Genomic DNA, 71,380 nt, shown 5'->3' with positions numbered 1-71,380 from the left:
TTTATTTGTTTGTTTGTTTTTACCAGAACACTGTTCAGCTCTGGTTTATGGTGGTGCGAGGGATTGAACCTAGGACTTTAGGGCCTCAGGCATAAGAGTCTTTTCTCATAACCATTATGTTATCTACCTCTGCCCTAGATATCACTTTATTAAACTCCTTGAGTAAAAGGCAAGTTAACCATCAAAGATTATTTCACAATCATACCATTTTCATTAGATTATGACATCATCTTATCCCCAGCTAAGCAAAAACTAGCATTATCTTATCCTAAGTATTATATATGGTAAATGGTTTATGAAATTCAACGAAAGGTAAAGGTAACCTTTAAAATCAATGAGTGGACCAAAGAGGAAAGGTATTTTCACAAGTCTAAGCCATATATATATATTCTGCAAGTCTAAAAGCCATGAAAACATTTCTGTTCTCCTATGAGAGTTATTTAAACCTTACACCCTCCCCAAAGTACGTTTGAAGAATTTATTGTATATATGTATGTATACATGTATGTAGTATGGATTTTGCTGCTAGATCTTCCCTCCCAGTAGGTTTTTTTTTTCTTTCAGTCACAGATAGAAGCAAAGTGGGAGAGAGACAAAGAAGGAGGGAAGAGACACAGAGAATGAGAGCTTTCCCTGTGCAAGCTGCCCCCATATTGTGTGGAGACTGGAAGCTGGGACCTCGTGTATGCTGAAGTGTGTGCTCTACAGAGTGAACTATCTCCTGCTCCCTGAGTTTACTTTCAACACACTTGTGAAACACATAAAGGCACAAAGACAATAAACAATTTTCAAGATAATTTCTAGATTGAAGGAGGAGATCAAGGCATTGTGCTATACAGGAACATACTTTTAATTTGTGTGATGAAACTTTTTCATGTTAACCCCTATCTTTCTCCATGATTTACATAAACTGTATCTGTGGATAAGATCAAAAGTCTAGTCTGAAGTGAATCTGTTTTAATAGCTTTTCTAAATTCTTTTTTTATATATTTACTTATTTCCTTTTTGTTGCCCTTTTTACTGCTGTTGTAGTTATTATTGTTGCTGTTATTGATGTCGTCATTGTTGGATAGGACAGAGAGAAATGGAGAGAGGAGGGAAAGACAGAAAGGAGGAGAGAAAGATAGACACCTGCAGACCTGCTTCACAGCTTGTGAAGGAACTCCCCTGCAGGTGGGGAGCTGGCCCTTGCGCTTCCCGCCAAGTGTGCTTAACCCGCTGTGCTACTGCGCGACTTCCAGACCTTCTAAACTTGTGCACTCTTGTACAAAATATTTTTGTTGATTGTTGGCAAAGAGCATAGCTATCCTTATCAATGGTAATAAGCAAATTCATGAATATGTACAGGAGAATTGACCCCAGAGGTGGGAGGCAGAGAGATGCTGAGGACAAAGCTGGCTCCATTCACAAACTCCACCTCCTGGTGGTTTATTCCTACTGAATCTGCATTGCTTTCTTCTAGCTCTAGCTTTATTTGTCCTTTGTGACTTCCATTCCAGATTTGGGGGTGGGTGGAGCCTCTTCCCAGTGGGTTTAACAGTCTAATAAATATAAGTCTCTAGTTTTATTTTCAAGATGTTCATTTGTCTCTAATTAGGAGAGATATATGCACCCCTATGTTGATTGCTGCAGTATTCACAATAGCCGGAGTGGAAGCAGCCTAAATGCCCACCAACAGATGACTTGCTAAAGAAGTTATGGGATACTATTCTGCAATCAAAAAAGATGGAACTGTGTCCTTTGGGACAAAATGGATGGAACTAGAGTTGATTATGCTTAGCAAAATAAGTAAAGAGATGAAAGACAACTATCAGATGGTTTCATTCATATGTGGTATCTACAGATCTGATTCACATGAACTTGCCAAAAAAAAAGAAAAAAGAAGAAAAGAAACAAGAGAACTGTTTCTAAGATTTGTGAGAACTTTGGTGGTTATCTTTAGGAGGTGGGAGGATGGGGATACAGAACAATTTGTTTGGCTTTGTATGTTAACTCTCTTTTCAGTCACCAGGTTCCAGATGCCATCAGGATGCTGGCCAGGCTTCCCTGGACTGAAGACCCCACCAATGTGCCCTGGAGCTCTGCTTCCCCAGAAACCCACCCTACTAGGGAAAGAGAGAGGCAGACTGGGAGTATGGACCGACCAGTCAACACCCATGTTCAGTGTGGAAGCAATTACAGAAGCCAGACCTTCCACCTTCTGTACCCCACAATGACCCTGGGTCCATGCTCCCAGAGGGATAGAGAATGGGAAAGCTATCAGGGGAGGGGGTGGGATATGGAGATTGGGTGGTGGGAATTGTGTGGAGTTGTACCCCTCCTACCCTATGGATTTATTAATTTATCCTTTCTTAAATAAAAAATAAATAAAAAAGAACTTTGGTGGTGGGTGTGGTGTGTAAGTATACATCAAATCTTACAATCTTGTAACATATAAATAACAAATAAAGAGAGTTAAAAATGATTTGCTTTGTAGTCCCACAATCTATTCACAAATTTCTTTTGAAATTACTTTGATATGCACTGCAGTTTCATGATTCCAAAACATAACAAAAATATTATATGAAAAAACTCAATATTCCAATATCTCTATAAAAATTAAGCAAGTTTAAAAAAAACAAAATCATTACTTTTGGGATAAAATGAATGCAACTTGAGGTTTCTCTTTATTTTTTTAAATGAACTCCTAGAATGTTGAGCTAGTATGTCCTCTCAAGATTACTGCATCAAAATGTTCAGATGTGAGGTTAAGTTTGGAGAAGAAAGCAGATTTAATTAAAGCTAAACAGGTTCTTATGGTAGAGGAATGCTTGAATCCAGATCTCTTACCTCTGGGCCAATGACTTTTAAAAAATAATTTAGGGGGCCAGGTGGTAAAGCAGTGGGTTAAGTGCATGTGGTGTGAGGCGCAAGGACTGGCATAAGGATCTGTGTTCAAGCCCCTGGCTCCCCACCTGCAGGGAAGTCGCTTCACAAGCAGTGAAGCAAGTCTGCAGGTGTCTGTCTTTCTCTCCCCCTCTGTCTTCCCATCCCCTCTCGATTTCTCTCTGTCCTATCCAGCAACAACAATAATAATAACAACAATGATAAACAAGGGCAACAAAAGGGGAAAAATAGCCTCCAGGAGCAGTGGTGCAGTCACCGAGCCCTAGCAACAACCCTGGAGGCAAATAATAATAATAATAATAATAATAATTTAGTCATCATTTAAAACTACTTATTTACTGAATAGAGACAGAGAGAAATCAAGAGAGGAAGAGGATATAGAGAAGGAGAGAGAAAGAGACACTCAGCACTGCTTCACTGCTCAGGAAGCTTCCCCGCTGAAGGTGGGAACCAGGGGCTTGAGCTGGGGTCTTGCACACTATGATGTGTGTACTTAACCAGATATGCCACAATGTGTGTACTTAACATCAATGATTTTATATTCCCTTATGTTGACTTCTTCTGGATGCTTGAACTTCTCTGGAAGTATCTTTAGGATAGCAAACAATATAGACAGCAGAGCTGTCATTTTAAAGACACCCTCACCCATCTATTTTTATCTGACCCTCTGGGTCTCTATTCAGAGATGACCCTGCTTAACCCACTAGCCTGTGTTGAAGTACTGAAGATTTAATATAGCACTTACTGATACATCTATCTACCTCTTTGTTGTCACTGGGGCTTCACTCCAGGCTGACTTTGACAGAGAGAGAGAGAGAGAAAGAGGAAGAAGGAGGGGGATAGAAGGAGAGAGAGAGATAAGTGCAACTTCCTTCAGTGAGGTGGAGGTCAAACCTGGGTAATGCCCATGGCAGACCAGGAGTACTATCCAGGTGAGCTATTTAGCCAGCCAAGTACATCTTCTTTTTAAAGGAGAAGTAGAATGTTTAAATGGCATAAGGATATGTGCAACAGTGGTCTTATGGAACTGAAAATACCAGTAAATCAGTGGCCTTTGCAATGCCTAAAATACAGACCTTTTCTGGTGTTCCTGGGGTGTTATTTCCTGGAGTCCATTTGTAAAGCGTAAAGTGTTATTTCCTGGAGTCCATTTGTAAAGCGTAAAGCAGGTCATACAAGGTTTGGGGATTGACCTCAGATAGTGTTGACTGGCTAAGTTCCTGCATTGTGTTATTTGTTTTGACATTTTCCACTTTCTTTTTAAATCAAAAGATATTAGTTTTATGTGTACAACAATAATTTGATATATGTATATATCAAAAGTATCAATGATTACCAGTGTAAGTTTATTTAATATTAATCACCATATATATATATACATATATATATATACTTAGATTTTTCTCAAGATACAAAATTTTCAGATCTTTTCTCTTAGAAAATTCCAAATGCACAATGCAGTATTATTAACTATAGTCACAACTCTAGTATTTATATATCCTAAAGCTGGAAGGTTGTTCATTTTTGGCAACTTTCCTCCATTTTGTGACCCACCATTGCCGACTTCTAGTAAGTATCAACCTATTTTCTGCATCTATAAGTTCATTTTTTATTAGAATTTTCATATAGATTTTATATGTGATTATATACCGCTGGTATTTCTCTGTGTGGATTATTTTTCTTAGCATAATATCCTCACGGTCCATTCATGCTGTTGAGAAATGGCATAATTCCCTTTTAAATGCCCAGATATCACACATGTAGACACACACCACCACCACCACCCACATATTTTCTTTTTTAAACATTTGTGATCAATTTATTTTTTAATATTTATTTATTTATTTACTTTGCCTCCAGGGTTATCACTGGGGCTTGGTGCCTGCATTATGAATCCACTGCTCCTAAAGGTCATTTTTTTTTCGTTTTTATCAGATAGGACAGAGAGAAATGGGGAGAGGAGAAGCCACAGAGGGGGAGAGAAAGATAGACACCTGCAGACCTGCTTCACAGCCTGTGAAGCGACTCCCCTGCAGGTAGGGTGGGAGGGCTCAAACCAGAATCATTACACCGGTCCTTGCACTTTGTGCTGCCATGTATGCTGAACCCGCTGTGCTAACTGCCCAGCCCCTACCCATCCCTCCCACATACATTTTCTTTATCCACTCATCCACCCATCAAAGGACACTTAAGTTATTTCCATTTTTTGCTATTGTAACTAATGCTGCACTGAACTTTTGGGTGGGGGGTGCAGATGTGTCATAAAGATGATGATTTTTGTTTCCCTTGACTAAATACCCAGAAGAGAAATTTTTGGATAATATAGCAGTTCTACTTGTAATTTTTCAAGGAACTCCCATACTGTTTTCTCTAGTGGTTGCACTGATTTACATTCCTGCCAATAGTACCAGGGTCTCCTTTCTCTACTTCTCACTAACCCTTGTTATTTCTTACCATTATGGCAATACCCCTACTAACAAGTGTTAGTTGATATCTCATTGTTTTGATTCATATTTCCCTGATGATTACTGAAAGTTCTGGCTTCTCTATTCTGTTCCCCCTCCCCCTCTCACTCTCTCCCTACCAATTCACTGATATTTGTTCCCAAAAGGATCATGTGTTTGGTTGATGAAGAATCTGTGCCTGAGTAGATTCTCTGCTACTACCCAGTACACCTGTCAAAGCCATTCTCCCTGACAGGCTTCTCCCCAGACCTACCCTTTATACTTATCATCTATCTAACCTCATCATAACTGCATGTTTACAAAGAATGAGAAGCAGAGAAAGAACAAATAAGATGTAAAATTTCATCTTGCCAGGAAAACTATAGCTGAAAATAGAACTGAACTTTGACTAGGTCTGCCAGTAGTGAGAATAAAGTTATAAAAAGCACTGTTTGTTCTCAGCTTATCATAAAAAGCAACTTCCTTGCTTCTGCTCAGTGGTGGCCTTTGTTAGAATCTCCAAGGACTTTACACAGGGTTATAATGTCAGAAAGCTTTGCCACCTTCCCACAAGCCCCAACAAATCTTTATCAACATTTAGGGATTATCATGCTAAGTCTCCTACATTTAAAGAAGGAATTCAATCCAGAAAAACAAGAGCTAATTCAATTTACACAATTAATCAGTGGTTAAGTGAGACTTTAAATTCTAAGTTTATAGATGAAGGATTCTGGGCTAGCTAAAAGGAGAAAGAAAAAAGTTGAAATTACTTGGAGAAAGTAGCTAAAGTTGTGTAGAGTGATTTCTGAGTAGAGAAGCCAGGAAATGTGTTACTTCCTAGGGTCAACTCAACTACTTAATGAACGTCACAGTTCACCAGAGTTCTGTAGCGCTACATAGATTTTGCTGAGACAAGAAGCCCAGATATAATCTCATGAATCCCATGGAATTGGAGTTCAGAGCCCTCTGGTCAGCTTCACCTAAAATTTATTTCCTTGTGAGAGTATGGACCAAACTTTTGGCTTCTGTAATTGCTTCTCCACTGAATATGGACATTGGTGATCCATACCCTTAGCCTGTTTCTATCTTTCCCTAGTGGGGTAGGGCTATGAAGAGGTGAGGCTCTGGGATAGATTGGTGAGGTCATATGCCCAGGGAAGTCAGCATGGATTCATAATAACATCTGCAACTTGGTGGCTGAAAGACAGTAAGATATAAAGCAAGACAAAATGATAATAGACAGGAACCAAAAGGTAGAAATAGAGCAGGTGATAATAAGGACCTTTGGGTAAAAGGAAGCTAGGAAGTCTATTTTAGGTATGTTCCTAGGGACTCATAACTTTAGTTATTTTTGCTTGAGCTTGATAGCTAACATGGAGGTGGGCTAAAAATATTGTCTAGGTAGAAGTAGTCAGAGTTGAGAATAGGACTTGAAAGTTGGATTAGGCCAGAGAGTAGCTCCCAAACTTGAATATATATATATTACTCCTATCAATTTGACCCAGGACCCATATATGTTCATGTTTAGCACAGGAGCCTGTATAACTTCTGAGTCCCTGTCAGTCTGAGCTTTCAGTCCATGGTCACAGCTGGGAACATTCTAGGCTACACTCATTTCAGGACCAGTCCTCCTTGAGTGGCAGAGTAGGGTGAACCAGCCTCCCTTTGGAGAGTAGGGCAGTCCCAACCACTCCTAATTATAGTGAGGGCAAGGTCCTGGAGTGCCCATGGGAGGGCTTATGCTGATGTTCCTGATGGAAGTGAACACTCCTGGTGGAGAGAGGTCTAGGCTCGTTATATCCATGTAGGAATCCAAGGATTCCCTGACTAGGCCCCCAGGTGATGGGGTGTCTGGTACTAACCAAAAGGGTCATCATTAAAGCGAGCCAGTCTCTTGCCCTTATCCAGCTTTTGTACTCCTTTATTTATCTGACAAGCTTAGATTTTTCTCCCTGTTGTTAAAGTGTTGAGTATCATTTGTTGTACCCAAACCAGTATTAGGTTTATGGGATCTGTCTTCTTTAGACCTTTCTACTAAATTGCCGGACTTACTAGGTTTAAGTTTATTAGAGAATTTGTGATGCCTTCTTTAGGCCATTCTACTAGAATGCAAGGCTTATTATATTTAACTCTAACCACAGAGGGATATTAAGCACTTCTACTTTGAGGTATATGATTGCCCTTGTTAATAGATACATGTACATTTGTACTCAGTACCCTAGGCTTTAGCCTGTATATAGTATCTGTACATTTGCTAGATCATATGCCATCTGAAAGGGAAATAGGTAGCCCCATGTATTAGGAAAGATCTCACCAGCTTAGAGGAGTTGGGAGGTTGACAGCTCAGGCTTGGCATCTCTGGAGACAACCCACAGTAACAAGTTAGTAGCAGCCTAACATGGCCTAGAAGCACAAGTAGTCTTGGTTTAGTCAAGGTTGACTGAGGTGTATAACAGTAAGCAATCAGAGAAGAAACATAAGGAAATATGGGCCAAGTTCTAGAGGTTCCAGGACTAGGAGAAATAAGGATATTAAAGAGAATGGGAAGGGATCCTTGTAGTCTTAGAAAAAGTTTAAAATAGCAGTAGTTAGTTATTATTATATCCAAGTTAGTTGGGAGCTTGTTTTTCTTTGAAAATCTAATGGCTAGGGTTTACTATAACATATTTGGTCTTACTATATTTTGTGCCGTTTAGGGGTATCTTCTAATTACTGTATCTTTGATACTGACAGGGCTAAATGGTTTTGACATGTCTGGTATAAGGTTGTAGATAACTTGGATATTAATATATATGTATATGTATATATATATATATATATATATATATACACTCTTTAAAATTTTTTTTTGATATTTATTCCCTTTTGTTGCCCTTGTTGTTTTATTGTTGTAGTTACTGATGTTGTTGGTGTTGGATAGGACAGAGAGAAACCAAGAGGAGAGGGGAAGACAGAGAGGGGGAGAGAGAAAGATAGGCACCTGCAGACCTGCTTCACTGCCTGTGAAGGGACTTCTCTTCAGGTGGGGAGACGGGGGGGGGGGGCTCGAACTGGGATCCTTATACCAGTCCCTACACTTTGCGCCATGTGCGCTTAACTCTGTGCTACTGCCTGACTCCCATATATATTCTTTTTTAAAGAGATGCTTGAAAAATTTAAGCCCAGTGTCAGAATTTAATCATCTTAGAAATATGAAACATTAAAAACTATGGTCTAAGCGGTTAGAGAACTTGAAGTGTTATCTAGTTTCCCCCTGACACATTGGATTAATGGTGACTTATGAGACTATAAATTACTAGGAGTATAATTTTACACTGCTCCCTCTACCAAAGGTCGGAGTTCCCCCACCCCTAGATAACCACTATAGATAACCATGACTTTTTGTTTGTTTGTTTTCATGTTCCTGTGTTCAATTCTCTATATTCCACAATTGAATAAAACCATCTAGTGGTTGTCTTTTACCTCCTTAGTTCACTAAGCATAATCTTCTCCAGTTCCATTCATTTTATCCCAAAAAGGATACAATATCATCTTTTATTTCTGAGTACTAATCCACTGAGTATATGTCCCAAGATATTTTTTATCCAGTCATTTGTTAATAGCATTTTGGTTGCTTAATTTGTTAATAGTTGCTTAATTTGGTTGCTTATTTGTTAATAGCATTTTGGTTGCTTCCATATTTTGGCTATTATGAATATTGCAGCTATGAACATAGGGGTATATATATCCCTTCAAATCAGTATTATTGTCTCTTTTGGATAAATGCCTAGGAATGGAATTGCTGGATCATAAGATATTTCTATTTGTATTTGTTTAAGCATTCTCCATGCTGTTCTCCATAGTGGTTTCACCAGTCTGCTTTCCCACCAGCAGTGTAATAGAGTTCCTCTGTTTCCACATCCTTTCTAACATTTCTCCTGTTTTGTTGATGATGATGTCCTATCCTTTTTTCTTTAGTTCAGTCTTAAACTTTTCATTTCTCTCTCAATCTCTCTCTCTCTCACACACACATCTTTTCCTGGACTTCCCTTTGCCCTCTGAAATGAGTGGAGGCAAGAGGTGACGAGATAGCTCTTGAAAATCAGGAGGATTTTTCTTTTTATTTTTTCAGAAAAAAAGAAGAAATTTTGTACTGTTTGATAACTTCTAGTGATAGTTTAGAAATGTATGATTGACATTAAGAGAATAATTCACCAAAACCAGGTAGAATTCATCCCTGGGAAACAGGGATGGTTCAACATCCACAAATCAATTAACTTAAAACACCATATCAACAAGAAAGAAATATAAAAATCACATAGTCATATCAATTGCTACAGAAAAAAAGCACTTGAAAATATCCAACACCCATTTATGATAATGACTCTCAAGAAATTGGAAGTAAAAGGAAAAGTCCTTAACATAATAAAGGCTATATATGACATATCCACAGTGAATATCATCTCACTTATGAAAAAACAGAGATACAACCACAAAAGAAACTGCAGACCAACATGGGTACTAAGATCTTGAATAAAATCCTGTCAACTTGACTATTGCAGTACATTTTTTTTTTTAAAAAAGGAAGTCAGATGGTAGTGCAGTAGGTTAAGTGCATGTGGCGCGAAGCGCAAGGATCGGCATAAGGATCCCATTCGAGACCCCAGGTCCCCACCTGCAGGGGATTAGCTTCACAAGTGGTGAAGCAAGTCTGCAGGTGTCTATCTTTCTCTCCCCCTCTCTGTCTTCCCCTCCTCTCTCCATTTCTTTCTGTCCTATCCAACAACAATGACATCAGTAACAACAACAATAATAACTACAACAATAAAAAAACAAAAACAAGGGCAACAAAAAGGAAATAAATAAATATTAAAAAAAAACATACACCACCACCAAGTGGGATTTATTCCAGAGATGCATGGCTGGTTCAAAGTTAACTCCAAGTGGATCAAATATTTAGAAGTTAGACTAGAAATCACCAAATACTTAGAGAACAAAGTAGGCAGACCTCTCTTCCATGTAAGAGTTTTTAACAACTTTTTAGGCTGCATCACTCAAGAATTTTGTTGTCATACTATGACCTAGCTTCATGGTCAAGATCAAGTGAAACCAACAACATAACCTTATGAAGTAGTATGCTCTACATTTAATTATAAGTTCAACTTTGCCATGGAGTATTCTGTGCCATAAAAAGCCTTTTATTTTATCCTTGCCTTCATGTTTTCATATTTAATATGGATAGTGCCAGATAATCTCAAAGTGTACAGTCTGTTCTAACTTATATGGGAATTTATAGATCCAGGAAATTCATAGCTGATAAACACAGGGTTATAATTTTGTTCCCTAGAACTGGCATCTGCTTGCTCCCACAGTGGATATATTCATATGTGTGTGGGCTTATTCTCAAAAGCCAAGATATGGAAAAGATATAAAGTGCCTATTGACAGATAAATGGATATAGAAAATGTGGTACTTATATACAGTAGAAAATTATTCAGTTGGGGGCTGGGTGGTAGTGCACCAGGTTAAGCGCACATAGTATGAAGTGCAAGGAACTCCACAAGGATCCCCCCGGCTCTCCACCTGCAGGGGGGTCGCTTCATAACTGGTAAAGCAGGTCTGCAGGTGTCTGTCTTTCTCTCCCCCTATATTCCCCTCCGTTCTCAACTTCTCTCTGTCCTATCAAAAAACAGAAATTAAAAAAATAGCCTCCAGGAGCAGTGGATTCGTAGTGCAGGCACCGAGCCCCAGCAATAACCCTGGAGGCAATAAACAAATTAATAAAAACATACATACATACATACATACATACATACATACATACATACATACATACATACATAAAATTATTCAGTCATGTAAGGAAAACATATCTTGAGGCCTGGGCATGTGGCTCAATGTTAGGGCACATGGTTTGCATGCATGATGTCCTCAGTTCTGTGTCCCACACTGCATTAAAATGAGGGAGTAGTACTCTATAGTCTCTCACTCTCTTTCCCTCTACACTCTTGTAAAAAAACAATAGGTAAAGGAAAACTCTGCCACATATGAAAATATGGTTAGATCTTTAGGGCATTATGCTTATTAAAACTGGTCAAGCAGCATATTGTATGATTTCACTTCTGTGTAATCTTCAAACATGGGTCACATAAGGTGGAATACTATACCGAGCAGTGAAGGGTTTGAGGAGATGCCGATCACAAGTACACACAGTCATAATGTGAATATATCCTGGGGTAGAGCATGATTAATATAGTTATCAGCAACTGCATTATGTCTTGCAAAGTAGCTATGAGAGCAGGGCTTTTATGTTCTCACTGTAAATAGTAATTTTCTGCTAACTTTATTGATAAACACTGTGTAATATATATGTATGTCAAAACATCACAGTGTACACCTTAAATTCATAAACTGATGTATATCAGTTTTATCATAAAGAGTTTTGGAGAAAGGAAACTAAATTAAACATGAAGAATATGTATAAACACATTATATGTATATGTATATAATTTTCATGCTCAGGAGTATTTAAACATTTATTTAGTACATTGTATAGACCAATGAATAATTATTCAGATTTTAAGTTCTGAGTCCAGTTAAATTTATATGTTAAATAATAGAATTGTATTGTGTTATAAATGGGAATCTTTCTTTCTCTCTTTCTTTTCTCCTGCCACCAGGGTTATTTCAGGGATTCAGTGCCTCCACGATGAATCTACTATTCCTAACATCCATTTTTTCCTTTTTTTTTTTCTTTTTATTGGATAGGACAGAGAGAAATTAAGAGGTGAGGGGGGAGATACAAAGAGAAAGAAAGAGACACCTACAGACCTACTTTACTGCTTGTGAAACGCCCTCTCCCCTGCAGCAGGTGGGGAGTGAAGGCTCAAACCCTGGTCCTTGCACATGGTAACATGTGCTCTTAACTTGGTGCATTGTGGGGGCCAATTCTCCTCTGTGCATTGGCTGGTGACCAAAGAGGAGGAGTGGGGGGAGACGGGCCACCCCAGGGATCCTGGGAACCCTGCTGAGGAGGGAGAGTGTGCAGAAAGGAATTACTACCTCCTCCGGGAGAAGCTTCAGAGAAACAACTCATTTATTCGGGGGTACAGGCAGGTAGATACACCCCAGGTTTAGGAAGAAGTTTAAGGTAATCATTAATCCACACACAATACAGAGTTAAATCTTGACCTATCTAGTATTTGATCACAACTGGAAAGTTATCATTTAAGGTCTGGTCACGAGCTCATCATGCATAGGCAGTCTTTTCTCTAAGGGTGAATTACAAGTACCTCAGGGCAGGGGGGAAGAGGGCAGTTGAGCAAAGCCAGGATATTTGCGGTGGGTTTCAGTTGGCCATACACAATAATTTATGGCCTTTGTTCAAAGGAACGAGGAAGTATGTGCAGGAAGGGTCCCAGCCTGGAAAACTCCATCCATCATAAGGTCATAAGGTCAGGTGGGGACCTGCTGACCACTCCTTCTATGAAGAGGGGGCTTAGGGTCGACCCTCTCAGACCCTCATGGAGATGTTGGCCTGGATTTCTTAGACAGAAGGGTTTTCCCCACAGTGCACCACTGCCCAGCCCCCTCTTTTCCATTTTCTAATAATTGCTTGTTATACAAATAGAATTTATCATCAGTTAGTAGCTGTGTAATTTAGGGTGAACTCTCATGGCATCAATCTTTCAAAACTAAAGACTGAGATGGGGAGATAGCATAATGGTTACACAAAAGATTTTATTATTTTATTTTATTTTTTAATATTTATTTATTGTTTATTTTCCCTTTTGTTGCCCTTATTGTTTTTTATTGTTGTAGTTATTATTGCTGTTGTTGTTGTCATTGTTGGACATAGGACAAAGAGAAATGGAGATAGGAGGGGAAGACAGAGAGGGGGAGAGAGATAGACACCTACAGACCTGCTTCACTGCTTGTGAAGCAACTTCTCTGCAGGTGGGGAGCTGGGGGCTCGAACCCGGATACTTACCCTGGTCCTTGCACTTCGTGCCATGTGTGCTTAACCCACTGGCTACCACCCGATTCCCCACAAAATATTTTCATAACTGAGGATCAGAAGTCCCAAGTTCAATCTCCAGCATTTGTGAGAGGGATTTTATAAGAAATAAGTAGGACAACAGATATAATAGTCTTATAACCTGAACTTAAGAAAAAAAAAAACACTAAAAAAGCAAACTGCTCTTACTGAAAACAGTGTTTGTCTATTATAGACCAAAAACTTAGGCAATGCTCTCTGCAGTACTCCAAGATGCCTGGTATAAAGTTCTGACACAATCCAGCCAATCACCCACAGGATTCAGGCAGAGCCCCTATTTGTGTCCTAGAAGGGGCAATGGTGCAGTTTCTTCTGTCCTCTACCCAAACCCTTTGTCTTTCAATATCATCTTACAGTAGGAGATGAACACAGAAAAAAGAGTTTATTCACAGCTGTTGGGGGCTGAACTCATTGCCTGGGAAAGTCCAGGCTGTAGTTTCTACGAAGTCTGAGCGGGTCTGATACCAAACCCTCTGCCCCCCGACTCTGTGGTTGAGATATGGCTGGTCTCCCCTAACCTCTGGAATTTATGATGGCTGGACCCTGACATGGGCACCTCTCTCACATGCCAGACACACCCCCTTTCCTTCTTTAATTAAAAGCCATAGATTACTGTGTGTGGTTAAAAACTGCCAGCAAACATCCTGATTGCTCAGCTGCATCTCTCCCCCCCCACCCTAAAGTGCCTGCAGTCTATCTCTGAAAAAATATACATTGTAGGGTGGGGGAGACAGCATAACGGTTATGCAAACAGACTCTCATGCCTGAGGCTCCAAAGTCCCAGGTTCAATCCCCCACACCACCATAAGCCAGAGCTGAGCAGTGCTCTGGTGTTTCTCTCTGTCTCTCTTTTCATCTCTCTCAAAAAGTAAAATAAATTATATATATAGTAAAGCTTGTGACCAAACCTTGTATGGTAATCTTTTACTTGTGATCAAATAGTCTGTAGGTCAAAATGTGACTATACCAGTCGGATGGTTAAGTGTAGAGGGTTAAGTGCATGTGGTGCAAAGCACAGGGACCAGTGTAAGGATCCTGGTTCAAGCCCCCAGCTCCCCATCTGCAGGGGAGTCGCTTCACAGGTGGTGAAGCAGGTCTGCAGGTATCTATCTTTCTTTCCCCCTCTCTGTCTTCCCCTCCTCTCTCCATTTCTCTCTCTCCTATCTAACAATGATGACACCAATAACAATAACAATAATAATAATAACTACAACAACAATGAAAAACAACAAAGGCAACAAAAGGGAAATAAGTAAATAAATATTTTTAAAAGTTAAAAAAAAACAAAATGTGACTATGCATTTTATTGCTCTGTATTTGGGTTAATGGTTACCTCAACCTTCCCCCCCACCCAAGTTATGGGTGTATTTGCCTGCCTTTTCTTTCAATAAACGAGTTGCTCCACTGAGGTTCTCCCAGGGCTGACTGCTTGTCTCCCTGAGCACTTTGCCCTCAACATGTGGAGCTACCCCAGGACCCCCAGGGGGCTGCTCTGACCTCCGTCTCCCCAACTGCTGGGGGAGGCAGGCAGGACCCAAAGTGGCTGGCCCTACACACAGCCAGAGTATTAGCACTATATACTTATTTCCAACCCCCTCTATATTCAATAGACAACTGAGGCTCGGAGAGAGAAAGACATTGTTCTGAGATCATCAAATAAGATGGGAGGCAAACTGGGGTTAGTATTCAGGTCAGTCTCCAAAACCCAAGTTGTTCATAGGACACCTAGAGCATCCTCCTCCAAAGGTATTCATTGTTCAAGGGCCATGGACAACACTGTCCATCCACAGCAGGGACCGTAAGACTATTCAAAGGTTTCACTACTGGTCTCTGCTCTACCACCAACCTGTGTGTCTCCAGAGAACTTGTCACACTATCCATTCACACTAGAGGTTCAAGGACCCGGTATGCCTTGCTTGATTCATATGTTAAAACAGGAATCCAGGACAGGGTATTACTTAACACAAAGGAATAACATCTTAATGAAAGCAGCCCAGAGAGGAAATAATGAAAAATTCAGTAGTGTTTCCATAGCATCTGCCTTTCTACATATTCTATGTAGAAAGAGTCTTAGGAGACATTTAAAGGGAGTGAGGAGGGGGCTACAGGCTATGTTTGGTCACCCTGGCTGAGCTGACAATAGCCTGGTCAGGGCTGGGGGGGGTCTCTTTGAAAGGGAAAAAACTGGCTAGAGTTTATGTAATCTGCTCCACTGCCAAACCATTTTGCTAAAAGGTAAAATTATACATTTCCATTTTTCTGGTTTTCTTATTAAAGTCTCTGTAAACTCCAGGAGTAGACTCTGTTCCTGACTGTGTCCTCCCTCACATGCCAGGATATTCTCATTAGATCCTCTTACCTTTCCACTGGAGAGGCTGAGTACAACTCCATACCCATCTCATGGAGCTTTTGAAAGGCGAAAAGTGATAGGAGACAGAAAAAAAGGTAGAAGAATGTGGTCTTTATTGGAAAGTTGAACGGAGACACATCCAAGACATGGGCATTCTGAATGAGAAGAAGCATGGGCCCTGGAGGGGAGGGGAGTACTACAGGGAGCAGGGCCTATGGCCCTGGGGCTTCATAAGTGTGGTGAGGACAGGTGCTCCTAGTTGGAGAGAAAAGAAATAGAGATGTAATTCAGAGGATGAAAGCATTCATAGGCATTGGGAGATAGAATCAAGTTCACATATCACCCCTCATGACCTCAGCAATAGCCTTCAAACCCTTCCATCCTCTCCATCCCTGTAGCCTCTTTCCTGTCAATTTGTGACTATTCCCCACCATCCAGCTTCTCTGGTCTCTCTGGGGTCACCTTTTGTGACCAGTTCTCACCTTACTGGGGGATTAAACAAGCCTTCCCACAAGATCCCACACAGCACTTCTTGCTCCCTGGACAATCAGCATCATTCTGACAGCGATCAGGGGGATTTAACATGGCACACCGGATCAGAACTGTGGGACAGGAACCAGACTTCATGGAAACTGAGCCTTTGACTGGATTTTGTCCTTTGACTGGATTTCCCCCTTTGACTGGATTTTGTCCTTTGACTGGATTTTGTCCTTTCACCAGAACATGGCCTTTGACTGTGTCTTCACCTTTACGGGAAACTGTAGGAAAAAAGTACAGTCACATTTAGAACTAGGATTCCTGCTTAAAATATCAAGTGTTTCCTCTATTCAAGCCACTGCTCACTACAGTGCCCTCCTTCCAAGCCATGACTGAGGTGGGGGAAGGCCACCAGGAAGTCTGTGGTCCTGGAAAGCTGTTTCTTAGATTGGAGAAAGAACTACAAAGCCATATTTCTCTCTTATCTCCAACTTCCCCCTCAACAATTCCAAAGTCTGTGTATATCAGAAGGAATATCAGACCACAAGGACTTTCAGAGGACACACTATCATCACTGAGAAAACTTAGCAGGGGAGGAATGAAGCCTAAGCCAATTCCAGAAGACTTGAGCTTCATGAGGTTGACTTAACAGTTCCTTATTCCAATCCCGGGTCTCAACTGTCTCCTTAGCAAAATGGGGGTCATACATCATCAGGATTTCTGATATCTGCTAGCTCTTAATTTCCTCTCTGAGGGCTGATAAGGAGCACTTATGGAGCAGTCAGGTTGGGAACACGTTGTTTCACAAGTTCCACTGACTGGACTATCCTTTATTGTATGTTGGTATTAACACCTGAGGCCAAGAACACTTGATAATTCTTCCACAGAGAGGCCTAAATGGAAAGCCTGTGGAGTAGCTGGGCAATTTTCAGTGTTCTCTAAATGAGACAGAGGCCTGACTTGTAAGCTCTACACTTGTCTTCAGCTGCAAAGGGCCTTCTGTCAGGGCTCAGGTTGCCACTGGCAGCCTCACTTTGAACCACCCCGACCCACTCACCTGCTGCTAAAGCAGCCTGTGCTGCCAGAGAGCCAAGGATGACGAGCACGGCCAGAACAAAGAAGCTGCTGGACCTCATGTTGTCAGGTTGGCGTTTGCGCAAGCTGAAGCCTAACCCTGTTTTATACAGACTCAGCTTGGTGGAAACCAAGGGCGGGGCTGTGGTTTTACAACCTATAAGGGATGTTATTTCCTTAGTTCTACCAGGAAATATCCACCCCAATTTGGGAGTGATCTTGGGGCTTTCCCCAATGATTATTCACTGGCATAAATGCAGACACTGTTACATCACCTCTGATAGCTCTAAGCACTGTCCCACTTTCTCACAGAGAAACAGGGATAACTGCCCTTAAGTGCCATAAAGCCTTTGTATTTTCAAAGAGATGAGGTCAGAGAAGACAAAGGAATCATTCTTAAGTCATTCAGTAAGTCTGTGGTAGGTTCAAGCTCTGCTGTCAATACCTGGGTGTTCCCACATTAGGAACCCACAATCGCACTATTGCTGCACACCCCACCTTGACCCACCTTAACTGTTTTACCCTTTCCAGCACCAAACTGGGATTTTCTTTTCTATTTTCTTTTATTTTATTAATAATTTAATAATGATCAATAAGATTATGGGATAAGGGGATACAATTCCTACCACCAGAGTTCCATATCCCATCCCCTCCATTGAAAGGTTCTCTATTCTTTATCCCTCGGGGAGTATGGACCCAGGATCATTGTGGGGTGCATTGTGGGGAAGGTCTGGCTTCTGTAATTGCTTCTCCTCTGGACATGGGCATTGGCAGGTCGACCCATACCCCCCAGCCTGTTTCTATCTTTCCTTGATGGGGTAGGGCTCTGGGGAGGTGGGGTTCCAGGACACATTGGTGAGGTTGTCAGGAAGTCAGGTTGGTGTCATGGTAGCATCTGCAACTTGGTGGATGAAAAGCATTAATATACAAAGTAGGACAAATTGTTCAATAATCAGGAACCTAAAGTTAAGAATAGAGTAGATGAGATTTGGGGTCTTCATGATGGAACAATTTAGGAAGTCTATTTTAGGTATATTCCAAAGGGGCCCATGACTTTAGTAATTTTTGCCTGAGCTCAATAGCTAACATGCAGGTAGGCTAAAAGTATTATCTGGGAAGATGGTGTTAGAATTAGGAATAGGACTAGAAAGCTGGATCAGGGCAGAGAGTAGTTCCCAAATATGGGAAGAGTATATAAACACCATTAATAATAAACCCCATCAATCTGGCCTAGGGCCCATGTCTATTCATATTTAGCACAGGAGTCTGTGTAACCTCTGCATCCCTGTCGGTTTGAACTTGCGTTTCATGGTCATAGCAAGAAACATTTTAGGCTGCACTCATTTCAGGCCCTGTCTTCCTTGAGTGGCAGACTATGTTGACCCAGCCTCCCTTCAGGGAGTGGGGCAGTCCCTACCACTGTTGCTCTACATTGAGGGCAAGGTCCTGTAGACATCCACAAGAAAGTTTATGATGTTGTTTTTGATGGAGAAGATCAGTGATGGTGGAGAGAGGGGTCTGTTAGAGGTCTAGGCCCAACAAATCTATGTGGGAATCCAAGGACCAAAAGGCCCATCATTAAAGTGTGCTGGTCTCTTGCCCTTACCCAGCTTTTATAGTCTTTATCTGATGGGGTTAGACTTAGAGTGATTGAGGGAAGTGAAATAGGAAGTAGGTGAGGAGGGTATCTAGTACTGAGTAGAAACTATTTGATTAAGTACTTTCTACTTGCTTGCTGCACTTATTGAGTCAATGCACACTATTGTACACATTTACTTTAATATATATATATTCCCCTAAAAGTGATGCATGTGCATAGGTGCCAAATCTCATGGGCCCTGGTCTATATCTAGGTTCTGTAATTTTGTTAGGAGGTGTGCCACCTGAAATGGAACTAAGAAGTCCTAGGAGCTAGGAAAGGTCTCACCAGAGTATTGAAGCCAGAGAACTGACATCCCAGGCCTGGCATCTCTGGACACAGTCCAGAGTGAAACATGTCTTTATTCTCTCCTGGCTCCAACAAAACTCCATAAGGCAAGTTTACATCGAAAAGTTTAATGGCCAATAATTATACTTCGCCACATCCCAGGTAATCTCTGTGATACACTAAGACAGTAACAGGGCAGGTGGAATTCTTTATTTGAAAGGGGTGATAACTGAAATCACAGTGAGCAGCGATAACTGGGAGGTAGAAGGAAGAAGCAATAAAGATCTATGAGGTGAGCATCTACATGTACAGATCCAAACTACCTTCCTCCATTTCGCATTTTATATTTTCTTTTTTATATAGGTTCTTATTTATTTATTTATTATCTTTATTTATTTGTTGGATAGAGACAGCCAGAAATCAAGAGGGGCAGGGAAGATAGAGAGGAAGAGATACAGAGACACACCTGCAGCCTACTTCACTGCTTGTGAAGTTTTCCCCATGTAGGTGGGGACCAGGGGCTCAAACCCAGGTCCTTGTGCACTATGACATGTGCACTTAACCTGGTGTGCCACCACCTGGCCCTCCCTTTTTTTCTTAAAAATTCTTGTTACTCTGGAGTTGGTATATTGCACCAAAGTAAAAGACTCTGGAGTGAGTGGGGGGGGGAGAGTACAGGTCCTGGAAAAGGATGACAGAGAACCTAGTGGGGGTTGTATTGTTATGTGGAAAACTGAGAAATGTTGTGCATGTACAAGCTACTGTATTTACTGGCAACTGTAAAACATTAATCCCTCCAAAAAGAAATTATAAAAAAAGGGGAAAAACTTGTTACTTTGTATCTTCAGCTTCTAAGTCTAATGGGGACTGCTAATCAGGAAAGCCTTACTCTCAGTGTAGGTACATCCAAGAGCCAAATTCAGTCATATCTGTTAAAATCCATTGTTTGAAAAGCACACTAAGGACAAGAGTGAAGTCTTCCCTATTTGTAAGGGTGGAGGATATGATCCTAGAAACTCCAGCAGTTATGATTCCAGTGTGAGAGGAGGGCAATTGTTTGACACCTTGAAAGAAACAGAGGCAGAGAGGAGAGAGGACACAGAAGGCACAGCCTTTCATTTCCATTTACTTTCAGGCAGTTTTTCCCACACCCTCTCCACAGTTGGATTCATACTATAAATTAGCTCTCTGCCTAAGCTAGTTTGAGCAGTATTTTGTCACTGCTAACAAGTATTCTAAGTAATAGAAATTAATACCAGAGTTGGGTGTTACCAGGGACAAAGCCTGTAAATATAAAGTGACTGAATAGAAGTGGGGTGAGTTTGGGAAGAAAGCATAGTAATTATTGGATAGTCTATCAGTTGATTAAATCCTTTGTGTCCTTGCACTCAAACCACATGCCATCTATGCATGAACAGTAAGGAGGTATTATAAACCACTGTCAGAATATTGGAATTTTTTTAAAAGCTCATTTCAAAATTATTCATGCAAACAAATGTATATAACATATCTATAGTCTTAGCATTGCAGTAGGCGGTCTCTGCTAATCTTCCAGGTAAGGCAGGGGAGTATTTTCTGTATATACACCCTATTAACCTATTGTTTCTCTCTCCCTCTTTTCCACTTCAGATTTTCTGTTGATTAGCAAGTATCTTTCTCTACTTTTAGGGAAAAAAAGATTTAATTATTTTTATGTATATGTGGAAGAGAGAGGCCAGCCTAATATGTGGTTCTGGTATATGCAGTCCCAGGAATTAAACCTGGGATTTTAGTTATATAAACTGTGCTCAATCACTGAACTATGTCCCCAACTCTTCTGGATAGTTTGTCATTTTCTTATTGATTTGTAAAGAAAAGAACTCTTATACATTACTCTATATTGAGTATATTCAATATAGTGAGACTCTATATTGAAATGACTATGGAAAGTCAGTCTGTCGTCAACTGGTACAATTGAAAATGTGTACATGTCTACGATGCAACAATTACACTTTAATTATTTACCTAAAATCTCTATACATGTTTACCAGGAAACATGTACAAGAATATTTATAAAAGGTACAATAATATTTACTGTTCATGATAACAAAATACTGAAAGTAAATCACATTACCAACAACAAAATAATAGATAAATATATTATTATTATTATTTAATATTTTATTTTATTTATTTATTCCCTTTTGTTGCCCTTGTTTTATTGTTGTAGTTATTATTGTTGTTGTCATCGTTGTTGGATAGGACAGAGAGAAACGGAGAGAGGAGGGGAAGACAGAGAGGGGGAGAGAAAGATAGACACCTGCAGACCTGCTTCACCGCCTGTGAAGCGACTCCCCTGCAGGTGGGGAGCCGGGGTTCGAACCGGGATCCTTATGCCGGTCCTTGTGCTTTGCGCCACCTGCGCTTAACCCGCTGTGCTACAGCCCGACTCCCTATATCTAGATTTTTTATAAGGTTTAAAATCAAGGAAAATTAAGTAACAGATTATCTAGGCATATTTAAGTAATAAAAAGGGGTAAATAAAATGAGGAAATAATAAACATGACATTCAAGATAGTAGTTAACTCTGAGAATGAGGGAAGAGACATTTTCTTGGTAACTAAAGAATAAATAACCTGAGGGGTCTGGTGGTAGAGCACCGGGTTAAGCACACATAGTAGAAAATGCAAGGACCCACCCAAGGATCCAGGTTCGAGCCCCTGGCTCCCCACCTGGGGGGGGGGTGTCACTTCACAAGCAGTGAAGCAGGTCTGCAAGTGTTTATCTTTCTCTCCCCCTATCCTCCCCTCCTCTCACAATTTCTCTCTGGTATATCCAATACAACGGGGTGGGGTGGGGGGAATGGCCACCAGGAGCAGGGGATTCATTGCGCTGGCACTGAACCCCAGTGATCCCTGGAGGCAAAAAAGGAGGAGGAGGAGGAGAAGAAGGAGAGGGAGAAGGAGAAGTAGTAGTAGTAGAAAAATCATCTGTGGATTACCCTAGCTTTCCAGAAAACCACACTGCTGCATGACTAGCTTGTTTCTAATCTTTTGTATTACAATCTAAATCACATGTGATCATTCTACATTATAGTATGTTATGTTTCAGAAGTAGATTTGCTAGTGTAGTGGTTAAATATTTGAAAATTTTTCCAGTTTTACTTAAGTATGACTAACAAGTGAAATTGTATATATTCAAAGCATACAATATACTGTTTTACTATATTATACATTGTGAAAAGTAGTTGCAAAGGCCAGGTGGTGGCACACCTGGTTGAGCACACATTATTATGCGCAAGGACGGGGGTTCAAGCCCCCAGTCCCCACCTGCAGGGGGAAAGCCTTGTGAGTACTGAAGCAGTGTTGCAAATATCTCTCTGTCTCTCTTCCTCTCTATCTCCCTTTTGCCTCTCAATTTCTGACTGTCTCTAATAAAGATAACTTTAAAAAGTTGTTGCAATCAAACTAATTGACATACCTATTATCTTGCAGTTGTCAACTCTGTCATCTGTCATTTCTTTTACGCTTTTAAATGTTGATAATACTGTACCGCTTGTGCTCCCATCAATAGCAGACATTATGATTTCATTTAGCTTCTTGTGTAGTATGTCTATTTTTTTAGATTTGTATCAATATGACAGCATGAAAAATGGTACTTCAGCAAAGGTTTTAGTTAACATAGTCTACCATTAACTATGTCAAATGTCATTCCTACTTTAAAAGCCACATAACTTTTCTGAAAAAAAAAATCACTTTCATTCCTCATTGTTCTATTGAATCATTTGTCTTTTTCTTCTAAATTTCTAAACACTCTTAAAATACTACAAAAAAAGATCAGAGGATAGAGATCTGTGTTATGATATACAAATAAGTTTTTACCCAAATCTAAGATCAGTTCAAAATAGCTCAGGATAACATATTTTCCTTTCGGGATATTCCCTCATGTTACTTAAGTTATTTCTTCTCTAGACTTCTGCACTGCTGTTTCATGATAGTTTTAATCTGGTGCAAGCAGTTCAATCCAGGGTTATTGCTGAGAACTGGTGCATGCAGGATGAAATCACCACTCCTAGTGGCCATTTTTTCCTCTTTTTTTTCTTTTATTTGATAGAACAGAGAGAAATTGAGAGGGCAGGGGGCCAGGGTTGGGGTCCCCCAGATGGGGACCAGGATGTGAACCTGGATTCTTGAGCATGTATGCTCAACCAGGTGTGCCGCCCTTCAGCCCCTATCAGTTTGTTTTACAGCACAATAATTATAGTCAAAGGTAAAGTGGTATTGGAACAATGATAAATAAACATGAAAATGATACAGAATAGAAAATACAAAACTAGTTTGTTGCTCTTAGTGGCTATATGCTTATATTAAACAAATATGGATATAAGTATAGCAAGGATGCTGCATATCATAGGACTAATTAATATAGGTTCCCTGAACAATTGATGGGTGAATACAAGTGAAGAAGGTAGAAAGAAGAAAGGAAATTAAAAGAAAAAATAATGCTTTGCCCAAAATTTACTTTGATACAAGGATGGGGAGTCTTTTTTCTTTCTGAGCTATCTGAATATTTATATCATCGTTTTTGGGCCATATGACATTTTTGAAATTTTGAGTCTAGCTTGTGGTTGCCCTGGCAAGGCCAGACCAAATTATTACAATTGTATATGGCTGGATACTTAGTCTAATGTAACACTATAGTAAATATAATATATTAGAAAAAGAACTCTGTATTTTACTGTTGACTGTAAATCATTAATCCCCTCAATAAAGAAAAAAGAAAGAACTGGGTGAGGGACACAGCATAATGGCCATGCAAACGACTTTCATGCCTGAGGTTCTGAAATCCCAGGCTTAGTCCTTGTATAAACCAGAGCTGTGAGGTGCTCTTAAAAAAAAAAAAAGAAGAAGAAGAAGAAGAAGAATGGAGTACAGGTCCAAAAAGGATGACAGAGAACCTAGTGGGGGTTGTATTGTTATATGGAAAACTGGGGAATGTTATGCATGTACAAACTATTGTATTTACTGTCGAATGTAAAACATTAATTCCCCAATAAAGAAATTTTTTTATCTTTTTTTTTTTTCCCTCCAGGGTTATTTCTGGGCTCGGTGCCTGCACCATGAATCCACCGCTCCTGGAGGCCATTTTTCCCCCTTTTTGTTGCCCTAGTTGTTGCAGCCTCGTTGCGGTTATTATTGCCATTGTTGACGTTGCTTTGTTGTTGGATAGGACAGAGAGAAATGGAGAGAGGAGGGGAAGACAGAGAGAGAGGGGAGAGAAAGATAGACACCTGCAGACCTGCTTCACCGCTGTGAAGCGACTCCCCTGCAGGTGGGGAGCCGGGGGCTGGAACCGGGATCCTTACGCCGGTCCCTGCGCTTTGCGCCACGTGCGCTTAACCCACTGCGCCACCGCCCGACTCCCCCCAATAAAGAAATTTTAAAAATATATTTATAATAATAATAATCTTGAGAGGGGAGCTGACTGGGTCTGTGTAAATCCCAAGGCCACAGGTTCACTCCCATGAACCTTTGAAAGAAGTGCAAGACAAACTCCAGGATTGGGTATGCATGGTCCAGACTTCTTTTATTACAGTTGTGAGGTCAGAATCATGCAGAGAAATTATAATAAGATGCAAAGATAGCTCCAGGAAAGAGATTCTCCCAGGGCCAAAACTAAAGGCCTGTGCATGTGCAATTTTTTTTTTCCTTCAGGGTTATCACCTGCACTACAAATTCACAGCACCTGGTGGCCATTTTTTCTGTTTTATTGGATAGGACAGAGAGAAACTACAGATAGAGAGGGAGACAGAAGATAGACATCTGCAGACCTGCTTCACCACTTGTGAAGTGCCCCTCCACCTGCAGGTGGGGAACTGTGGGCTCAAACCTGCATCCTTGTGCGGATCCTTGCACTTCATCCTATGTGTGCTTAACCCAGTGCACCACTGCCAGGCCCCCTGTGCAAATATTATTCACTTAATAATATTATTAAATATAGTTAATATTTAATAATAATACCAATACTTAATAATAATATTAAACACTATGTTACACTTGGGTCAGCTTCCCATTGGTCTGCTGAGATCGCCAGGTGTGGTTACCTTACTAAAAGCTCCTCCCATTTGATCCACTCATGGCCAGAAGTTGAAAAGTAAAATCAGAAGGGGAAGCTCAATGTAGAACTTGGACTGGGTTTACTGTGTTGCACCAAAGTAAAGGACTCTGGGGGTGGGGGTGGGGGGTGAGGTTCAGGTTCTGATACATCGTGATGGAGGAGGACCTATACTGGGGGTGAGAGTGTTTTGCAGAAAACTGAGAGGGGCCAGGTGGTGGTGCACCTGGTTGAGTGCAGGTTACAATATGCGAGGACCCAGGCGAGGACCCAGATTTGAGCCCCAGCTCCTACCTGCAGGGGGAATGTTTTGCGAGTGGTGAAGCAATATTGCAGATGTCTCTCTGTCTCTCTCCCTCTCTACTACCACCCGCTTCCCTCTTGAGTTCTGGCTGTAACTAAATAAATAAATAAATAAAAATAAAAATAAATAAATAAATTTTTAAAAGGAAGGCAGGAAGGAAAAAGTAAAAGAACCACTATCACTAGATCTTTATTTATTGGCTTCTAACAATGTCCAGGAACTATCACCAACAGAAAAAAATTGAAGATTTACATGTATTTTAATAATATTTCTGTAGAAATGCATAAAACTCCTATATATAGCTATATTTATGTATTAAAGAGGAGAAAGACATGCAAGAATATACTCCATGATGTTAACACCGGTTATTTCATGGTTGTGCGATGGAAATGGACATGCATAAGTAGCTTTTCCTTTACATATACTGGATTCTGATTTTCCTATATGTCATAGAAAAAAGTCATTACTACTGTGGTCTGAAAATATCAAATAAATAAAACCAAGTAGTAAATTAGGATAAAGGATTCAAGAAAGAACATGAATGAGTCAAAAAGTATTATTGCTACTCAAATCTAAATAAACAAATACACATTGTTACTATTAATGCAAGCATTAAAGAATGTTTAAAATATAAACGTCACTGTGAAAACAGAGTATCTATATTCAGTATGATTCAGAACCAATAAAATGAAATCACTCTATTTAGTTCAAGAGATAACTATTGTAAGAGCATATCTGATTGTAAGAACCTAATTTAAAAAATCCTGGCTGTAAAAGATAATTGCCTGATTTCCAACCTCTGCAGGAAGACATTCTGGAAGCAGTTGAAATGCATACTGAATAAGGCACTACAATGTAAAGCAAGCCATGATCCATTCTTTTCTTTTTGTCTTTTCACCTCTCACCTAGTAGGGGTTGTATTATTGTGTGGAAAAATGAGAAATGTTATGCATGTACAAACTACTGTATTTACTGTCAACTGTAAAACATTAATCCCCCAATAAAGAAATTTTTAAAAAGTTTTCACCTCTCAGAAGAAAAACTGCCCACCTTTGAGTTTGAGTTGAGGTGAGCAGGTCTGAGAACAAGAAAAATAGGACACAGTTGCTGGGATATGCAGGGAAAAGAAAAACAGAAAATGTATCTGGGAAAATAAGTCATTATTCATAAAAGGAATTATCAACAGAGGAGGGAGCCCTTGAGCTGAGAAACCAAGATGCCTGTTCTAACTTCCCAGTCCTCCCATTCTTTAGATAGTCCCTTCAATAAATGGTCCATGATGGTTTACTGATTTTATTTTATTTTTAAAACTATTCTCTCATTGCACCAAAGTAAAAGACTCTGGGGTGGAGAGGAGGACATAGGTCCTGGAACACGATGGTAGAGGAGGACCTACTGAGGGTCTAATGGTTATGTGGAAAACTGAGAAATGTTACACATGTCCAAACTACTGTATTTTACTGTTGACTGTAATCCAGTAATCTCCAATAAAGAAATTTTCTTAAAAATTCTAATACATTAAAGAAGCTTTTTTTTTTTTGGGGGGGGGGGAGTCGGGCAGTAGTGCAGTGGGTTAAGCACTTACTTACTCTTACAAGAGTAAGTAAAAAGAAAAGAATAAAAAGGGGGGAGCAATTACAGAAGCCAGACCTTCTACCTTCTGCAACCCACGACCCTGGGTCCATGCTCCCAGAGGGATAGAGAGTGGGAAAGCTATCAGGGGAGGGGATGGGATATGGATATGGAGATTGGGTGGTGGGAATTGTGTGGAGTTGTACCCCTTCTACCCTATGGTTTTGTTAATTTATCCTTTCTTAAATAAAAAATAAATTTAAAAAAGGGAGGGAATGATTTGTTATGTAGGCACTTGTATTTGTTATGTAGGCACTGAGCCTCAGCAATAACCCTGGTGGGAAAAAAAAGCTTTTAAAAAAATATTTATTTACTTATCTCCTTTTTGTTGCACTTTTTTGTTTGTTTGTTTGTTTTTACTGTCGTTGTAGTTATTATTGCTGTTGATGTCGTGAGAGGAGGGGAAGACAGAGAGGGAGAGAGATAGACACCTGCAGACCTTTGTATTTCTTGTGAAGCTTCCCTCTGGCAGGTAGGGATCAGGGGCTTGAACTGGGTCCTTGTGCTTTGTAAGGTGTGCATTCATCTAGGTGTGCCACAACTTGACCTTTAGTTTGGTTATTTTTAAAGTGTCTTATTTATTTGTTTATTTATTTATTTATTTTGGATAGAGACAGAGAGATTGAGAGAAAAGGGAGAGAGAGAGAAAGAGAGAGAGAGAGGTGAAGCACTATTACACTATCCTTGAAGCTTCTCCACTACAGGTAGAGACCACTGGTTTCAACCTGGTTCCTTGTGCGTTGTATTGTGTGTGTTCAGCCAGGTGTGCCACCACCTGGCCCCTGGTTATCTTTTGAGTTCTAACAGTTCTATGCATCCTGGGGTACCTGAAATGCAAATATTTTCTCCCATGCTGTAGCTGGTTGTAATATTTTGAATGTCCTTTGATGTGCATTGAAGCTAGAAGTTCTCACATGCAAGCCCTATGTGCTATTGCTGCACTATCCAAAAATATATATTCTTGTAGGATTTTTATTCCAAGAACAACTAATATTGGCCTAAAAGATAACATAATGGATACAATGCCAGACCTGCAAGTAACAACAAATTGGTTGCATAAAACTGCACAGTGTATACTTTCTTTCCTGAAGTATATCTAAAATTCTGCACCATTATCTTCTCTTATTTATTTAATTGGGGAGGTTTAATGAATTACAGCACATTTGTCTATTCATGTGTATGGCTTCCCAGTTCTGTGTAACATGTGTCTGCTACATACTTTTGTCCCCCTCCCTTCCATTAAGGACCCCAAAACTGCTCCCCCCCAACCTACATGTGGAGTCATCTAGTATCCATCCCTCTCTTCCTTGACCTATCCTACCCAACACTTTTCCTTCTGCTTCCTGCAAAGGTGAGGCAAAGGCAAAGGTCTTAGAGTTTTTTTTCTTTTTTTTAAAGATATTTTTAATATTTATCTATTTATTCCCTTTTGCTGCCCTTGTTTTATTATTGTAGTTATTATTGTTGCTGTTATTGATGTCATTGTTGTTGGATGGTCTTAGAGTTTCTGTTGTGATGTCTAGGTCTTTAATAGTTAGCCTTGGTTCACCAGCATTGGTCATATCGCTCTGTCCTTTCTGGCCTCCCTTTAACTATATATTTGCTTCTTTTGTTACTGTTGTTTGAGTTCCCATTTCTGTTCTACCACAGACTACCTTATTTGGAGTTAGAATTCCTTTATTTTAAGATGTCAGCTTTCTTTAGCTCTGTGGTGGCATTTTATAAGGAATTTTAAAAATCCTGTTTTATCTAAATACTATTTCTATTGCTATGAATTTCTGCTTTTGAAAATTGCATTTTACATGGTTTACTGTGGTTTTTTTTCTTAATTTTTTTGTGTGAATTTTTTTTTCTTATTTTAAATCAGAGGGGCCGTGTAAGGGCACAATGAGTTAGAAGGCACATGTTACCAAACACAGGTTGAACTCAGGTTCAAACCCTTGGTCCCACCTGCAGGGGGGAAGCCTCATGAGAGGTGAAGCTGTGCTTCAGGTGTTCTCCCTTTCTACCGCACCCTTTCTTGTAAGAGTAAGTTCAAGACCCCAGCTCCCCACCTGCAGGGGAGTCGCTTCACAAACAGTGAAAAAGGTGTCTATCTTTCTCTACTCCTCTCTGTCTTCCCCTCCTCTCTCCATTTCTCTCTGTCCTATGCAACAACAATGACAATAAAAAACAAGGGCAACAAGAAAATAAATAAAATAAATAAATTTTTTAAAAAAATAAATAAATAAGATGTTCAGCATTATCATCCACTAAGAAGATGCTAATCTAGCTGAGCAAGCTGGGGTCTATATATACAATGGAATCTTCTTCTAGCGTTTGCCCTTCTGCCGTAGCCAGTCAACAGCGTCAGATTGAGCCTGATGTAAAGTTTCGAGACCTCCTTTGAATCTGGAGAGGTGGCAGTCGTTGACTATGTGGGACATAGTCTGTCTGTAGCCGCAGGGGCAGTTCAGGTCGTCTCTGGCTCCCCAGCGGTGGAACATAGCGGCGCACCGGCCATGGCCTGTTCAATAGCGATTGAGGAGAGCCCAATATCATAACGTGCTAGGTCAAAGCCGGGTTGACGCTTGCAGGGGTCTGTGATGAGGTGTTTGTTCTTTACCTCAGCTGAATGCCAACTCTGTTTCCAAGAGTCTAGAACAGAGAAGTTCAGTGTAGGCGTAGGAGACCAGATTGGATGACGAGACGTCAAATGTTGGACAGGACCAACAGCCTGAAAGCTGTCAGGAGCTTGTTGCTGGCTTTGAAAGTGACTGGGATCCATGTGGATTCAGTCGGCTAGGAAGGATCGTCGGTTTCCCCAATGAATGGGTACTCACGGGATGCACCACGGGAAGGTCGATCCAATGCATCCCAACTATCAAAAATGGTGACTTCACCATTTTCAGCCCATCTTGGACGAAGCTGGAAAAAATCATGTTAAGTGAAATAAGTCAGAAACAGAAGGATGAATATGGGATGATCTCACTCTCAGGCAGAAGTTGAAAAACAAGATCAGAAGAGAAAACACAAGTAGAACCTGAACTGGAGTTGGTGTACTGCACCAAGGTAAAAGACTCTCAGGTGGTGGGGGGTGGGGAGGAGAGTACAGATCCAAGAAGGATGACAAAGGACCTAGTGTGGGTTGTATTGTTATGTGGAAAACCGAGAAATGTTATGCATGTACAAACTATTGTATTTACTGTGGAATGTATAATATTAATCCCCCAATAAAGAAATTTAAAATAATAATAAAATAAGTTGGAGAGCAAAGAAAAAAAGAAGATGCTAATCTGACAGAAGATTAGCAGTTCAAGCCCCTGACTCCCCACCTGCATGGTGGTCGCTTCACAAGCACTGAAGCATGTCTGCAGAGGTCTATCTTTCTCTCTCCCTGTCTTCCCCTCCTCTTTCAATTTCTCACTGAAAGAACAATAATAATGGAAAACAGATGGCCACCAGGAGCAGTGGATTTGTAGTGCAGGCACTGAGTCCCAGCAATAACCCTTAAGGCAAAAAAAAAAAAAGCCATTTCACACTTTTTTTTTTTTTTTTAGTTATGATAAAGAATTTAATGGAAAAATGAAAGGTGAGAAGAGGCAGGACACTTACAAGTTGCTGGTGATAAAGTTAAGACAGTGGATCAGAATTGAGTAGTTGTGCACCAGATTTTTATAACTGAGGCTTCAAGGTCCCAGGTTCAATCTCTGGTACCACAATATGACAGAGCTGAGCAGACTCCTGGTCTCTCTCTCTCTCTCTTTTTCCCTTCTATCTCTTTTTCTCACTAAAGTCAAATAAATAAATCTTTAAAAAATGGTACAATTATTGGGGAAAAAATTTTACGTCCCCTCAGAAAGTTCAATTTAGAGTTACCAGATAATCCAGAAATTGTACTCCTAGATATATACCTAAAAGGATTTAAAGTGGGAAATTTCAGTCCATGGTGATGGCAAATGAGACTCCTGTACTCACCTCCCATGGACACACTGAATCTGTGAGTGCATATAGAGAAATTCCTCTTGGCTAAGCCAGTCTTATGAGTAAACAACTAAGGGCACACATTGAAAGGATCTTGGCACACCCTGGCTCCACACTATTGAGGGACACTAAGAACAATGAAGCCGACTTGGTCAATCAAAAAAGTTTAAGTAGTCAACCATGAGTGGAATTAGGCTGAACAATGAGGTTTATCTCCTATTTGAGACCATTCATTCCATCAATACTGAGAGAGATGGTTGTTTTCAAGAAATGCACAGAAACAAAAACAGAGTTGAGGAAAATGAAGATATGAAAAAATGTGTTCCAAACAAAAAAGTAAGATGAAGCTCCAAAAACAGACCTCAGTAATAAATACAATATTCACCTGATGCAAAGTCTAAAATAATGATCATAAAGACGCACACAGAGGTCTCAAAGACAACACATAAAAAAAGCAGACATCTCAACAAAGATTAAAATATAAGAAAATACCAAACAGAAATAAAGAATACAATAGCTGAATCTACAGAGGCATCTAAGAGCACACTAGAATCAAATGGGGGAAGAAAGACCACAAGCTTGAAGACATGGCAGTGAAATTCATTCAATCAGAGAAGCAAATGAAAAATAAAAGATAACCTAAAGTACTTAGGGGACACCACTGAGAAGCAACCTTGGCATTATAGGAGTTTCAAATAGAAAAGAGAGAACAGGGGCTGTGTGGTGGTGCACCTGGCTAAGCACACACATTACATTGTGCAAGGACCTAGCTTCAAGCCCTTGGTCCCCACTTACAGGGGGAGAGCTTCACTAGTGGTGAAGCAGGGCTGCAGGTGTCTCTCTGCCTCTCTCCCTCTCTATATCCCCCTTCTGGTTGTCACTATCAAATAAAGATTTTTTAAAAGGTTAAAATTAAAAAGAGAAGAGAAAACAAAGGAAGCAAAGGTTTATTCAACAAAATTATAGTGAATAATTTTGTAATTTTGTTGTAATAGTTTCCCAAAACTAGAGAAAGAAGCAGACTTAAAGATTTAGGAAGCTCAGGAAATTCCAAATAAAATAACTCAAAAATCACTACTCTGAGTGGGGCTAGGCAATGGCATGTTCATACTACCAAAACACCACTAAGACACATCATAATTAAACTGACAAAGATTAAAGACAAGGAAAAAAAAGTCAAAAAGTAGCAAGAGAAAAGCAACTTTTTATGTACAAGGGAATCCCTATAACAATATTGGTAAATTTTTAACAGAAATTTTGTTAACCAAAAGGGTATGTGATATATTCAATATAATGATAGGGAATCTTCCGGGGGCTAAAGAACTAAGCAGAGGTTTCTTTTCTCTTTTCAATTTTATTTAGTGATTTAATACTGATTTACAGATCACAAGATAACAGGGGTATAATTCCACATCATCCCAACCACCAGAGTTCTGGGTCCCATTCCCTCCATTGAAAACTAAAGAGATAATCTGACAGTATTTATCCAAGTCTTCTAAAATAACTAAGTGAAAATTTGATAAAGACCTAGTATTTATGAGGTGCCAAGACATCACCCTACTGTTTATTTGTTATCTGTTAGTAGGAAAACATAACTTCATCATAAAAATATTAGAAGACAGCAGGGGGCAGATAGCATAATGGTTATGCAAAGAGACTCTCATGCTTGAGACTCTGAAGTCCCAGTTTCAATCCCCCCTGCACCACCATAAGCCAGAGCTGAGTAGTGTTCTGGTAAATAAAAAAATATATATATACTGGGAGTCAGGCGGTAGCACAGCGGGTTAAGCGCAGGTGGCGCAAAGCACAAGGACCGGCGTGAGGATCCCGGTTGAGCCCCCGGCTCCCCACCTGCAGGGGAGTCACTTCACAGGCGGTGAAGCAGGTCTGCAGGTGTCTGTGTTTCTCTCCCCCTCTCTGTCTTCCCCTCCTCTCTCCATTTCTCTCTGTCCTATCCAACGACGATGACATCAATAACCACAACAATGTTTAACAAGGACAATAAAAGGGAAAATAAATAAATAAATTTAAAAAATACTTATATATGTATATTAGAAGACATCAACTAAGACACATTAATCCATCTTCACCACACTGAAAGTGGGTCAACAAGACATGCTCTTCTTGAGTGACACAACAGGAAACAATCAGCATCATCTGTGACTTGTCAAAATAGTTGTTGAACTTGACTATCAAGTCTTAGGAGCCAACTTTCATCTATGGAGAATATGAAAGACAGAGAAGTGCACTGAAGCACATCACAGGGAAGTAAAATCAACACTAAAGAATGACTCATTTATTAAACAAACAATTAGCATGAAGGAAAAGATGTCATAGATAGAACGTTCTAGAACAAAAGAAACTTATGAGATGTAGCAACCAGTAGTGGCTATGCCTTGTTTTGCATTCTGATTCAAACAAGCCAAGTATACAAAGCCATTTTTGAAACAAGAAAAATAGAACGCAAATGGAATATCAGATTGAATTAAGAAATTCTGTAAGTTTTGTTAAATTTGACAAGTATGTGAATATGGGAGGAATATTATTTATATGAAATATATACTGAAACACATAAGGGTAAAGCAGAAAGCATTATGAATTTGTTTCAAAGCATGTCATCCTAAAAAGGGAGTGGAAGTAAACTTGGAAGAAATATAAAAATTAATTGTTGAAACCTACAGTTGTGAATAGACAAATCCTAGAGATCTAATGTGCAACATGATGGCCCTAAATATCAATATGATATCATTGGAAATTTCTGTGTTGAGGTTTTTTTTTTTAAGATTTTATTTATTTATTAATGAGAAACATAGGAAAGAGAAAGAACCAGGCATCACCCTGGTATATGTGCTGCCGGGCATTGAACTCAGGACCTCATGCTTAAGAATCCAATGCTTTAGCCACTGTTCCACCTCCCAGACCACTGCTGTGCTGAGTTTTAATCCCATCACCATAGCAACAACAGAATAGTAATTGTGTGGAATATGTATCTACCTTCAGTGCAGTAAGCATATCTCAATGTATGTGTGTATCAAATATACATATTTCATTATCTACATAATGTAATATGTGAATTATATTTCAATAAAAGTAAGAAAAGGGTTAATTATTAAATCTGAGAAATAAGTTTGCAGAACTTCACAATTATATGGTGTTCTATGTGTGTGCTTTTGAACATATTTATGATTAAATGATTAACAGAAAACAGTAGACTTATTTGGGGAACTTAAAAATCATTATTTGGCTCAACTGGAAGAATGTACTTGTGTCACAAACAAGTGAAAATGTAGATTAATGGTCACCACCAGTCACTCAAATAAATTGTTAAATTGCAACAATTGCAAAATAAGTATTAGGGGGAAAAAAAAGCAGAAAGACCAGAAACAGTACTGGCTACATATAAGACTTCAGTTTTTCTTATAAAGCTCTGATTGCCTATCAATGACAAAAGCTTGAATTAGTCTCTACATAATACTAGAATATGTCAATAACTTGAAAAAAAGTCACTTCCCTATTTTATACCTGATGCTAAAATAAACTTCTGATAGACTAAAGAATTAACATGTTTTTCAAAGATCACACAAAAAAATAGTAAACATTTACCTGACATCAGTGTATAAAACTGTTTTCACCATAAGAGTAAAGAAAATATATAAGTAAAAAAGCATGAAAAACTCTGAATAAAGATAAAAATTCTACCCCAAATTTAAATCTTTGCTACAAAATAAAAACAAGGGAACAAATATTTATACTATAGGATTAAAATAAACATTTATTGGGTTGGAGAAATAGCATATGTGTTATGCAAAAGATTTTCAAGCTTGGGAGTCAGGCTGTAGCTCAGCGGGTTAAGCGCAGATGGTGCAAAGCACAGGATCCCAGTTACAGCCCCTGGCTCCCCACCTACAGGGGGAGTCTCTTCACAAGCAGTGAAGCAGGTCTGCAGGTGTCTGTTTTTCTCTCCCCTTCTCTGTCTCCCCCTCCTCTCTCCATTTCTCTCTGTCCTATCCAACAACAACGATATCAATAACTACAACAATAAAAACAGCAAGGGCAACAAAAGGAAAAAAATAAATATTTAAAAAAATTTTTTAAAAGTCATAAAAAATGATTTTCAAGCTTGAGGCTCTGAGATCCTAGGTTCAATCCCCATACCACCAAAGCTGAGCAATGCCCTGGGAAAGAAAGAAAGAAAGAAAGAGAGAAAGAAAGAAAGAAAAGAGAAAGAGAGAAAGGAAGGAAAAAAGAGAAAAAGAAAGAGGGAGGAAGGGGAAGGAAGGAAGGAAAGAAAGAAAGAAGGAAGGAAGGGAGAGACAGAGAAAGGAAGGAAGGAAGAAAGAAAGGAAGGAAGGAAGAAAGAAGGAAAGAATTTATCATGTTCATCTCATTAAACCCTGAAAATAATCCTACAAATTAATATTACTATCTATATTTCATAGAAGAGTACATTGGTTAGAAAGATTAGGACTTATCCAAAGTCACACAGGTAGAATAGGGTGGCACTGGAATTCATCCCTTAGTCTGCCTGACAAAATGAATGTCTGACATAATAAATTCCTGTCATGTATGGCATGTGTATCTTTAATATAGAAACAGGGCCAGGTGGTGACACACTTGGTGAAACACACACATTACAGTACTCAAGGACTCATGTTCAAGCCCCTGGCCTCCACTTTCTGGGGAAAAGCTTCACAAATGGTAAAGCGGGGCTGCGGGTGTCTCTCTCTTTCCCTCTCTATCTTTCCTTCCCTTATCAATTTCTTTCTGTCTCTATCCAATAATAAATAAATGAAAATATATATATAGTTCAAACTCAATAAAAATAAAATCCCAGGGGGCCAGGCAGTAGCACAGCAGGTTAAGCACACATGGTGCAAAGCACAGGGACTGGCATAAGGATCTCAGTTAGTGCTCCTGGCTCCCCACCTACAGGGTGGTCGCTTCACAAGCAGTGAAACAGGTCTGCAGGTGTCTGTCTTTCTCTCCCCTTCTCTATCTTCCCCTCCTCTCTCTATTTCTCTCTGTCCTGTACAGCATCAATAACAATAACAACAGTAATAACAAGGGCAACAAAATGGAAAAATTGGCCTCCAGAAGCAGTGGATTTGTAGTGTAGGCACTAAGGCCCAGTGACAACACTGGAGGCAAAATAAATAAATAAATGAATAAAAACAGAAAATAAAATAAAATGCCTCCAATGAATATGGACAAAAACACATAAATCAAGTCATTCATACACACACACACACACACACACATAAAGAAATATAGTTTTAGTCATATAATGAAATATTCTCCACCAATTTTCAGAGAAATATTACAGTGAGACACTATATTCTACAGGCAAATATTCTATTTATTTTTTAACATTATGTATTTCACAAGAAGATCTGTTAAATATTTATCTGTTTGTTAGGACAGAGAGAAATTGAGAGGAAAAAGGAAATAAAGAGGAAGAAAGACACCTGCAGCACTGCTTCACTACTCATGAAGCATCTTCCCTGCAGGTTGAGACTGGAGGCTTGAACCAGATTAAGCATGGTAATGTGTGTGCTCAACAAGGTGCTGTACTGTCCAACCTCAGATCTGTTCTCTTTTTAGGATCTGAAGTGGAGAGGTAGGCAGGGTAGAGTCCTAGGGTAGTGACATATGTTACAGTCATAGGACTCTAAATTAGTACTTTCCTGTGATAGAGGAAGTACCCAGTGATTGTCAACCATCAAGATTTACAGGAATTAGGAAGCAATGACTCCATCAAAGGAAGGGATGCTAGTCTGGCAAAATCAAAAGATGTCATCTACTGCACAGCACATAGAGACTCAACAAACTCATTTACTTTCTTTATGAAATACTATTTGACTGGCCTGGGTTATAATCATGCCCTTTAATCTAGCATTTGCTTTCTCTATTTTGGTTTTGGGCTTTTTAAATTAAGATATAACTGATATATTAGTTTCAAATATCCATGATGATGTGATATATATACGTATTCAAAGCTAACTTTTCTACCCTGCCTGAGCCATTGCAGGGTTTTCCAGATCTTAGAGAACTAGGAAAGATGATATCTGGCTAAACAACCTTCACCCTTTACACAGATAAGAAAAACTAAGGCCCAAAGATCATAGCCCAAGTCAGAAGTTGATGCTAATCTCCCAGCGTCCAGGACCTGCCCTTCCCAATCTCTGTTCTTACACAAACAGCAGTCCCTGGAGGCTCTAAGACTGGGGGTGGGGCCAGGATAAGGTAGGCATGGGTTACTCCATCCACTCCTGCTTCCTTCCTTCCTTCCTTCCTTCCCTGATTCAGCTGCTTTAGCCTCCCTGGAGCTGCAGGTGTTTAGGGGCCCCTGGGCCCTGGTCTTAACAGGTGCCAGCAACAGAAACATGAGAATGCAAAGCCTCCTCCTCCTGGGGGCCCTCCTGGTTTTGGGAATCCAGCTACCTGCTGCCTCAGGCAGAAGGAAGAAAGGTGAGTGGATAGATTCCTCTGCTCCAAAGAACAGGTGTGTTCTACCTCACTGGTGAGAGTTTGGGTTTAGGGGGAGACAGCCAGCATAGTTGTGTGGTTTGGGATGTCTGATTCTACTTTCCAGTTCTTCTTGAGTTGTGTATATCTTCACACCAGCCTGAATCTGTTTCTGCATATGTCTTCCTGTTTGTTTCTTGGTTGTTTTCTCTGCCTGTGTACACGTCTGAGTGTGGGACTGTGTGGATATGTAGGACTATCTCTGTGTTGATGTCCATCTTTGTGCCTGCACATGTACATTTTGGAATGATTGTATGCATGTATCTGAGTCTGTGTCTCGACATGGATGAACATGTGTGTCTCTATGAATTGGGGTGGGCAGCAAGCTTGCATGTGCTTGCTCTCCTGAAGTTGTCTCTATGGAGCTATATCTGTATCTGGGGAACCATATGGTCTCAAAATGACTCTCTCATTTTCTGTGGCCAACCAGGCCCTGCCTGGCATGGACCCTGATCCTCTTGTTTCCATCCCAGTTTATGGAAGGGACTCAGGAGCTGTGTAAAAGCATGGTTTCTGGGATTTGGGATCTGTTGAGAGAAAGCTCTATCCTCACGTCTCATCTACCAAACCTCCCCAAAGAGGGTGGAGCTAACTTGTTGACAGGTGAGGCAGCCCAAGGCTGCCAGAGCAGCTAGACAGGTGCCTCCCCACTTAGGTGAGGCCTCCACCTCCATCCCTTTTTAAGGCTGGAATACTCTGACCTACATTCACCTGTGCAGCCCTGGCATGGCCACGGGGAAAGACAACAGTAATGGGATGGGTCTCCATCCCCCTTCGGAATTGGGGAGCAATCCCCTGCATCGTCTCTGCCTGCCCCTCTGTACTTTCTTCAGAGGTAGTGCTGACTCTCTGGGACATAAGCTGCTATGAAGGCTGAGGCAGCTAAGATGCTGGCAAGTTCCAAGACCAGACTTTGTGCTAGTTGTGACTCACATGCCATCATCTTATTCCTTCTCGATGCCATACTGAGAGGCTGGACTATTTTTATCCCCATTTTGAAAATGACAAAACTGAAGGTCCATGAGTAACTGCTTGCCCACAGCCAAAGACTGCCTCTGAGTTAGTATCAAGGTGGTACCTTAGTACAGGTCTTTGGAATCAGAAAGATTCATCTCCTCAAGTCACTCTTTTCTCCTTCTTCTTCTCCTTCTCCTTCTCCTTCTTCTTCTTCTTCTTCTTCTCCTTCTTCTTTTTAATTACTCTTTATAAAACAAGATTTTGTGCTCCTCTCTCAAGAGTAAATGGCATCTTAAGGAATAAAAAGCCTGACACACAGTAATATGCAGCATTATGTGGGTGGAGCTGCTTGGGGGTATTTAGAGAGAGCACCCCAGTACTCAGCCCAGCTGCTCAGAGGTAAGAGCTAGCACCCAAAGAATTCAGACAACAAAGGTGTGATGGGGCTGAGGAGAGGGAAATCTTGATTTATGGTCTGCAAATACCCAGCCCTTCCCCACCTCAAATGTCTGTGTGTCTCTGACAGAAAGAGCCTGCCATGGTCCCTGAAACCTAGCAAGTATTTAACAAATGGCCTTCAGTAGTCGGGCGGTGTTGATGAGTACATCTGTGTCTGTGTAGCACAGCTCTGGCATATGACTGTGTGTGCACAGTCTCTGCTACACATGCACACATGCCACATATTTACATATCTGTGGCTGCATGGCTATGCACGAATGCATCTGTGTGTACAGTCACATGTGAGTATATATATGTAACAGTATGCCTGTGTGTCTGTGTCTCAGATCATTTGTACCTACATGACTGTGTTAGCATACATATGTAATAAGCTTGCAGATATCTACATGTATATACATGGATAGCTCCACTGGATAAGACTGCTGCTGTAGATCAGAACAGTTGACTATCAGCAGTTTCACATAGTTTGGCCCACAGCTAATTTGTATGTGTGTGTGTGTGTGTGTGTGTGTTTGCTTATTTGTGCATTTATCTATGTGTATATTTAACTGTGTCTGGGTATGATTCTTTCATTTCTGACTTGACACATTCATAAGACATACACATCTGTATGACTACAAGTGCATAGATGACTGTGCTTCTTCTTGTCCATCGGTGGGTGGGAAGCCTAGATTTGGAGAGAGACTTAGAAAAGACACAGACTTACCAGATCCCTTTATACTGTCCCTGCACACTCCAGGCTTTTATCCCTGCCTTCATGCTGTTGCTGCCATGATTCGCCCCATTTGAAATGTCTGTTCTCATCCTGTCCAACTGCCACTCCAGGCTCAATACCTGGTCCCTCCTCCCAGAAATTATCCCTAACTCTATAATTTATTATTGGTATTATTATTATTATCATAGCACTGTTTAGTTCTGGTTTATGTAGTGCTGGGGATTGAACCTGGGACCTTTGGTCTCTCAGGCATGAAGACTTTTTGCATAAGCATTTTGCTATCTCCTCAGCCCTCCTTGGCTCTATGACCTGATTCAATTCACTTTATCCCAGTTTACAGGGACAAGTTCCCTGCAGCCCCCCAGCCCCCTATTTCATTGCAGGCAGCTGTGTCTAGTCCTGATGATTGAGCATGTCTGAATAGAGCATGTCTTGAACTTTAGTGAGCCTTCCAGCAACCCCCAGCCTGGAAGGAGAAGCTCAACAGAGGAGGAGGCTCCCTCACAAGCTAAGCTACTCTTTCTCCAGCAGGGAGCAGCAATTCAGTGTAATTAAACCCAAACAAAGTACTGCAGTTGACTTTGAGCACTTACCATGTGAGCAAGGTGTGACTGACTTTGAACACTTGCCATATTATCAAGATGGCTACAATTTGTGCAGCCAGCACCACATCAGAGGCTGGAGGGGAGAGAAATAGGTACAAAGATAAAGTCATAGCACTGGCAGCCAGGAGGTGACACAGTGACTAGTGCTGGTTTTAGAAGCATGAGGTCCTATGTTTGTAACATGTGTGCTCAACCAGGTGCACCACCACCTGGCCCTTAGGTCCTGTGTTTGAACCCCAGCATCACCTGTGCCAGAATGAGGCTCTGGTTCTCTGTCTCATTAATAAAATGTAAGTTATTGAAAAGCCACAGCGCCAGATTTATCTGCCACAGGCTTCCTGAACCTTTTCTCAAATACCAGATAGAAACAAGACCTGGGACCAGTCCACATCCCTAAAGCTCAAAGGCCTCTAAAGCAGAGAGGTAGGGAAGTCAGATAAATGCTGGCTTGGGACATTCAACTCTATGCCTTTCCTCTGCTTGTTGTGGATGTGGACAACCACTGCCCTTTCAGGCCTTGGTTTCTCCCTCTAAATGAAATAAGATACTCAAATCTCTTGCCTGAAATTAGGAAACAACCCAAAGCCCCAACAAGAAGGGCATTTAGATAGGTTCTGGGACAAAATATGCCATAGTCTTTCAGAGAATGGCTCCCAAAGATGGAGTTACAAAGGGTTCAGAAACAATGGCACTGGCAACAGTGATAAACACACTGTACAGACATGGCCAACTATGCCTGGGTGACTGTGCACCTGGCTGGTGACAATATGCCCACATTCAGGGTCTCTCTTCAAAACCCTTTCTTTCAAATAGTCGCTGGGCTTGGAGTTAAGGCTGTTCTTTGACTTCATGGTAAGCAAAGCAGACATGGCATCTGCTTTCAGAACATACAGCCAAGGAACACAAGAAACCTTTGGGAGTACACAAAAGTGGGGTGGGGACTGACCTAGTTCACCCGAGGTCAGAGAAGTAGGGTCTCCTGCAGATGTGGTATTTCAGCTGAGACCTGATGACCTAACCAAGTGTGTGTGGGAGGAGGGAGCGGATGTCAGGCACCAGAGAAAGGGCACAGTGAAATACAGGTCCTGCATAGAGAGGTGATTTGGATGGTATCTGGAGCCATGTGCAGAAGATGAGGCCAGAGAGAATAAGTGTGGCCTTGTTGGCCACTGTGGTGAGTTTGTACTTTATTCTTTTTAACTTTTGTGTCATCTGAATCTCAAACTAGGCATAGGAGAAAGGAGTCTGGCTTCTCATTTCATAGTCAGAAAACTGAAATTTGTAGTCCAAAAACAAAATGCCAAAGGACAAGCAAGAAGAAGTAAGGGGTGGAAAATTCAGAGCTTGTGCTTCCCAGGTCCATGCTTTTTAACTAACTCTGAATGTGGGGGACTCTCTCACAGAGAAGTCTGGCAGTTGTCCACCAGATGATGGGCCCTGCCTATCTGTGCCTGACCAGTGCCTGAACGACAGTCAATGTCCTACAAACAGGAAGTGCTGCAGCAAAGCTTGCTTCCGCCAGTGTATACCTAAGATCTCAGGTGAGACCCACCAACTGCCCAAACCCCAGGGCTGGCTGGCCAATCAGGCAGCGCTCACCTTAGCCCTTTTTTACAGTGAGGGTGGGCAGCTGTCCTAAGGATCGCCTGCAATGCCACAGCCCTGTGCAGCACCTGTGCAATAAGGACTCAGACTGCAAGGGCAGCAAGAAGTGCTGCCTCACTGCATGTGGCCGGGACTGCCGCAACCCTGCCAGAGGTATGGCTCCCACAGGCTGAAGGCATGTTTTTTCCCTCTCTGGACCCCATTGTGAAATTAACCTTCCAGTACAGTGCCTTATCAAATCTCTGCAGAAGCCTGGGCCTCCTAGTGACCTGGATAGGCTGTCAAGCCCAGATTTCAGAGTCCTATTGTGGGAGGGGGTTAACCTTTCCCTTCTTTCTTCTCAGGATAATTCTGGATTGGTATCCATGACTCTGAGCCTCAGGATGGGGTTCCCGACAAGAAGAGACAACAAGGAGGGGTCTGGGACCCTGACACCCAGACATACCATCTCCTCTGAATTTCCAACAAAAGCTGGCCAATTGCCTCTCCCCCTGAAGTCCACCCAGGCCCACCCAGTTCCTCCTCTGAGGAGTCAAGGCCCACAGCCACACAGGACTCTATCACATCTTCTCACTGCCCAACAGAGCTCATGCCTCCCAACACCCACATTCACTCTCTCTGTACATGTACCTCTTCCATCTAAAAGGTCCACTTTGGGAACACTCCTCTTTGTGGACCTCTGGTCATTTACTCAGGCACTTCAAACCCTAATGTATACTCTAAGTAGAGTTTGCTAAACAACAGTCTATCAAAAGGCCCCTTCCAATTTTGTGCCATTCCCACAAAAGAGCATTTTGACATTTTGTGTACTGCCTGTGCTATGGTTTACCTAATGTTTTCTCTAAATCAAATTCATTTTTATATGTAAGTTCACTTCAGAATCTTGACACCATAACTGTAAGTGGAATTTTAAAAAGTGACCTGCCACAAACAGGATGTAATTGTGAAAATCAAATGCAACAAAACAGCTAAATTCCACTAAAATAAACCATATCAGATCAAATAATGTTGCTAACTTCTGGTCACCTTGGCAGACTGTGCATCTGAAGTTGACTGTCTCTGTAGTAACAAAAAAAAAATCTCAAGGGTTGAAGAGATGTTAAAAAATACAGGGGTTTCTAAACTTGAAACATTCCTCCTGGTATAGTCAGAACTGAGGAGAGAATTATTTTCTTACTCCAAGAGTCACTGTTAGATAATGTTACAACTATTATTTCAGATTGCTCCACATTTGGAGAAATTACATTGGAATAATTGTGATGTCATTCTTTATGGTAGAGTCTATGACCACCATTGGGTAATCTCTCATTGTGTCATGATTTGGGACATGTTAGTAGTCAAAAACTAATGAGGAGGAAGGGGCTGCTACCGAGGGAATGACAGTCATTTCAAGGGACGTTCTTGGACCCAAACAGTTGGGTGTTTGACTGTTTCTCCTAGCCTAGACTTACTTTGAGGAGAAGAAGACAGGCAAACTCCTCTCTGCTGTTTCTGTTGAATTTTTTCTTGTGCCCTGGTAAAGTTGACTGCTGGGAAGTCACCGGTGCAGATATAATTGGTAATCCCAGGTCCAGAGGCTCATAGTTTGATTTCCAGCACCACATTTACCAGAGTGGTATTCTGGCTTCTGTCTCCTTTCTATGAAACTATATCACATGAAATAAATATAAATTAACCATTTTCTTTTCTTTCTTTTTTTTTTTTTTTTCAAAAATCTATCTTTCTTTAGCAAGCATCTCAATAAATTGAACTTATTTTGACTAAATCGATATTCATACAGATGTGTCTCTATAGTTCAAATTTAACTTTTTAAAGCATAGCACTGGGGGTCAGAGATAGTTCACCCACCATTTCACTATGTACAAGGACCTAGATTTGAGCCCCTGACCACCACATGGGAACACCTGCACAGGGGAGCTTCAGGAGCAGTAAAATGATGCTGTGGTGTCTCTCATCTTCAGATCTCTCCCCCCTCCAACTAAAAGAAAAGTTACATAAATTAAATAAAATATAGCATCCCCCCTACACTGGAGAATAAAGGTTCATGTTTAGTCAGCTTCAGAGGACATACAGCTGACCAGACAAGACTGAAATGTGAATGACAAAGCAGAAGCAATCAGTTACAGTGATAAACACATAAAAGATCACTTTCCTTTTTTTAGTCGATAGGACAGAGAGAAATTGAGAGAGAAGGGTGAGATAGAGAAGGAGAGAGAAAGATAGACACCTGAAGACCTGCTTCACCACTTGTGAAGCATCTCCCCTGCAGGGGGGTGGGGGCCTGGAATCCAGATCCCTGCGTGGGTCCCTGCACATTGTACTATGTGTGCTTAACTCAGTGTACCACCACCTGGCCCTTGATGACTGAGCAATTTTCTATAGCAACTCCAGCTCTTTTTCTATTTTTAATTCAGTAATGTAACACAATGAGCTGTGCTGTTTTCATTCAGAAAAAAATATAAATTATAATTTAAGAGTTGTAAACTCATATATACACACATTCAACCCATATCTATGACCTTGGGAGAACTATGGTGGTTACCAGTAGAGGAGGGTAGGGGTACAGAAATTTGGTGATTGAAGTGGTGTGGAATTATATCCCTATTATCTTATAATCTTGTAAATTACTATTAAACCACTAATAAAATAAAAAAAGAGTTGTGGGGGTCGGGCAGTAGTGCAGTGGGTTAAGCTCATGTGGTACAAGGCGCAAGGACCAGTGTAGGGACCCCGGTTCGAGCCCTTGGCTCCCCACCTGCCAGGGAGTCGCTTCACAGGTGGTGAAGCAGGTCTGCAGGTGTCTATCTTTCTCTCCTCCTTTCTGTCTTCCACGCCTCTCTAGATTTCTCTCTGTCCTATCCAACAACAAATGACATCAACAACAATAACCACAACAAGGCTACAACAACTAGGGCAACAAAAGGGGGAAAAAATGGCCTCCACGAGCAGTGGATTCATGGTGCAGGCACGGAGCCCCAGCAGTAACCCTGGAGGCGGAAAAAAAAAAAAAAAAAAGAGTTGTATACTTGACTATAAGAATATTATCCTTTAATTTTTACTTTTTTATATTTACTTAATTTTTTTTTTTTGCCTCCAGGGTTATTACTGGGGCTCTGTGCCTGCACTACGAGTCCACTGTTCCTGGAGGCCATTTTTTTCCATTTTGTTGCCCATGTTGTTACTATTGTTGTTATTGTTGTTGGATAGGACAGAAAGAAATGGAGAGAGGAGGGGAAGACAGAGCGGGGGAGAGAAAGATAGATACCTGCAGACTTGCTTCACCACTTGTGAGCTTGTAAAGCAACCCCTCTGCAGGTGGGGAGCTGGGGGCTCAAGTATGGGTCCTTGTGCTTTGTACCATGTGCGCTTAACCTGCTGTGCTACTGCCCAGCCCCCTATCCTTTATATTTTAGTTCAGGTTAAACATTTAAAAATTCCCCAGGGTGGACAAATCAGAAATTCCAGGAAACATAATCCCCAGGAAGTTAATGCTTTCCTAACAAATGGGACAGCTCAGCTTTGCCTGTTCTCCGTTTACCCTTTGTCCTCTCTTAAACATGGCTGTTGCCACTAGAATAGCCACTAGAATAAGGACTGTCTTTCATGGGCTCCCCAGAAGCAAATATCAAGATTCATCTTGATGGTGATGGCTTGGAAACGTTCCCAAGAAAAAAATGGATATGAGAGTAGAGGAAGGAAAAGAGGCCAGTAAGGGTGTGACATCTATCAAGGTCCCACAGAGATGGTTCTAGAGACAAGTCTAGGTGGCTCTTCAAAGTTGACCCCATAAGCCAAGTGAGTTAGAGAATGTGCTCTATGATCATGAGTTAAGAACTAGTGGGTGGACTGGACAGTGGTGCCATGTGCAAGGACCCAGGATCAAGCCCACAGTCCTCACCTACAGGAAGAAAGCTTCATGAGTGATGAAAAGGTGCTGCTGGTCTCTATCTATCTATCTCTCTATCTCCCCTTTATTCTTTTTTTTTTTAAGTTTGATTTAGTTTTTTTTTAATTTTATTTATTTATTTATTTTGTTGCCCTTGTTGTTTTCTCCCCTTTATTCTTAGTTTCTGCCTCTATCCAATAAAATAAATTTTTAAAAAGATGTGTTAAAAAATAACTACTGGGGCTGCCTAGAGGATTGAATTATACTGGTACTGTGGCTACAGCATTGAATTATCAAGCATAAGGTCCTGAGTTCAATCCCCAGCACTGCATGTGCCAGAGTAATGCTCTGGTTCTCATTCTCTCTCTTATTCTCTCTCTCTCTCTCTCCTAGCCCCCCTCTCAGTCCACCATCTTCCCCCCAACCATCCAGAGAGAAATCCTAGCCCCCCTCTCATTAATGAATAAATAACTTTTAAAGAACTAGTGGGGGAGGGGACTAGACAGTAGCACAGTTAAGCACACATGTCGCAAAGCGTAAGGACTGGCATAAGGATCCTGGTTCAAACTCCTGGCTCCCCACTTGCAGAGAGGTCACTTCACAAGCGGTGAAGCAGGTCTGCAAGTGTCTGTCTTTCTATACCCCCGCCCTGGTTTTCTCCTCTCTCGGTTTCTCTCTGTCCTATCCAACAGCAATAACAATAACAATGATAAACAACAAGGGCAACAAAAGGGGGGGGGAAGCCTCCAGGAGCAGTGAATTTGTAGTGCAGGCACCGAGCCCCAGCAATAACCCTGGAGATAAAAAATTTTTTAAAAAGAACTAGTTGGGTGGGAGACACATACATTTCCATGTGCTGTGTGTAGGTAGAGTAGGTTGCATCGGCCTTACAAAAGTTTTTTGATAAAGAGATACTGATACTAGGTATTGGAACAGAAAGTATACTGGGAGCCAGTGTGCATAGATGTGGTAGAAGGATCACAGGGATATAGGGAAGGCACTGACATCATCTGCTACAAGGATGAGAGTCACACAAGGAGAGTGGCAGAGGAAGTGAGAAGGAGCACCTGCACCAGCCCTTCAGTGTTCCTCACTCTCCCACCCCAACCAAGAGTCAATTCCTTTCTGACCAAATTAGGATTCAGTTTTTGTTCTTGCAACTAAATTAAATCCTAACTGATATATTGGGTAAAGGAAGGGAAGAACGAGTTGTTGTGGAGGAGGAATAACATGTGATACTCCTCACCACAACCTTGAAAGGTAGGTGATTGTGCAGATAAAAAAGATAAAAAATTACAAGAGGAGACATCACCTGACTGTGGCCACACAGCAAGTCAGTGGGAAAGGCAGATTTCAGCCTGGTATCTCAGTTGTCTGTTACTGTGTACTGAGTTACCACAGATACAGTAGCTTAAAGTTATACACATTTAGCTAAATTTTCAACTTCAGGATATCAATAAGCTAAAATCAAGGTGTTGATCAGGGTTGAGGTCTCATCTGAACCTCAAGTGGAGAAGGATCCATTTTCAAATTTCTGTGACTGTTGAAAGAATATCAATTCCTTGAAGGTTGCTGGACTAAATTCAGTTCTTAGATGTTTGTTGGTGGGAAGTCAACCTTATTTCCTTGTCTTTCCAGCATAGCAGTTTGCTTCATCAGAGTTAGCAAGAAGTCACAATCTTATGTAACCAAATCCAGGAAATGACATTCCATCATCTTTGTCATACTCACTAGAAGCAAATCAGTAATTGCCACCCAGTCTCAAGGAGAAGAGATTATAAAAGGGCACGAATACCAGAAGGCAGACATCACTTGGAGACATTCTAAAGACTTCTTGCCACATCCAACTCTATTTAATTTCAGATATTTCTGCAGTCTGAGACATCACACTCACCAATGGATTTAGATATCCATTTCTGACCAAGTACTAAAGAATTGAGGAGATAACTCGCCCACAGTATAAACATAAAAGGTATGGGTACTTATTTAGCCCCAGAGATCCATATGCCCTTCTTTCCACTTCTATCACTCACTAGTTCACCCAGCACCCAATTTACCTCCCACAGCATAATCTAGGAATGAAACCAGACCCTCATTCCATACCCAACCCCAATCTGGGAAACAGGCATGTCTTTCTTTTTGGAACCTACCTACCCAATTCCAGAAGGAATTCCCTGACTTGGGGGTGGAAGGGTACATAATCTCCTCTTCTCTGAGTATAAATGAACCTGTGGGTGTTATTATATGTTAAAAGGGAGGTAATCCTGAATGGACCTGGCCTAAGCAGGTGAATCCACTGAAAGGATGACACTTTGTTGACTGTTCACAGATCTGCATACCAACACTCCAACTTTCTTGCAACAAAGCAAACATCAACTGCTGATGGTGTCATGTAGCAAAAAGCTTCAGACAGACTGACTCTAGGAGTAGAGCTCTACACAAAATTAAATAAATTCTACCCACTACCTGTGAACTTGGAAGAGAACCTCAAACCCCCAATCTCTTGACTTCATTTCAGGTGAGGTCCCAAGTAAAGAATTTGCTCACACTGTGCCCTGACTTCTGACCAATGAAAACTGTGAGATGATAAAATCTTTATTTGTTGCAATAAAATACATTTTAAGTTGCTATGTTCATCTCAGTGTATAACACAGAAATAAAGGGCTAAAACACTGAGTTTTGAATATAAATATATTCAATATATATAAATATAAAGATATGGTTGGGGGGTACAGCATAATGATTATGCAAAGGGACTTTCATGCCTGAGGTTCAAAAGTCCCAGGTTCAGTCACCCATTACCTTAAGTTGGAGCTGAGCAGTGCTCTTACGGAAAAAAGAAGAAGAAGAAGAAGAAGAAGAAGAAGAAGAAGAAGAAGAAGAAGAAGAAGAAGAAGTTGAAGAAGAAGAAGAAGTTGAAGAAGAAGAAGAAGAAGAAGAAGAAATAAGTTATCTCAATAATCTATTTAGTGATCCCATGCTTAAATAATATTTCAATATGGAGTATGTATTAAACAAAACATACTATATTAGTCAATTTCACCTGCTTATTTTTAAAGAAATCTTTTATTATTTTTATTTATTTTTTGGATAGAGACAGCCAGAAACTGAGAGGGAAGGGGGTGATAGGGAAAGAGACAGACACCTGCAGCCCTACTTCACCACTCGCAAAGTTTTCCCACTGCAGGTGGGAACCGGGGATTTGAATCTGGGTCCTTGTGCATTGTAACATGTGCACTCAACCAGGTGAGCCACCACCTGGCCCCGCCTGCTTTTTATTTCTTTTAAGTATTTTTAAAAGATTAATTTTTATTATTAAATGTGAGAGAGTTTCATATGTATCAACAAGAAACAGGAAAGAGAGAGAGAGATGGAAAACAAAACAGCACTTGAGTACATGTGGCTCCAGAGATCAAACCAGAAACCTCAGAAATGAACTTCTGATGCTTCAGCCAAAATCCCTCTCTTGAAGGGCAGGGGGGCATCCAGACTCCTAAATCACTCCTCATCCATTGACTTCTGGCTTCGGGGTGGAGCGTGCCAGGCAGTTGTACCCAGTCTACAGTTCAACTATCTCCCCAGCTACTCAATGTTACTGTCAGATACAGTTTAACTATATATGTGATTTGTAATATTTTCCACTGAATAATAGGGAAATTATTCCTGGCCTAAAGGATGCAGAAGATGGCCATATGACTCAAAGCCATACATTTCATTTCTGTAAGACTGGAATAATAATTGCAGTTTCAATAAGAAGACTGTAGAATACTTGGCCCAGAGTAAGTGCTCAGTTGATGCTGGGTGCGCCGCTATGTTCCATCGCTGGGGAGCCAGAGACGACCCGAACTGCCCCTGCGGCTACAGACAGACTATGACCCACATAGTCAATGACTGCCACCTCTCCAGATTCAAAGGAGGTCTCGAAACTTTACATCAGGCTCAACCTGACGCTGTTGACTGGCTACAGAAGAAGGGCAAATGCTAGAAGAAGAAGAACCATCATTATTAAAAACAGTATTTGTAAAGCAGAAGTCCTTTTTTGTATCCAAGTCCTAGTGTCCAATGCCCTCTCTAATCAGTCCTACAGTAGAGACACTCAATAAATAGAACATGCCACCTTGACAAAGCTCTTTGGAACAATTCTCCCCTTCACAACATGCTTGGAAAGCAGGTCGTTGTGTGAAGATACTGAACTTCAACTGACAAAACAATCTCTTTTAGGCTACACTAGGACCAGGAAAAGAGCCCAGTGTTGACCACTTAGGCTGAGCCTTGAGTTCCTACAAGACTGCGGTCACGCTTTCCAGTTCCTAGCACAGACTATGTCCCAATCCCAGGTTCACAACTCCTAACTAAGTGCCCTCAATGGATTACTGCAGAATGAGATGCAAAAAACTGTCCTGGTCAAGATTTGTGCCAGGAATAATTCATGTAAGTCACCTGAAGCCAAGTAAGTGCCTTTTTTTTTTTTTCTTTTTTCTTTGTCAAAGAAGCTCCAGCCAAAATCCCTCTCTTGAGGGGCAGAGGAGATCCGGATTCCTTAATCACTTCTCATCCATTGACCTCTGGCTTGGGGGGGGGGGGGGTGCCGGGCAGTTGTATCCAGTCTCCAGACATCACCTCCAACCCCCAACAGAGTCAGGAATAGAAACCACCGCCTCAGGCCGCCCAGCGGCCTCCCTCCCTCCACCGGCAACGATCAATGCGGCCTCAGCCGCGGGGGATAGAGAAAGACGGGGAAGGAGGGGGCAGCGGGACCTCGGGCTGCTGCTAGACTCGGCGGAGCCGCCGGGCAGAGGAGCCGGGGCACGACCAGTGACTCCCAGTCTTGGAGCCTTTGGGGACCCAGGAGCCCAGAGGGCCCCGGGTAGGTTCCTGGACAGGTAAGGTGGCCTACCTGAGGGAGGGGGCGGGTCCAAGGAAGGGGCGGAGGTGCAAGAGTGGAAAGGGAGGGGGGAATCCCAGGTTTGGTTAGGGCCAGGGCTCCCTCTGTACAACGACATGCCTGCCCCAGGGAGAGAGTCATGTGAGGTGACCCATTTTGGGGCCTGGTCCTTTTTGTTCATCTGTGAAATGGGATTAGAAAGCACTGTTGTTGGCATTAAGTGTCCAGAGAGCCCCGAGAACTTACCAACACTTACTAGGTGTGTGGAGAGTGAATTTGGGAAAAAAGGTAAAGAAAATGTGTGTGTGTGTGTGTGTGTGTGTGTGTGTGTGTGAGAGAGAGAGAGAGAGAGAGAAAGAGAGAGAGAGAAATAAAAAAGAAAGAGGCCTACTTTCCCTGCCATGTGTCCTGTATGTACTAGTGAGATAATTTTGAACAAATAATTCCACCTTTCTTACAGATACTCAGATTCTTGTCTGGAACTGCTTGTTGAGTTATCTCACTTCACATAGCAGGCAGGCAAATTTTGGGAAGAGGAAGGAATTTGCCCAACCTTCTGCAGCTGATAGGTAGTGGAAAGGGATTAGAAACTTCATCTTGGGGAGCCAACAATACCAGGTGGAGGGATGGGGGTGATTTTTTTTTTTTTTTTTTTTTTTGTGCACCAATGAGGGGCCAGGGGTCTATGTCGCCAACAAACATCTTGCCCCATTAAATATTCACAACCTGTCCTAAAAGGATGATATACATTCCCCAATTTGCTGTTGGGAACCCAAAGCTCTGAAGAGGGGGAATGGATTCACTCAAGGTTGACAGTAGAGACAGAGTCAAAATTAGAACCTAGGTCTGGTCAGAAGAAAATGCAAGTGACCAACAATTTACTGAACATCTCTTCTGGTCCAGGGGCTCTGCATACATCCCTTTGTCAGAAGTGTTATTATCTCTATCCTATCGATAAGAGAGCTAAAGCCCAGAGCAGGAGGAGACAGGTCTGAGTTTATACAAGTGACAAAGCTAACAGTGCAGCCTGACCCATTCAATGCTAAACCAGGTAAGTAAAGAGCAACTTAATCACTCCCTTCCAGAGAAGGCCAGCTGCACACTCCACTTTCCTGGTTCACCCTGCAGAAGCAGGCATCACTGAACTTGTGTAGCAGATGAAATTACTGAAGGTCAGGCTTTAACTCCTGCAGAGCTTGCAGACTGGAGGCAGTGAAAGAGTGTAAAATACCCTGAGCAAACATTAAGGATGAGCTGGTTCATAACCTACCTTAATCCTCCAGTCTTTCTTAGGGACTAGGGGTTGGGTGGATAGGTCCTGTTGTCTACATTGTGTGGTTCTAGAGGAAAGCAGCTGCCTCAAGGTTGCAGGTCATCTAAGGAAAAGATAAACGAAGGCTTGCTGGAGTCCTGTGGATAGTGAAATAGGAAGACAATTTACTCCTTTCTGGAACTTAGACCTGATAAAGACATTAGGTCATTTAATCTTTTTAACCACAGAGGAAGATATTTTTATCTCCATTTGATAAGAATCTCAGAAACATGGCAAGACTTGACCAAGGTCACATGAGGGAGTCAAATCCAAGGGCAAGTCTGAATGATTCTACAATGCATTAAATAGTCTAAACCAATGGCTCCCAAGCTTGACTTTGCATTAGAATTGCCCACTAGACGGGGCCAGGGAAATAGCTCACTTGGGTACTGAACTACTTTGCCATGTGTCACCCAAGTTTGAGCCCAGTCCCCGCTGCACTGAAGGAAGCTTCAGTGCTGTGGTCTCTTTCCTTCTTCCTTGGCCTCTCTCCACACCCCAGAAGTCTTGCTCCTGCAATTCTAGAGCAGCCTGAGAATTTGCACATTTAACAAGTTACCTGATGGAGACACTGTACAATGGTTATGCAAAATGTCTTTCATATCTGAGGTTCTGTGCAACCAGGTTCAATTTCCAGCACCACCATAAGCCAGAGCTGAGCAGTGCTATGGTGAGAGAGAGCGAGAGCTAGAGAGAGAGAGAGAGAGATCCCCAAGTGATGCTGATGCCTGGGCACATCACACTGTGAGGACGACTGCCTTAACTGGTTCACCCAACCACCTGCTGGCATGCACCACCCCTATTCTGCAGAGGAGGAAACAGCCTCAGGTACTCACATGACCAAAATCTCACAGTAGTTTTCTGAACGTAAGTAAAAGCACTCATCAGATGCCAGAACACTTGACCATGCAACCGTTTTTATAAGCTTCCAAGGCACAGCTTAGCCTCTGTTTATGTCAATGAAGTGGGGGTGTGGAGGCTCAAAGATTTGACCGCAGTGCCCCAGTGGGGGGGGGGGGGGACGAGAAATCGGTTTTCAAAACCGAGTCTGAGGTTCACTAGACACCTACCTCAAGCAGAACTTTTTTTTTTTTTTTTTTTTGCCTCCAGGGTTATTGCTGGCGCTCGGTGCCTGCACTACGAATCCACAGCTCCTGGAGGCTATTTATTCCCTTTTGTTGCCCTTGTTGTTTATCGTTGTTATTATTGTTGTTGCTGGCTAGGACAGAGAGAAAAGGAGAGAGGAGGGGAAGACAGAGAGGGAGAGAGAAAGATAGACACCTGCAGACCTGCTTCACTGCAGGTGGGGAGCCGGGGCTAGAACCGGCAACTTTATGCCAGTCCTTCCACTTTGAGCCATGGCCACTTAACGCGCTGTGCCCCGCCCATTTCAAGCAGAACTTCTAATATACTTGGCAGGAAGAGAGCACGGGGGGTTCCTGGAAAGGAGGTCCGGAACCCCCTCAGTGAGCCCCTCCTTGCCCACAGGCCTGAGCTCCTCCACCATGGTGAGCGAGTCCTCGGGGGCTGGCGTCGGCGCCCCCTGGCGGCGAAGCGACGAGGCACTGCAGGTGAACGTGGGCGGAGTGCGGCGGCGGCTGAGCGCACGCGCGCTGGCGCGCTTCCCGGGCACGCGCCTGGGCCGCTTGCAGGCGGCGGTGTCCGAGGAGCAGGCGCGTCGCCTGTGCGACGACTACGACGCGGCGGCGCGCGAGTTCTACTTCGACCGCCACCCGGGCTTCTTCCTGGGCCTGCTGCACTTCTACCGCACCGGCCACCTGCACGTGCTGGACGAGCTGTGCGTCTTCGCCTTCGGGCAGGAGGCGGACTACTGGGGGCTGGGCGAGGGCGCGCTGGCCGCATGCTGCCGCTCGCGCTACCTGGAGCGCCGGGTGGCGCGGCCGCGCGCCTGGGACGAGGACAGCGACGCGCCGAGCAGCGTGGACCCGGGCCCCGACGAGATCTCGGACGTGCAGCGCGAGCTGGCGCGCTACGGGGAGGCGCGCTGTGGCCGCCTGCGCCGTCGCCTCTGGCTCACCATGGAGAACCCCGGCTACTCGCTGCCCAGCAAGCTCTTCAGCTGCGTCTCCATCGGCGTGGTGCTCGCCTCCATCGCCGCCATGTGCATCCACAGCCTGCCCGAGTACCAGGCCCGCGAGGCGGCGGCCGCCGTGGCCGCGGTGGCGGCGGGCCGCAGCGCTGAGGAGGCGCGCGACGACCCGGTGCTGCGGCGCCTCGAGTACTTCTGCATCGCCTGGTTCAGCTTCGAGGTGTCCTCGCGCCTCCTGCTGGCGCCCAGCGCGCGCAGCTTCTTCTGCCACCCGCTCAACCTCATCGATATCGTGTCGGTGCTGCCCTTCTACCTCACGCTGCTGGCGGGCGCCGCGCTGGGCGGCGGGGGCAGCGCGGGCGGCACGGGCGACGCGGACGGCGACGAGCTGGGCGACGAGCTGGGCGACCTGGGCAAGGTGGTGCAGGTATTCCGCCTCATGCGCATCTTCCGCGTGCTCAAGCTGGCGCGTCACTCCACCGGGCTGCGCTCGCTGGGCGCCACGCTCAAGGTGGGCCGGGGGTGGGGTCAGGGGGTCCAGGTGACGACCTTTGCATCATTTCAGGTGTCCAGGTGACGACCTCTGTGCCACCTCAGGTGTCCAGGTGACAGCCTTTGTGTCACCTCAGGTGTCCAGGTGACAGCCTTTGTGTCATCTCAGGTGTCCAGGTGACAGCCTTTGTGCCACCTCAGGTGTCCAGGTGACGACCTCTGTGCCACCTCAGGTGTCCAGGTGACGACCTCCCTGCCCTCTCAGGTGTCCAGGTGAAAGCCTTTGTGTCATTTCAGGTGTCCAGGTGATGACCTCTGTGCCCTCTCAGGTGTCTAGGTGACGACCTCTCTGCTATCTCAGGTGTCTAGGTGACAACCTCTGTGCCATTTCAGGTGTCCAGGTGACGATCTCTGTGCCACCACAGGTGTCCAGGTGACGATCTCTGTGCCACCTCAGGTGTCCAGGTGACAGCCTTTGTGCCACCTCAGGTGTCCAGGTGACAGCCTTTGTGCCACCTCAGGTGTCCAGGTGACGACCTCTGTGCCACCTCAGGTGTCCAGGTGACGACCTCTGTGCCACCTCAGGTATCCAGGTGACGATCCCTGTGCCACCACAGGTGTCCAGGTGATGACCTTTGTGCCCTCTCAGGTTTACAGGTGATGACCTCTGTGCCATTTCAGGTGCAGGTTGACCTTTACACTATATATAATATACATATTTTACATTTACTTATATATGTATTATGCTTACTTATATTTTTATATATTTGTATTTTTATTTTATTATATGTATTGTAGATACATATTTAATTTGTTGCATAGAGACAGAGAGAAATCCAGAGGGAAGAGGGAGATAGGGAGTGAGAGGCTGGGATAGATAGCATAATGGTTATGCAAAGAGATTCTCATGCCTGAGACTCCGGAGTGTCAGGTTCAATCCCCTGCACCACCTACCATAAGCCAGAGTTAAGGAGTGTTCTGGTGGGGGGGAAAAAAAAGGAGAGAAACACCAGCAGCACTGCTTCATCACTCGTGAAGCTTCCTCCCTTCAGGAAGACCAGGGGCTTGAACCCGAGTCCACGCACACCTCAAGCAGGTGCACCACCTCTCACCCCCCCCCCCCCCAGTTTGACCTTTCCAATAGCCATGAAGAGGAAGGGCTTTCTGTCATCTTTATTTCCTGGGTAAGAAAAGTTAGATGCTGCTTCACTTGTCTTTATTTCTGGGAGTGAAATGGAAGAAGAAGGCCACTTTTTAATATGTCAGACATTAAATAACTGCATGAAATATGTAGAATGGGATGCTAACTGGCTACCCCACTGATCCTTTCTGGTGGCAGGGGCTGGAGGCAGCACAGAATTGTATGGGTCATCCTTCACAGGCCGAATCTAGCGATAGCCCGAACACTAACACTTGCTGTTAATTCTGTGTCGGGTTTATATCCATTATCGATTTCTCCTCAGGACAACTTCCTTAGGAAGATGCTGGTATTTATTCCCTTCCCATAACAAAGAACTTGAGGTAAAAGGGTTGGCTTTTAAAAGCTTGGTTGTGGTGCTTTAAGCAGCTTTCTTGTGGCAGACACCGCACTGGGAGTGAGGGTTAAATTATTGAGCCTGATTTTGAGAAGGGAAAGGAAATGTAGACAGTTTGGACAAAGGCCCTGGGGGAAAGAGCAGAGTGAGTGTTGAGAAGGGCCAGGGAGGAAAGGGAATACCAGGTGATGAGGTTCACGAGGCTCAAGGGCAGCCTGGAGCAATTGACCTGAGACTCCCCCAGGGGAAAAGAGTCTGTTTAGGGGCTAAATGGAAGAAGTTTACAGAGACTCCAAGGAGAGATGACAGTGTTGTGGGAGTTTCTTCAGTGATTAAAAGGAAGAACCCAGAGAAGAAGCCTCCTGAGCCTGATTCCAGCACCTCATGGTCTTTCTCTTAAGTTCAGTGAAGCCCTACTAAAGTTCCCTAGAAGGGGCTGAAAAATCCTTCCCACTCATGGTTTATTGGACCTCATAGTGTATCCTTGCAATGTCCCAGCAATTATTCCAGAAGAGTAATCAGCAAAGAATTATAGGGCAATGGACAGGTACAAAGAATTTCACTAGCCAGTCTCCCTATACTCACTGTCTTTCTAGGAAAAAGAGACCTTTTGCTGGTGTGCAGTAAGTGCAGCTTTTTCTGCCCTAATACATGTAAGAGGACTTGCCTACACTGTATGGGAAACTGGGAGCCTGATGCTCTGAGATTTTTCTACCAGGAAAGAGATGAGTATTGTTGAAGGCTGTCAGAGTCTAAGACACAGATACAAAATGTGAGGAGAGCCATGCTACTCAGATTAAGGCTTCTGTCCAGCAGCAGCTCTCTCATCACGTAGAAGCTTGCTAGAAATGCAGACTCTCTGGCCTTACCTTAGATTTACTCAGCTAGGCTGTCTTTGAAATAAGATCTTTACAGAGTTCTCCTCACATCACAAATTAAGAGACTGTGTTCAGACTCTTCACTGTTGGTATGTGGGATCAGATAATTCTTTGGTTTGGAGGTCATCCTCTATATTGTTAAGCATATGACAGTATTCCTGACCTCTACCCCTAGATGTCCTGGTGTTGACAGTCAAAAATGCCTCCCAACATTGGTAAATGTACCTGAAAAGAACAGACTTTCCCATACTTGAGAACTACAGCCCTAAGGCTTGACTTCAGGGGCAAAGCAAATATACACATACTTAGGTGGGCATAGTCTATGAAAGGTCTGGGGAGCACATGTCTCTTAGCATTCCTGAGAGGCAGAAAATAATTTTTTACTTGTCAGAAATGTGATAGATCAGTCAAAAGCACATGAAATCAAAGAACATGAGACCAACTCTTTGCATTGTGGTATATGAACTATGATTCTCTCTTAGTTCTCCAACAATGTAAACATCACAGACTCTATGAGCTGGCTGGTGCCTCTGGCATCCCCCACATTAGAAGAAGCAACTGTGACCTAAATGGTACCTTGAAATTAAGTCTGTGTTCAGTGCGAGGGGTATTGTAAATGAGAGATACTAGTTTGGAGTCAGTAGACCAAGATGTGGCACCAACTCTTCCTCTATGACTTTGGGTTTATCCCTTCTATTTTCCGGGCCTCAGTTTCCCCTATATGCTCAATTGCAAACCTATCAATCCATCCAGCTCTGACTTGGTTTCCTACATTCTCTTCCAGCACAGCTACCGAGAAGTGGGCATCTTACTGTTGTATCTGGCCGTGGGTGTGTCAGTGTTCTCTGGTGTGGCCTACACTGCTGAGAAGGAGGAGGATGTGGGCTTTGACACCATCCCAGCCTGCTGGTGGTGGGGCACAGTGAGCATGACCACCGTGGGCTATGGGGACGTGGTGCCAGTGACAGTGACTGGCAAGCTAGCAGCCTCAGGTTGCATCCTTGGGGGTATCCTGGTGGTCGCGCTCCCCATCACCATTATCTTCAACAAGTTCTCCCACTTCTATCGGCGTCAGAAGGCTCTGGAGGCAGCTGTGCGCAACAGCGACCACCAGGAGTTTGAGGACTTGCTGAGCAGCGTTAATGGGGTGTCAGACATGTCTCTGGAGACATCCCATGAGACATCCCAAGAAGGAAGGTCTACAGACCTGGAAGCCCAAGTCCCTGATAGACCTCCAAACTCTCAGATTTACTAAAACCAGGTCTCCAAACCCTACCTTTCTGCATCCCTAGAGTCAGCTGAAGCAGAGCTGAGATGCATCCTCTGCTTAAGTTCTTCATAGCTTGGCCTCTCATACTATCCACACCTGGCCTGAGAATTAAGTCCCAGAGGTTGCATTTCTTCTCCCAAAGACTTGGGACAGGAGTCTATGCACCTGGAGAGAAACCCAGAGATGTTTATAAATCAACCTCCAAGCCACCTGTGAAGCCAGCATGAGCCAGGGAAAGAGGATGCTAACAATTCCTGAGCACCTCCTTGTCTGCTAGTCATCTCACACTTGGTCCTGTGTTGTAAGGTGAGGATTAACCCTCATTTCACTAGTGAGGTAACTGAGGTTCCAAGAGGTGCCTCCATTTCACTGCTCACTGACAGCCACTGTCACCTGTGGAGAAGTGGTGGGACCAAGTTGGGAGTCTTGTTTATTGTCTACTAGGACCAGTAATACTTTCACTCCACCTCTCTTCTGACCTCATATAGTTGGCTTGTGGTTTTGGAGGGTTCTTGGGTTCCCAGAGTTAAGACATGATGTTTAAAACTTCTGTCAGAGCTAAGGAAGACTAGACAGAATTCCCTACTGGGAGCCCCGAACCTCAACTGTGATTCCTTTGCAAGAATTTCCACCCAGAGTCAGTTCTCAAAGATGAGGTCTGGGAGGAAGAAAGGGGGAGTGGCCTCCCTTCCTGGTGAGCAGGATTTCCTTTTCTATTTTATGTGACAGTACAGAGAAATTGAGAGGGGATAGGAGATAGAAAGAAAGACCCCTGCAGACCTGCTTCTTTGCTTGTGAAGCATCCTCCCCCCCAGCAGGTGGGGATCAGGGACTTGAAGCTGGGTCCTTGCACATTGTAAGATATACACTTAACTGGGTGTGCCACCACCCCACCCTGAGGTGAGTGGGGATTTTCTGTCTGCCTCAGAGTCCATGGGCAGAGCCACTACACCAGCTCGGCAGTCTTGTGAGTGGGATTTTCTAAACAGTCTCTTGCAGTGTCCTCCTGGGGCTAGATAGAGATGCAGAAAGGGCTCTGGTCTGATGTCTCCACCCAGCCATCCCAGAACCTGCAAGTTTGCGAACTAAGTAAGCAATGTTTATCAGGTATTGGAACATCTCTGTAAAGTGGGAAGATACCTGTTTTACTTCGCGGTTTTAGCCCATCTTCCAAATGGTCACAGTTCGTGCCCCAAAGAGAGATGACAGCCAATTAGAGTAGGGGAGGCACTGATTTAAAGCCAGTTTTTCTCTGAAGTAATAAGAGACTGCCACATACTGACACCCATCCCCCTCACTTACTCTGACCCCCCCCCCCACACACACACACATACACACAGGATTTTTCAACTTGGCTGTGACAGTTCCTTTCTGCCCCCCCGGAAGGCCTCTCGCCCTACCCAGGCAGATGCTTGAGACTCCAGTTCCTTTTGGTCAGCTCCATTGCCCTCATCATAGTTGGGGCACAGAGCTGTCATACTTACTGCTGTATCCCTTCCCCATAGGCTGAGCGAGTGGAGAGGAAAGGGTTCTGTAGCCCTTTTCACCTCCTGTTGGTAGAACAGTCATCCTGTACTGTCATTGCTTCATGTGGCTCTGTCTGTCCCACCACACTGTCAAGCTGGAAGACCTAGTCCTATTGAGCCCAGGCCTGGTGCACAGTAGGCATTTAGTAATGCTGAACGATTCAGCCGATGTGTAGTGCTTACTTTGAACCATGTACTGGGGGGAAATAGTACATAGCAGGAGAGGAGAAGATCCTGTCCTAGTGAGTGTAGACAAGGCAAAAAAATAGAACATTTCAGTTCTTCCCCCCCCCCCCATTTTTCAGAGCCTTCACAATGACTTCCTTGTAGATTTCTTTACTCATTGAATGAATATCTATTGGGAGAGCCATAAGCTGGGATTCCACATGTGGCTCACAGACATGTTCTGCTTAGCTGAATAAGTACATTTAGCTTATATTTTCAACTTGAATAGCTTCAGGTGATGCATGTACTCTCCAGTTCCCCATAATGGCCTCCCCCTGCACCCCACCCCATACACAAACACCACTGTGTATTCCAACCATAGCTCAGGTTGACTTTTCTACATGGCCTTCAGTTTTTAACTGCTTACTAAATTCTAATGATAAAAATGGCAAATAATATATATGTGTATATGTATATGCATATCTATACTTGTGAAGCTTACAGACTAATTTTAACCCAAGAGTCACATATATAGGCAATAATGAACTCTACCTAAGTACAGGGAATTGTATGTATAATGCTGTGGGGACCACTAATCAAGATGACCAGAGAAGACTTTTCTGGAAAAGTGGTAACAATCTGTGACTGTATGGATATCTAATTAGACAATTAAGATTGCAGGAGGTGTATTCCAAGCAAAGGGAACAACACATGTGAAGGCTTCATGTTATACACAGGGCCTTGTGTGTAGCTGGACCCCAGATAGAAGCACACAGCAACCTTCCCACATGTTCATCTCTTAGTGGAATAGAGACCAGGAGGGCTACATGCACCTCCCTGTGGTCTTGCTGAACAAACCCAGGAGTCAGGTAGCTTTCAGACTTTATGATGCCACAGACAAGTTCTTGATGTCAGTCTGGGGAAAGTTCAGGCGAGGATCATGGCTATGTGACCCTTGTGGGAAAGCAGCAACTCCCACTCTCATGCATCAGTGGAAATCGTCATGCAGGTGAAGAGTCTGGGCCTGGGGACATGCCCATGCTGAATGACTGGGCATGCTGAATGACTGGGGAGGTGGCTAATACATGGAATGCCTCAGAGTCCATTTATGCTTGGATTTGGTCTCAAGCTTGGATTTGACACAAGTTGTCAGTGGTAGGAATCTATCTGGAACTAACTTGGTCAGAAGGTTACTTCATTAGCCTCAATATCTGAAGTGACAAAAACTGTTAGAATTAACGCATTTTGATTGCAAGCAACAGAAACTGACATTAAAAAATGAGTTTATTAGAATGTTCATTTCTTTCCTGTGGCTTAAAAGCAATAAAATTTATCCTCTCATAGTTCTGGAAGCCAGAAATCAAAAAGCAAGGTGCCAGCATGCAAGGCCATTCTCCCACTGGAAGCCATAAAAGTGGACCCTCTCCTTCCTTCTAGCTGTTGGTGACCGCTGGCATTCCTTGGCCTTTCTTACTTTGTGATCCTGCCTCAGTCATCTCCTAAATCTCCTAGTGTCTTTCTCTTGTTTGTAATGACATTTGTGCCCACTTGTATAATTGAAAATGAACTCAAAACCCTTAATCATATCTTCAAAAAAGATCCTTTCTCCAGATAAAGTAACATTTATGAGTTCCAGCAATTAGAATATAGACATATCTCTGGGGGCTTGGCTAAGTTCAGTCAAAAGAAATTCTGGAGGGCAGGTGGTAGCACAGCAGGTTAAGTACACATGTTGCAAAGCACAAGGACTGGTGTAAGGATCCTGGTTTGAACCCCAGCTTCCCACCTGCAGGGGGATCACTTCATAAGCATTGAAACAGGTCTGCAGGTGTCTCCCTCACCCTCTCTGTCTTCCCCCTCCTCTCTCCATTTCTCTGTCTTATCCAACAGCAATAACAATAATGACAAAAACAAAAGCAACAAAAATGGCCTCCTGGAGCAGTGGATTTGTAGTGTAAACACTGAGCCCCAGCAATAACCCTGGAGAAAAAAAAGGAAAAAATTGCTGACTGACCAATACACAGGGGATACAGGGACCAGGTGAAGCTTGAGAAGTAAATAGCAAGGCCTTTAAACCTTCTGTTTGGGACACTGCCATTCAAATAGTCCACCTCCATTTACTTTTCTTCCTTCTATTATTCTGCTCACAGGTCTAGTCCTAGGAGAGAGAGGCTGATTTGCTTTGGGTCCTGTGTCTCTTGGTGGGAGGAGGGCACAGTACCTGTGTTCATATCTGCAACAGACACAACAGACAACATGGGGTGGTAGAAAGATTGTGATGTCACCAAGCTGAAGAGGAGGGATGTTAATTCCCACGTTTGCCCATTATATTCCACTCACTGGTCACTTACCACATACACACTTTCTTTTATATACACTTTCTGTGTTTATAACACAAGGAAACTATCATATAACCAAAAATGTCTTTTTTTTAAAGGCTTATGTAATTCCACTATTGCTAGCAGATTATTTCCTTTTTACATTTAAAAGGGAGAGTGAAACAGAAGAGATAACACAGCACCTCTCATGCAAGGTGGGTGCTCCTATGTAGTGCCAGGGGCTCCTTGCACATGGTGAAATGTGTGCTTTACTGGGTAAGCAGTTTTATTTCCTAGTCCTACCCCACCCCTCCAGATTTCCTTTTTTGCTCACTCTTCAGACTCAGTGAATGTGATTTAGTCAATGTAGTAAACCAACTTGATATAGAACAGCAGTAACTAGAGAATCAAAGACTTGCAGGTACAGAACTAGTGAATACAGACATCCTTGAATTGACCAGTAAAGGAAAACTGTTACCCTCCCAGGCAATTGTAAAATGCTTACAGTGGGGAGTCGGGTGGTAGTACAGCAGGTTAAGTACATGTGCAAAGTGCAAGGACCAGTGTAGGGACCCCAGTTTGAGCCCCCAGCTCCCCACCTGCAGGGGAGTCGCTTCATAGGCGTTGAAGCAGGTCTGCAGGTGTCTTTCTCTCCTCCTCTCTGTCTTCTCTCTCAATTTCTCTGTCCTATCCAACAAGGAACGACATCAACAATAACAATAATAACCACAACAAGGCTACAACAACAAGGGTAACAAAAGGGGGGAAAATGGCCTCCAGGAGCAGTGGATTCATGGTGCAGGCACTGAGCCCCAGCAATAACCCTGGAGGCAAAGAAAAAAAAATGCTTATAGTGGTTGTTTCCTGGAACAGAGGAACAGCTAGTAGATGCTGAGACTGTAATGAGGAATACATATCTTAGCACAGCAGTTAAAATTGGATTTGCCTTCTTATTAAAATAAGCCATTATCACTTTCCAAGACTCAGCTAATTTTGTACTAGCATATAAGGGGAATTAATGGTATTTTGTGGAGGCACTAATCACTGCAGCCTCCCTAAAGACATGGTGCTATTGCTAAGTTTTCTATTTCAAAATAGTTGCTAGTTGGATTTTGTTGGCCTGCTGTGCTACAATGACCTCCATGCATCTGGCAGTGAGTGTGAAGATCTCTACCAGCAGTCATTCAGAGCCGGAGACATAGGATAACTTTGGGGTCCTGCTAGACTTCCAGCAACATGGAACAAGGAAAAAGTATTTTTCCACATGTCTGGTGGACCTATATAGTGTTACTCCTAGACCCATGAAATTGTATTAGTTCAATATCTTCAAAATTCCTTGAAAGTTGTCTGTATGACTTCAGTAGGCAGTTGCCTTGGTAAATAGACAAAGGTCCTTATTTGGGAGGAGCAGAAGAAATGTGCATACTAAGGGGTTGGACAGTGATGCATCTGATTCAGCACACACATTGTCATATACAAGGATCCAGGTTCAAGCCCTTGGTCCCTACCTACAGAAGGGAAGCTTTGCAAGCAGTGAAACAAGTATTGCAGTCTCTGTCTTTCTCCCTATTTCTCCCTCCCCTCTCAATTTCTGTTCTATCAAAAAAAAAAAAAAAAAAAAAAAGCTGCCAAGCGTGGTGTATTTGTCAGATACCAAGCATCAGTGATAACCCTGGTAGCAAAAAAAAGAAAGAAGGAAGGAAAGAAGCAAAGAAAAGAAAGAAGCAAAGGAAAGAAAGGAAGAAAAGAAAGAAAGAAAGAGAAAGAAAGAAAGAAAGAAAGAAAGAAAGAAAGAAAGAAAGAGTCATACTCCTGTAGGATAAGAGTAGAGTCTTTCTTCAAGGGAAAATGGCATATTCTTCCCAGAAAGGGCTTTACATCATTTTAAAAAAGTGATGATCTATAACTATCAAGGTAACTTTTTCCCCCAAGGTGGAGAGTGTTTCTGTTTTTTTTCTTTTTTTGGTTATGCAAGTCAAGTGAGACTTTATTGAGTTGCCTTTGATTTAATACTTGGGGTACTTCCAGCATGATATCTGGCCTCATTTAGATCCTACTTTATTATGGCCATTCCTACTCAATTTCTGAGGGTTAAATGTCAACACCTAGACCTCCCACATCTCTGTATTTTCCCCTTCCCTGAGACCAGGAAACACATTTCAAAATGCATCTCCTCCCCTCAAGCCTCCCAAAGCACTCATCTACTTCCTTCAAAACAAGAATAAAGCATTCTGAGTTCACTGAGAGCCACCGTTAGAAAAACAAAGTAGATCCAAGTTAGCACCCCAGTCTTCTGAAATCTTTGAATCTCTTTCTCTAAGTGATGCCAAAAGATCTGTGGTCTTTAAATTCCATTTCATATAGACCAGTTTTGATCCAAGTTTACCTGAGCCAACCCATCAATCTTTAGAAACCAGCCAGTTCCTGGAGTGAGTACAGAGATACAGAAACCCTGGTACATGCATCCAGATCAAGACCAGGCTGAACCAAAATTACATTTCCCCTTCCTTCAAGTGCTACAGGAATTCATTCTCACAAATATTCCCTGAAGTGATGATGGTATCAATTAACAAGTTTCTGCAATTTGCTATGGATACAAAATTCTTTCCTACTCAGAGTCTCTTTCATGCTGTAGGCCAGAACCTTGCAGCTAAGTGATCTTGATGTGTGGGGGGATGGATGTTAGGGAATGAATTAAGTAAGTTTAAGCAGAAATTTGTGAACTGTGTTCAGGAAGGAAGAACAGGAGCTGCTTCCACCCAATGTTTTAGTTTACCTTGAATTTTCTCCATACCCTCATATGGTAATTCCACTTGTCATAACTCACTCTGTCAGTGCCTAACTTAATAGAAAGAGGCTGAGAGTATGGATCAAGCTTCCAACACCCATGTCCAACGGAGAAACAATTACAGAGTCCTGACCTCCCACCTTCTGCACCCCATAATGATCCTAGGTCTATACGCTCAGAGGGATAAAGAATAGTAAACACTCCAATGGAAGGGATGGGATACAGAACTCTGGTGGTGGGAATTGTATGGAATTGTACCCTTCTTAGTCTACAATCCTGTCAATCATTATTAAATTTTAAAAAAGTGCAGGAAGACTGAATTCAATTGTCAATTTTTTTAAATTTATGTATTTTCCCTTTTGTTGCCCTTGTTGTTTTTCATTGTTGTTGCAGTTATTATTGTTGTTGTTATTGATGTTGTTGTTAGATAGGACAGAGAGAAATGTAGAGAGAAGGGGAAGACAGAGGGGGAGAGAGAGACACCTGCAGACCTGCTTCGCCGCCTGTGAACTGACCCCCCTGCAGGTGAGGAGCCAGGGGCTTGAACCAGTCCTTGCACTTTGCGCCACGTGTGCTTAATCCAAAACTTTTTTTTTAAGATCTCAATTATACTTCAAATTATACGAGATTCACCTTGGTCATAGAAATGTTGTCCATCCTATTCTGTTGTCTACCCCTACACACCCACCACAAATTATACTTAGGTTTGCTTTGTTGACTTTCCCTCTATATTATGTTATGTAGTAAGTAACAGAACAGTCTATCTACTTGTCTCCTTGGCTAGAGCAGGAACAGCAGCCTTACTGTGCTTTGCACTGTGAAAGTCCAGCCACTTTTAATACCACACATTTCCTGGAGGATGTGTTAACCTACACTCTTATTCCAGTGTCTTTTAGTTAGAAGTCTTTGGCTATGAACAACAAAACACAACTCTGGAAAACTTGAGCAAAAGATGATAGGTACCAGTTAGGATTAAAGTAAAATGACCCTGCCAGGGGCTCCAAGAGGTGGCTCAGCAGGTAGAGTGCATGCCTTATCACATTTGAGACTCTGGGTTCAATCCTGGAAGCACATGAGAGCAACAAGGGAACTCCATGGATGGTAGAGCAGTACTTTGCTGTCTTCCCCTTTTTCCCACCTCCCTCCCTCTGAGAAAGGTGAACATACCATGAATTCACTCGTGTGGTAGGTACATGAGGAATCAGATTATTTAACTAAAACAAACCTCTTAGACTGTGAAACCAAAGCAGTGGCTGGCTAGTGCTAATCTGGGGAAGCTGAGGGTAATCTGGTAAAAGAGCTGTTAGAACACCAACTGGTTTGCCTGAAGCCTCTGCCCCCCTCCCACCATCTCCCTCACATAGTAAATAAATCTTTAAAAAAGTAAATAGTTTAAAAATCAGGGAGAGGGAGTCGAGTGGTAGCACAGCGGGTTAGGTGCAGGTGGCGCAAAGTGCAAGGACCAGCGTAAGGATCCTGGTTCGAGCCCCCAGCTCCCCACCTGCAGGGGAGTCGCTTCACAAATGGTGAAGCAGGTCTGCAGGTGTCTTATCTTTCTCTGCCCCTCTGTCTTCCCCTCTCTCCATTTCTCTCTCCCTCTCTGTCTTCCCCTCCTTTTTCCATTTCTCTCTGTCCTATCCAACATCAATAATAACTACAAAAAAGGAATATTTTTTAAAATCAGGTAAAAAGGGTCAAAGTAGAATTGAACTTTTAGTGGTCAACTTAATGTATTATAATAGACTTTGATAGGTCATATGAAATCTGTTATGGTCCAATGTCACTTCAATAAAAATAAAGTATAAGTTTGCTCATGCCAGTTCCCTGCATAAGACCTTCTGGTGGTTTTCCATCTCAGCAGAAGTAACACTCCAAAGCCTCATTCACATGGACTGTGCTGACTTGCAAGCTCTTGTCTTTAATCCCCTCTCTGACCTCACTTTCTACTTGTGCATGTACTCTTTTCCAGGGATAGCAACTATGCTTCCAATAGGCCTGTGCTCTTGCCGTCTCCTCAGGTTGCAATGCATGTCACTCATTCCTTCCACCTGGCTTTTTAAATTTTATTAGTGATTTAATAGTTTAATAGATAAAATTAAAAGAGATTTATAATACCACACCATTTCCACCTGCAGCTAGAATTCTTTCTCTTTCTTTTTGCCTTTCTTTTTCTTTCCTTTTCTTTTCTTTTCGCCTCCAGGATTATTGCTGGGGCTTGGTGCCTGCACTACAAATCCACTGCTCCTAGAGGCTACTTTTTCCCTTTTGTTGCCCTTGTTTATCATTATGTTATTGTTAATGCTGTCGTTGTTGTTGGGTAGGACAGAGATAAATCAAGAGAGGAGAGAAAGGGAGGAGAGAAAAACACCTGAAGACCTGCTTCACCGCCAGTGAAGTGACCCCCCTCAGGTGGGGAGCAGGGGGCTCAACCGGGATCCCCACACCTGTCCATGCACTTCACACCATGTGCGCTTAATCTGATGTGCTACCACCCAGCCCCCAAGTTCTGTGTTTTTATCCCCCTCTGGCAGAAACTGCAGGAGTTCTCCCAAGGTCACAAGGTATGGTCTGACTTTATATTTATAAATTTTGCCCATTTTCATTCACTTTTATGCCTTCTCTTCCATTCTAAGTCATGCCCACACTTATTACTACTTCTGAGTGCCCTTCCCTTTTCCTCTTCTCTCTCAGATAAATGAACCAGTGTCTGGTTTCCTCTGGTGTCTTCCAGGATTTTAAGTGATGGTAAAGAACAAGATTCCTGGTAACAAACAGTTCAGGTCCTAGTAGAGTTGGAGTTCAGAACCCTCTGGTTATCTCCTCCTAACATTTTTCCCCTCTAGGAGTATTCTACCTAGCTTCTTGTCATTCAGGTCTTATTTCAAAGTCATCTCTTCAGAGGTCTGTCAAGAACATTCTCTAAAGCTGCTTCTCCCAACACACCTACACACACACACACACACACACACACACCCTTTTTCTTCTTTCCTCCTATTTTCTTTCTCGCTCTTTCCTCTCCACTCCCACCCCCACCCTTTCACCATAGCACTGATAAGCTCTGGCTTCTTTTGGTGGTGCTGAGAATTGAATCTGGGACCTTTGGTACCTTGGGCATGAATATCTGCTTGCATAACCATTATGCTATCTCCTCAGCCCTTTCATTTTCTTTTTTTTTTTTCCCCCTCCAGGGTTATTGCTGGGCTCGGTGCCTGCATCATGAATCCACTGCTCCTGGAGGCCATTTTTCCCCCCTTTTTGTTGTAGCCTTGTTGTGGTTATTATTATTGCCATTGTTAATGTTGTTCATTGTTGAATAGGACAGAGAAATGGAGAGAGGAGGGGAAGACAGAGGGGGAGAGAAAGAGAGACACCTGCAGACCTGCTTCACCGCCTGTAATGCGAGTCCCCTACAGGTGGGGAGCCGGGGGCTCAAACCAGGATCCTTACGCCGGTCCCTGCGCTTTGCGCCACATGCGCTTAACCCACTGCGCCACTGCCCGACCCCCAGCCTTTTCATTTTCTTTAGAGCACTCCATTCTCTCAGTCATTTATTTTGTTTTCATGTTACATGGACTCATTGTGACTATGATAGCTACAAATCTAAGCCGATATTGGTATGTTGTTTTGTATTACTGACTCAAACATTGAAGAAGTGATTTTCTGAATTGGAGACTAACTCTTTAAGTAAAGATCTGAACAAGACAAACTACAAGTGTCTTTTCATTTTTATATAGTTTATTCTTGGAAAATGTAATATCCAGCTATCTGTCCAGTCATCCATCCATTTAATTGTTGCTTGGAGAAGAAATAAAGAAAAATACCCACGTCCAACAGAGAAGCAGTTACAGAAGGCAGAAGTCCCACCTTCGGCACCCCAAAAAGAATTTTGGTCCATACTCCCAAAGGGGGAGAAATGTTAGGAGAAGATGACCAGAGGACTCTGAACTCCAATTCCATCAGGACCTGGAGAGAGAAGAGGAAAAGAGGAAGGGCACTCAGAAGTAGAATAGATGTGGGTCTGACTTGGAAGGGAAGAGAGGGGAGGACCATAGAGGAAAAAGAAAAGGCCAAATATATATATATGCAAATATATTAAATAATTATGCAAATAATTATAAAAAATATAGTCAACCCATATCTACAACCTTGGGAGAACTACGGTAGCTTCTAATGGAAAGAATGGGGATAAAGAACTCTGGTGGTGGGAATGGTAAGGAATTAATTATTCCCGTTATCTTACAATTTTGTAAGTCAATACTGTCACTAATAAATTTTTTTAAAAAGGAAAAACAGAAAAATTGGAATCTAGAATGAACATACTATGGGCTCAGTATTATGAGCATGTACCACAAATATTACCCAGGTCATATTTGGAGGATCTTGTTAAAAAAAAAAAAAAAAAAAGACAACCTATGGTAGAAAGGACAGTTTATTTAAAACAAAGGAGACAGGGTATAGGAAGAAAGAAGGAAGGAGAAGGACAATTTTAACATAACAGCACACAGGAGGCTTTTTTTTTTTTTTTTAAAGGCAATGGAGAAACCTATGTATCACACATATACAAACTGCTGACCTCAACTGATTATTTACATCCAAACCTTATAAAATAGCATTTCAAGTCAGCACTTAAGCCAGTGTGTTACTCGTTTTTGTTACAAAAAGTTAAAGCTACAAACTTCACATTTTTAAGTTGTACATTTGCAACAGCATTTAAGCTTTTTTTGTTTTTTCCAAGTTGGTCCAAGTGTAAGCTGGTGGAAGAATTTTTTTTTCTCAAACACAACAAAGAACATAGATTCAAAGACAATGACTATAATCCTGATGAAAAAAACAAACTGCTGAAGAAAGAATAGGGTAGGAAGGTGGGAACTGGGCAGGAACAATTTTACAGTAAGGAGCTGCAATCTTTAGAGGTAATATGGTATACTAGAAAGGGCACTGCAATAAGAATCACAAGAACCGATTTTGAATCCTGGCCCTGCCATATTCTAGCTATGTGACTGAGCTGCAGACCTTTTACTTGAGTCTCAGCTTCTTTATCTGTAAAATAAGGACAATAATACCTACATCACCCAGAGCTACTGAGTCTTAATTGGTTATTCACATTTGTATTCTTGAGAGAGTTTGATGCTGTATTGTAAAAGGAATTTGTCCATTTAAGTTGTTGAATTTATTAACACAAAACTGTTCAGAATATTGTTAATAGCCTTTTAATATCTGTAGGATCTATAATGATGTCACCATTCTCATTCTTGTTAAGAACTACTGAATTTTAAATGGGTTAAATTTCTGACATTCGGTAGGTGCCAAATAAATGTTTACTGGATCAGAATCTATAGTCACAAGGAATCAAGATTATAGTTTTTAATTTTTCAGAGTACTCATTATTTCTTTGTCTCTGTATGTATGTATATATATCTCTCTCCAATTTTCCAAATATTCATTCACTCATCTAATTATTACTTGAAAAAAAGGGAAAAGACAAGAGAAAAATGGAAATTTACTTCAAAATTAGCAATGAGGAAGCAATGAAAGTATTCCTATACTATCTGAAATTTTAAAAAGACATTGTTAGATGTGGATCATCATTTCTTAGAAGGAGAGAACAAGTAATTGCTTAAGAAATTCCTGGAAACTTGAGTCACAAATACTCAGCAATGACTGAAGCTTAGGGCTCAATGAAAACAAGCTAACCTATCTTAAATTTAGTATTCAAGGAAAGGAAATGATTAGGACTTGTTTCTCTGTCTTTCTATCACTAGAAAAAAGGAACAGCTTGTCAGGAAGTATATCTGATCCAGAAGAAATTGACTTGAGAGCAGTGCACTCTGTTGGACTATCATATGGGGTGCACACGCAGCTGAAACAAAATAAACTTCACATCAGGGTTCATGACCCAAGAATATTTAAAAGGTAAAATTGAAATTTATTTTACTAAAAGCTCTAACTTTGGAAGAGATAAAGGGAGCATTGCCCTCTTGTTTGATCAAGTGTAAAGTCTTTTTAAAAGAGAAAGACTGAGGGGGCTGGGTGGTGGCACACCTGGTTGAGCGCATATATTACAGTGTGCAAGGACTCAGATTTGAGCCCCCGCTCTCCACCTGCAGGGGGAAAGCTTTGCAAGTGTTGAAGCAGTGCTGCAGGTGTCTTTCTGCCTCTCTTCCTATCTATAACCTCCCTTCCCTCTCGATTTCTGGCTTTCTCTTATCAAAATAAATAAAGAT

The 71,380-nt window shown here is 42.2% G+C and overlaps 4 protein-coding genes and 1 long non-coding RNA gene across 6 annotated transcripts in view; 3 read left to right on the top strand and 2 right to left on the bottom strand.

Annotated features, from left to right (window-relative positions):
- Positions 1-15,811: 15,811 nt before the first annotated feature.
- On the bottom strand, positions 15,812-17,386 carry PI3 (peptidase inhibitor 3). The gene is made up of 3 exons (XM_007530865.3): positions 17,250-17,386; positions 16,198-16,473; positions 15,812-15,970 (listed from the first exon to the last, which is right to left on the bottom strand). The coding sequence occupies exons 1-2, from the start codon at positions 17,326-17,328 to the stop codon at positions 16,199-16,201; spliced, it is 354 nt and encodes a 117-aa protein (XP_007530927.2). The 5' UTR covers positions 17,329-17,386; the 3' UTR covers positions 15,812-15,970; position 16,198.
- A 20,038-nt stretch (positions 17,387-37,424) lies between these two features.
- Positions 37,425-43,066, top strand: LOC103120441 (WAP four-disulfide core domain protein 5). 2 transcript variants are annotated; one of them, XM_060190665.1, is made up of 4 exons: positions 37,429-37,653; positions 41,850-41,987; positions 42,064-42,204; positions 42,396-43,066. In XM_060190665.1, exons 1-4 carry the CDS (start codon positions 37,569-37,571, stop codon positions 42,398-42,400), a joined length of 369 nt encoding a protein of 122 aa, XP_060046648.1. In that variant the 5' UTR covers positions 37,429-37,568; the 3' UTR covers positions 42,401-43,066. The 2 variants fall into 2 exon arrangements, with proteins under 2 accessions (XP_007530928.1, XP_060046648.1); XM_007530866.2 differs by lacking the exon at positions 42,396-43,066 and having other exon boundaries at positions 37,425-37,653; positions 42,064-42,224.
- A 4,688-nt stretch (positions 43,067-47,754) lies between these two features.
- Positions 47,755-50,380, top strand: LOC132541916 (uncharacterized). Its single transcript, XR_009553026.1, has 3 exons — positions 47,755-47,909; positions 48,267-48,455; positions 50,159-50,380. It is a non-coding gene; the product is annotated as an uncharacterized LOC132541916 (long non-coding RNA).
- A 2,449-nt stretch (positions 50,381-52,829) lies between these two features.
- KCNS1 (potassium voltage-gated channel modifier subfamily S member 1) lies at positions 52,830-60,815 on the top strand. Its single transcript, XM_060190651.1, has 2 exons — positions 52,830-54,695; positions 57,874-60,815. Exons 1-2 carry the CDS (start codon positions 53,640-53,642, stop codon positions 58,342-58,344), a joined length of 1,527 nt encoding a protein of 508 aa, XP_060046634.1. The 5' UTR covers positions 52,830-53,639; the 3' UTR covers positions 58,345-60,815.
- Positions 60,816-69,567: 8,752 nt separating this feature from the next.
- Positions 69,568-71,380, bottom strand: part of STK4 (serine/threonine kinase 4) — a 97,347-nt gene continuing 95,534 nt past the window's right edge. The window contains exon 11 of the mRNA XM_007530867.3: positions 69,568-71,380. This exon is cut by the window's right edge and continues 2,485 nt beyond it. The gene's annotated coding sequence lies outside the window, so the exon portion shown is untranslated.

Source organism: Erinaceus europaeus, chromosome 1 (genome assembly GCF_950295315.1).
Source record: "Erinaceus europaeus chromosome 1, mEriEur2.1, whole genome shotgun sequence".
NCBI lineage: Eukaryota > Metazoa > Chordata > Mammalia > Eulipotyphla > Erinaceidae > Erinaceus > Erinaceus europaeus.
The sequence above is the reverse complement of the archived record's forward strand: the minus strand, read 5'-3'. Positions and strand labels throughout refer to the sequence as shown.

Coding starts and splice junctions, on each gene's coding strand:
- PI3 (XM_007530865.3), bottom strand. CDS start 17,328: ATGAGGTCCAGCAGCTTCTTTGTTCTGGCCGTGCTCGTCATCCTTGGC. Junction 16,474..17,249: donor ACAGGCTGCTTTAGCAGCAG/GTGAGTGGGTCG, acceptor TTTTTCCTACAG/TTTCCCGTAAAGGTGAAGAC.
- KCNS1 (XM_060190651.1), top strand. CDS start 53,640: ATGGTGAGCGAGTCCTCGGGGGCTGGCGTCGGCGCCCCCTGGCGGCGA. Junction 54,696..57,873: donor CGCTGGGCGCCACGCTCAAG/GTGGGCCGGGGG, acceptor ATTCTCTTCCAG/CACAGCTACCGAGAAGTGGG.
- LOC103120441 (XM_007530866.2), top strand. CDS start 37,569: ATGAGAATGCAAAGCCTCCTCCTCCTGGGGGCCCTCCTGGTTTTGGGA. Junction 37,654..41,849: donor CTCAGGCAGAAGGAAGAAAG/GTGAGTGGATAG, acceptor ACTCTCTCACAG/AGAAGTCTGGCAGTTGTCCA. Junction 41,988..42,063: donor GTGTATACCTAAGATCTCAG/GTGAGACCCACC, acceptor CCTTTTTTACAG/TGAGGGTGGGCAGCTGTCCT.